This window comes from Mesoplodon bidens (genome assembly GCF_964165515.1).
Source record: "Mesoplodon bidens genome assembly, contig: HAP1_SCAFFOLD_562, whole genome shotgun sequence".
In the NCBI taxonomy this organism is placed as follows: Eukaryota; Metazoa; Chordata; class Mammalia; order Artiodactyla; family Ziphiidae; genus Mesoplodon; species Mesoplodon bidens.
In genome coordinates this window covers 108,103-178,643 of record NW_027672062.1, presented here as the reverse complement: position 1 = coordinate 178,643, position 70,541 = coordinate 108,103, and the positions used below count along the sequence as shown (strand labels likewise).

Sequence of the window (70,541 nt, the reverse complement as noted above, 5' to 3'; positions counted from 1 at the left end):
CTATTTCTTGCTCTGGGTGGCAGCTACAAGGGTGTTCACTTTCTTGTTACTCATTAAGCTATATTTATGCTTTCTGCACTTTCATGAATGTGTGTTATATTTCACAATAAAAAGTTTCTAAAACTGTAAAAAATATAAATATAAATATAAACAAAAGTTAGCCTCCTTGAAAAGAGAAAATGGGTGAGAAAATTCTCCATATCCTGGAAATGACAGTACCAGTGGGACTCTGACAGGTAGCAGCACTCTTTCTAAGTTCCTGCCAGCACTGGGCTGTATACGCTGGGGGCACAGAGAACAGCAATCCCCATAGGATGCCTGCCCTTAGCAAGTACACGGTCCACTTCCAGGATTTTATCCCCAGGACATCATTCAGCAGAAGCGCCAAGATGATGGAGATCTGTAACAACAACAAGACTGGAAGCCACCCAGATATTTACAAGAGCAGGAGGGTTTTCTCAACCTTTTGAGTAGAAAGACTATCCAGCCTACCCACACCTATACCCTGGCAGGGTCAGCCTCTTCCCTATGGACGTGGTGGTTGGTTTAGGGGGAGGCTGGTGAGCCTGCCCCAAGGGGGTGGGGGCTTGGACGCTCAACAAAGGGGTGTGTGATGCGATGGTGACGGGTCACAAAGGGCTTGCGGTATAAATAGGGTCGGGTCAAGAGACTCTGGCAGAGTCCTGCAGGGAGGTGACGAGGTGCTTTCGTTCCCTCTCTCTCTCTCCCTCCGAGACTCAGTTTGTGGCTGGTGGCTCTGTCTTGAACGAAGAGAGCCATGAGCAGTGAGAGTTTACCTCATTACACGGCCAACAGCTACTGTTCAGTGGGGGTGTCGAGGACCTCCATGGGGGTCCTGCAACGACAACTGTACGAGGGAGGAGAGTATGACATTTTCAAGCACGCTCCCATGTTGGAGAGCGACTTTATCCAGGTCAGCAAGGAAGGAGAACTGATTGACCTAGACAACCGCGTCCGAACGGTGACTGTGGGCGTCGCATCCACCAGCCCCCTCTTCCCGCTACCTGACGTCATGCTGCTGGCCCGACCAAGGAGAGTCTGTGCCGGGGTCACCAAGGGGAGAGGTTGCAAGCCCGTGAAGACCCTAGAGCTCACCAGGCTGCTCCCCTTGAAGTTTGTCAAGATCTCCATCCACAACCGGGAGAAACAGCAGCTGTGCCTGAATCTTGCTACCGGCCGGACTTTCTACCTGCAGCTGTGCCCCTCTTCCGACGCACAAGAAGACCTCTTTTCCTATTGGGAAAAGCTTGTCTATATCCTGAGACCACCGGTAGACAGTTACAGCAGTACCCCGATGCTCCAAACTGGAGATGCAGCGACTACAGAGGATGCCAACATCCTAGTGGTAAGCACCGACAGGGACTCAAGAACACGGGGCAGGGTGCTTTGGGAGAGCAGGGCAAAGCTGGTCCTTCATAGCCTTTGGTGCTCTCTGAGACTCGCCTGGGAAATACCTTCTACCGTTGAAAAGGGTCAGGGACAAACGAGCTATCACTACGGGAGTCCCCACACGGGAGAGGTTCCGAGTGCTTCTCCACCTTGTCCCACGAGGCCGAATTTCAGAGAGACCTTAGGTATCATCTCGGCTGCACTGGTCTCATCACCAGGGCTGTAATCCCTCCTACAGCATCCTGACTGTCTGCTCTCTTCCTGAACACTTACCCCAGCCCAGGTAGTCTCAGCAGGTGGGGAACATCATTCACAGCTAGGAAGTCCTTCCTTCATTGTGTCTCCCCGGGACTCCGACATGCTGACTCAAATCAGCCCAACCCGTGGAGTCACCAAAATGTAGAAGGTGTGCATCCCTTGACCCAGGAACCCCACTTCTAGGAATCTGTCCTGCAGGGAGAGAAGCACAAGGGTATAAAGTTAAAGTGCATAGCATCATGGAGAATTGTATCAGTGCTCTCCCTGGCCCTGGGACTGTTCAAGTACAGTGGAGTGGCCGTTTGACAGGGGTGCAGTAGATGGGGTCTTGCATCCAATGGGAGCTTAGACTGGGTGATTTCAAAGGTTATTCTAAGTATAAGGCCTTGAGTTGCTCAGCTCCAGGATGAGAGAGGAGCGGACAGTTCTGAGCTCACTTTCTGTCATCTCTATCTTACCTGTCTCTCCTCCCCTTGGCTCAGACCACAGAGCTCCACAGAGAAAGGGATCAGGATGAGGTTGGGCTTCGCAAGCTTCGTGACGTGACTGGAGCCACGTCTTGTGCTTATGTGGGGGGAGAGGGAATCCATCATGCCCCCCGTGGGTCACCTGCAGCCCTGAAAGGCGCCGAAGGATCGGCGGCAGGGATGACCGTGGGCCTGGCGGGAGCCACCATCGAGGATCCAGGAGAAAGCGGATCCGGCCAGGCCACTGCAGGTGCTGCCAGCCTATCCCTGCAGGACACGAGCCTGGTCTCGGCGGATGTTGCCAGCACATCCTCGACGGGGGCAGATGGTCCAGAGAGCAGCATGAGCATGGTGTTGCCAGGTGCAGTCACAACCAGCAAGCCTGCTGCTGGAAGAGCTGAAGGGAAGGTCGCAGCCCCCGTGGTCTCCACCTTGCAGAGCGAAGGCTACACGTCTGAAGGGGATGGAAGCCAGAAGGTCTCCCACCCCAGGGATGAAGCCTGGAAGGAAAAAAAGGAAAGAAGGACACGTCTTCATCGAGGAAAAGTTCCCATCACCGCAGGACAGGTGAAGGTCACCACAGGACACAAGGGGACAAGACCCAGAAAGCATCCTCCCACTGGTCCTCATGCGGCCATGAAAACCCCAAAGTTGACCAAGGAGGGGAGGACAGCTCGCAGACGGAGGAAGAGCCAGCCCGCCACCAGTTCGGGGACTCTAAGTAAGGCATCCAGTGAGATCCTCTCCTTCTTTAGGCGCTTCAGTCACTCCTGATTCAGCACCAAGGCTCACACATGACCACTGGGAGGTAGACAAAGCCCCGGTTGGCTTGGGTCCTTCCCTAGAGAGGCAGTTCCTACTTTCTTTAATAAAGGAAACCGTACAACTCCAAAAGAAATGCTATCTTGTGTTTTCTATGTCCCCTCGCCTGGTAGGGACTTGACAGTGACTTCTGTGATGCGAATTGTGCTTTGGCCTGAGACCCCAGAATCAAAATTTTGTTGTACAAGATAGGTATTAAGTATCATTCAGCCATTCACTAGGGCTGGAAATAGATGCACTATACAGAAATGTTCATTGCGAGGTTGCGAATCTTTGGAAATAAGATTTACTATGTAAATATAGTTTGGGGAGAAGATAAGCTGGGGGAGGTGACTGCGTGATGTGTAAACTTGCGTTGCTGAATTAATTACTGAATTCATCAAGTATTTACGGGGTGTCTGTGCCGTGCTGTGCCTAGCACGAGGCTATGTTATGGAAAAACCATCCTTTTCTCAGCAAAGCCCTTTGGTTTGGTTATGGGCACTCTGTAGAAGGCAAGGAAATAAGCACAGAAAAAGGTTTTGGTCGCTTGCTCGCAGGTCACACGTGCATAGCCACTGCCCGAAAGAGAAGCCTGTTTTCCCAGCAAGGCTTCTCCAGGGCACGTAGGGTGGAGGGAGGACAAGTCTGCAGCCGGGGCTGAGCTTTAGGCCATAGCTGGGGTCAGAGGTTCACCTTATGAAAACAGAAACTCTCTCTGGCTTGTAAGGAAATGAAACCATTGGGAGTTATTTTACTTTGTGTAGGGTAAAACAGAACACGGGGGGGATCAGGGTTGTCATTGGCTCAACAAAGGGACACAATCTTTATGGTAGAAGCAGCACCAACGAGGAGTCAGGAAATCTGAGTTCCTATCCTGTCTGGGCCACTGACTCTCCTGGGTCACTCTGCCTCTCTGTAATGGTACCTCTGTGGGCAGCCACGGGGTCCCCAACTGTAAAACCAATGGATTGGACCGCTGCAGTGATTCTTACCCTTGGTTGTATGTTGGGAGTTCCCTGGGGAGCTTCAAAACAAACAAACAAACAAACAAACAAACATTGATAGCCTGACCCCAATCCCAGAGATTCTGATGACATTTAGGTGGGGTAAGCCCTCCAGCACCGGGAGTTTTAAAAATCTCACCCAATAATTCTACTGTGCAGCAGCCAAGTTGGAAAACCACTGGGCTAGGAGGTCTGGGGGGCCTCTTTCAGCCCCAGTATGCCATAACTTTACAGTGGAAGACAGTAGTTCTCCAACATTCACATGCATAAGGATCACCTGGGAAGCCTATTTAAAAAATAACATTTCTCACCACATGATAGCCCTTATACGTGGACTCTAAAGTACGACGCAAATGAACATATCTGCAAAACAGAAACAGACTCCCAGACATAGGGAAGAGACTTGGGGTTTTCAGTGGGGTTGGGGGCGGGGAAGGATTGGGAGTTTGGGATTAGCAGATACAAACTACAGGGTGGATAAACAGCAGGGTCCTACTGTAGAGCACAGAGAACTATAGTCAGTATCCTGTGATAAACCATAATGGAAAAGAATAGGAAAAAGACTATACATGAAATATACAAAGAATACACATGAAACTGAATCAGAAATTAACACAACAGAAACAAATACAACCTTGTAAATCAACTACACTGTCAATAAAAAAGAAGGGGGAAAAGAAAAAAAATAGAAGCCAAGGTTGGGTTCCCTTTGTGGGGAGGGAGCATGCAGAAGAGGGGCTGGCAGGGTTCTATTTCTTGCTCTGGGTGGCAGCTACAAGGGTGCTCACTTTCTTGTTACTCATTAAGCTATATATTTATGGTTTGTGCACTTTCATGAGTGTGTGTTGTATTTCACAATAAAAACAGTTTCTAAAACTGTAAAAAAAAAAAAACCACAAATATAAAAAGTTAGCCTCCTTGAAAAGAGAAAATGGGTGAGAAAATTCTCCATATCCTGGAAATGACAGTACCAGTGGGACTCTGACACGTAGCACTCTTTCTAAGTTCCTGCCAGCACTGTGCTATATACGCTGGGGACACAGAGAACAGCAATTCCCATAGGATGCCTGCCCTTAGCAAGTACACAGTCCACTTCCAGGATTTTATCCCCAGGACATCATTCAGCAGAAGCACGAAGATGACCCCTGCAGGGAGATTTGTAACAACAACAAGACTGGAAACCACCCAGATATTTACAAAAGCAGGAGGGTTTTCTCAACCTTTTGAGTAGAAAGACTATCCAGCCTACCCACACCTATACCCTGGCAGGGTCAGCCTGTTCCCTATGGACATGGTGGTTGGTTTAGGGGGAGGCTGGTGAGCCTGCCCCAAGGGGGTGGGGACTTGGAGGCTCAACAAAGGGGTGTGCGATGTGATGGTGACGGGTCACAAAGGACTTGCGGTATAAATATGGTCGGGCCAAGAGACTCTGGCAGAGTCCTGCAGGGAGGTGACGAGTTGCTTTCGTTCCCTCTCTCTCTCCGAGACTCAATTTGTGGCTGGTGGCTCTGTCTTGAACGAAGAGAGCCATGAGCAGTGAGAGTTTACCTCATTACACGGCCAATAGCTACTGTTCAGTGGGGGTGTTGAGGACCTCCATGGGGGTCCTGCAACGACAACTGTACGAGGGAGGAGAGTATGACATTTTCAAGTACGCTCCCATGTTTGAGAGCGACTTTATCCAGGTCAGCAAGAAAGGAGAACTGATTGACCTAGACAACCGCGTCCGAAGGGTGACTGTGGGTGTCGCATCCACCAGCCCCCTCTTCCCACTACCTGACGTCATGCTGCTGGCCCGAACAACGAAAGTCTGTGAAGAGCATGTCAGATGCGCCGGGATCACCAAGGGGAGAGGTTGCAAGCCCGTGAAGACCCTAGAGCTCACCAGGCTGCTTCCCTTGAAGTTTGTCAAGATCTCCATCCACAACCGTGAGAAACAGCAGCTGTGCCTGAATCTTGCTACCGGCCGGACTTTCTATCTGCAGCTGTGCCCCTCTTCCGATGCACAAAAAGACCTCTTTTCCCATTGGGAAAAGCTTGTCTATATCCTGAGACCACCGGTAGACAGTTACAGCAGTACCCCGATGCTCCAAACTGGAGATGCAGCGACTACAGAGGATGCCAAAATCCTAGTGGGAAGCACCCACAGAGACTCAAGAACACGGGGCAGGGTGCTTTGGGAGAGCAGGGCAAAGCTGGTCCTTCATAGCCTTTGGTGCTCTCTGAGACTCACCTGGGAAATACCTTCTATTGTTGAAAAGGGTCAGGGACAAACGAGCTATCACTATGGGATTCACCACACTGGAGAGGTTCCGAGTGCTTCTCCACCTTGTCCCACAGGGCTGAATTTCAGAGAGACCTTAGGTATCATATCAGCTGCACTGGTCTCCTCACCAGGGCTGTAATCCCTCCTACAGCATCCTGACTGTCTGGTCTCTTCTTGAACACTTACCCCAGCCCAGGTAGTCTCATCAGTTGTGGAACATCATTCACAGTTAGGAAGTCCTTCCTTCATTGTGTCTCCCCGTGACGCCGACATGCTGATTCAAATCAGCCCAACCCGTGGAGTCACCAAAATGCAGAAGGTGTGCATCCCTTGACCCGGGAACCCCACTTCTAGGAGTCTGTCCTGCAGAGAGAGAAGCACAAGGGTATAAAATTAAAGTGTGTATCATGGAGAACTGTATCAGTGCTTTCCCTGACCCTGGGACTGTTCAAGTAAAATGGAGTGGCCGTTTGAGAGCGGTGCAGTAGATGGGATCTAGCATCCAATGGGAGCTTAGACTGGGTGATCTCAAAGGTTATTCTAAGTATAAGCCCTTGAGTTGCTCAGCTCCAGGATGAGAGAGGAGCAGACAGTTCAGATCTCACTTTCTGTCATCTCTAACTTACCTGATTCTCCTCCCCTTGGCTCAGACCACAGAGCTCCACAGAGAAAGGGATCAGGATGAGGCTGGGCTTCACAAGCTTCGTGACGTGACTGGAGCCACAAAAAGTGCCGAAGGATCAGCAGGAGGAATGACCATGGGCCTGGCGGGAGCCACCATCAAGGATCCAGGAGAAAGCGGATCCGGCGAGGCCACTGCAGGTATCCCCGATGGATCAACTGCAGGCGTGAAAAGCGCCGAAGGATCAGCGGCAGGGTTGCCCATGGGCCTGGCGGGAGCCATTATCCAGGATCCAGGAGAAAGCAGATCCGGCGAGGCCATTGCAGGTACCCACCATGGATCTACTACCGCCGTGAAAAGCGACGAAGGAACAGTGGCAGGAATGGCCATGGGCCTGGCTGGAGCCACGATCAAGGAGCCACCATCAAGGATCCTGGAGAAAGCGGATCCGGCGAGGTCATTGCAGGTGCCACCACACATCAAGTGCAGCCGTGAAAAGCTCCGAAGAATCAGCGGCAGGGATGACCACGGACCTGGCGGGAGCCACGGTCAAGGATCCAGGAAAAAGCGGATCCGGCGAGGCCACTGCAGGTGCCCCCCTTGGATCAACTGCAGCCGTGAAAAGTGCCGATGGATCAGCGGCAGGGATGACCACGGACCTGGCTGTAGCCACCATCAAGGATCCAAGAGAAAGCGGATTCAGCGAGGCCATTGCAGGTGCCCCCCATGGATCAACTGCAGCCGTGAAAAGCACAGAAGGATCACCGGCAGGGATGACCACGGGCCTGGCGGGAACCACCATCAAAGATTCAGGAGAAAGCGGTTCCGGCGAGGCCATTGCAGGTGCCCAGCCATGGATCAACTGCAGCCGTGAAAAGGGCCGAAGGATCAGCGACAGGGATATCCATCGGCTGGCGGGAGGCACCATCACGGATACAGGAGAAAGCGGTTCCGGCGAGGCCATTGCAGGTGCCCCCCATGTCTCAACTGCAGCCGTGAAAACCGCCGAAGGATCAGCGGCAGGGATGACCACCGGTCTGGCGGGAGCCACCATCAAGGATCCAGGAGAAAGCGGATCCGGTGAGGCCACTGCAGGTGCCCCCCCATGGATCAACTGCAGCCGTGAAATGCATCGAAGGATCAGCGGCAGGGATGTCCATGGGCCTGGCGGGAGCCATTATCAAGGATCCAGGAGAAAGCGGATCCGGCGAGGCCATTGCAGGTGCCCCCCATGGATCAAATGCAGCCGTGAAAAGCGCCGAAGGATCAGCGGCAGGAATGGCCATGGGCCTGGCTGGAGCCACCATCAAGGATCCAGGAGAAAGCGGATCTGGCGAGGCCATTGCAGGTGCCCCACATGGATCAACTGCAGCCGTGAAAAGCGCCGAAGGATCAGCGGCAGGGTTGACCATGGGCCTGGCGGGAGCCACCATCAAGGATCCAGGAGAAAGCGGATCTGGCGAGGCCATTGCAGGTGCCCCCCATGGATCAACTGCAGCCGTGAAAAGCGCCGAAGGAGCAGCGGCAGGGTTGACCATGGGCCTGGCGGGAGCCACCATCAAGGATCCAGGAGAAAGCGGATCCGGCGAGGACACTGCAGGTGCTGCCAGCTTATCCTTGCAGGACACGAACCTGGTCTTGGCCGATGATGCCAGCACATCCTCGACGGGGGCAGATGGTCCAGAGAGCAGCATGAGCATGGTGTTGCCAGTTGCAGTCACAACCAGCAAGCCTGCTGCTGGAAGAGCTGAAGGGAAGGTCGCAGACCCCGTGGTCTCCACCTTGCAGACCGAAGGCTACATGTCTGAACGGGATGGAAGCCAGAAGGGCTTCCACCCCAGGGATGAAGCCTGGAGAGAAAAAAAGAAAAGAAGGACACGTCTTCATCGAGGAAAAGTTCCCATCACCGCAGGACACGTGAAGGTCACCACAGGACAGGAGGGGACAAGACCCAGAAATCATCCTCCCACTGGTCCTCATCTGGCCATGGAAACTCCAAAGTTGACAAAGGACGGGAGGACAGCTCGCAAACTGAGGAACAGCCAGTCCGCCACCAGTTCAGGGACTCTAAGTAAGACATCCAGTAAGATCCTCTCCTTCTTTAGGAGCTTCAGAGTCATTCCTGGTTCAGAAACAAGGCTCACACATGACCATTGAGAGGCAGACAAAGCCCCGGTTGGCTTCCATGTTTAGCACACATTTGCTAAAAGGGGAGAAAAAAACAAGGACATGATAAACACAAAATTCACAATACTGGATTTCTGTAGGGTCAAAACAAGGGAGGGATGGTCTGGGAGGAAAAGCTATTATGCAAAGCGGTATGTCCATGGGAATGTATTATCGTTTCCATTTTATTTTAACGTCTCTGACATCAGGATGATTCTTATACTGCTGTCAGCCAAGTGGCAGTCACTGCCTTAGAAATATCTCAACCAATTTGTTTCACTGTTGTTTTCCTTTCAATATATGCACAAGAGATGGATGACAAAGTCTGAAAGATATCTTTCAAGAACTATAACATAAAGAAACTAAGGGACATAAATACTCACTATCCAGGAACACAAGAAAGGTTTAGATATATTGCTAAGGAATAACAGAATAATCCAAAATGCTCTGTACTGATGAACTATGCAAATTATGTATGCATGTGGAAAGCGATTCTAAAAATAAAAAAAATCATAAATGAGATTATGAAATCTCATTTCATACTGAGATTATGCATTTTTAAATGTCCATCATAAAAAAGTCTTTCCAGTTTAAAAAAAAGTTGTAAATAAATTTCATGAGTCCATGAAAATCATTAAATTGTTAACAACACTTGATGACAGTTGGATTAGAGTAACTGTTGATAACAGTTAACAACCGTCGGATTTGAGAAGAATGCCTCTGAGAACCATGTGTGTTTTTTGTTTTGCGGTTTTTTTTTTTTTTGCGGTATGCGGGCCTCTCGCTGCTGTGGCCTCTCCCATTGCGGAGCACAGGCTCCGGACGCACAGGCTCAGCGGCCATGGCTCACGGGCCCAGCGGCTCCACGGCATGTAGGATCTTCCCGGACAGGGACACGAACCCGTGCCCCCTGCATCGGCAGGCGGACTCCCAACCACTGCGCCACCAGGGAAGCCCCATGTGTCTTTGTATGAACCGGGGAGTCATCTGCTAGCCTTGCAATTCTCTGCTCATTCCCTTCTGTGACAACAGGGTCTACTAGGATGGAAGTTGGGTTTCCAGTAAAACTTAGGGACTTTCTCTGCAGAGCAAATTAAGTGGTAGAGGTGGAGGAGGTGAGAAATAAGATACGGATTCTGGGAGGAGTGGTAGCTTGGGAGGATGAGAGGAAGCCCTTCTCAGTTGCTCTGGTGGGTGGCTGGAAAATCCCATCTTGTGATTTCCGATACACAAAGACCAATAGATTGTGGGGATCAATGTGTCCTGGGAGTTACCTCTTGAAGCAGTGGGTCTTGGTAAGAGGAGAGAAAGAGCCATGTTCTCTAAGACCTGAGAGGGGTTTGGGGGAAGCCTTCCGGAAATGTGAGGAGTTATGGGGTAGAGGAGGGAGATAAAGGGGAACTCTTTCCAAAGCCTTTGACTCAGAGCCCCAGATTTTCACTATGCCAGAGGCTGAATCAGCCTACTTAAAACAGCTTCATCTTAGGATTCTGTACCCTTGGCTTTACCTTTTGTCTTTCTTAGCCTGTATTAGGCATTCTCACTCCCTCACCCCAAAGGACTTCTTTAACGTGAACCTAGTTAGTCCACTATGCAGGGCGTTAGCTGAGCAGACCCACAGTTGACACAATTTACACCTCCAGTGCAGTAGTAAAGTGGAGGTGGGGACTTGCCCACCGCAACGTGCCCTGCCTGGCACTTGCTCTGGATTTCCTTTTCTATCTTGACGGTTCATCAAGAGACACATGCACAGATACCTACGTATTTCAAAGCAACAGGCATCTTCCTCTGGAGGGAGACATCAATTTGGGTATCAAGTCAGTACACCCTATCAGATAAAGGCCAATATTTTGGACAGCAATATTCATCACCGTGGTAGCAATTCTGCAGCTGCAAGTGCAATTAGGCAATGGATGGTTGATTACAAACTAACCAATGTCCCAAACTTCAAGTCTGGCAACACACATACATACTAGAAAGGGTTTTTTTCCCTACAGCAAAATAAGGTCATTCACAGGATTGTTGAAGATGTGCTACGGTGGGAGGCATATTGAAGGCAGTGTCGTGGCTGGCACAGCAAGCGTGATGTGATGCTGGGGAACACAGCAGGGGCCACGCCATGCAAGGCTTTGAGGTCCATTTAAAGGAGTTTGATTTCTGACCTTGGAGTGATGCAAAGCCATGATATGTTTTCAAGAGGGGAGTGGCCTGATCAAATGTGCACTTTGTGGAGGGTACTGTGGTTTCTGTGAAAAGAAGTATTTGGCTGGGGGGGTTGTTAATATGGGACTTTATGTTACTTCCTATTTGGGGCCACAGGATCTATATAATGAGGAGATTGGAGGGTATGCTTTGAAAGACACCGTTCCATTTGAAATATCCACGTGGGGTGCATTTCTTCAACGAAGGACTTGTGGCCCCAGCTGCTGGGGGTGCATCCCACAGAAAGCCTTCAGCTGGCAGTGAGTTTGGAAATTGCCTGGGTTCCTCACCCAAGGTGCACGGCAAGAAATGATTGATGTGGAGTGTGAAGGTCAGGCCGTCGTAGCCCAACACAGACCCTCTCGGAAGGGTCACTCCAGTTCAAGAGCTCAGCTTCGGGCTTCCCTGGTGGCGCAGTGGTTGGGAGTCTGCCTGCCGACACAGGGGACACGGGTTCGTGCCCCGGTCCGGGAGGGCCCCACATGCCGCGGAGCGGCTGGGCCCGTGAGCCATGGCTCCGGAGCCTGTGCTCCGCAACGAGAGAGGCCACAACAGTGAGAGGCCCGCGTACCGCAAAAAAAAAAAAAAAAACAAACAAAAAAACAAGCAGGGGTCAAGGAGGGAAGGATTGGGAGTTTGGGATTAGCAGATACAAACTACAGGATGGATAAACAGCAGGGTCCTACTGTAGAGCACAGAGAACTATATTCAGTATCCTGTGATAAACCATAATGGAAAAGAATAGGAAAAAGAATGTATGTATACAAAAAACTGAATCAGAAATTAACCGAAGAAATTAACACAACACAAATTAACACAACATTGTAAATCAACTATACATCAATAAAAAAGAAGAAGGAAAAGAAAATAAATACAATCCAAGTTTGGGTTACCTTTGTGGGGAGGGAGCATGCAGAAGAGGGGCTGGCAGGGTTCTATTTCTTGCTCTGGGTGGCAGCTACAAGGGTGTTCACTTTCTTGTTACTCATTAAGCTATATTTATGCTTTCTGCACTTTCATGAATGTGTGTTATATTTCACAATAAAAAGTTTCTAAAACTGTAAAAAATATAAATATAAATATAAATATAAACAAAAGTTAGCCTCCTTGAAAAGAGAAAATGGGTGAGAAAATTCTCCATATCCTGGAAATGACAGTACCAGTGGGACTCTGACACGTAGCACTCTTTCTAAGTTCCTGCCAGCACTGTGCTATATACGCTGGGGACACAGAGAACAGCAATTCCCATAGGATGCCTGCCCTTAGCAAGTACACAGTCCACTTCCAGGATTTTATCCCCAGGACATCATTCAGCAGAAGCACGAAGATGACCCCTGCAGGGAGATTTGTAACAACAACAAGACTGGAAACCACCCAGATATTTACAAAAGCAGGAGGGTTTTCTCAACCTTTTGAGTAGAAAGACTATCCAGCCTACCCACACCTATACCCTGGCAGGGTCAGCCTGTTCCCTATGGACATGGTGCTTGGTTTAGGGGGAGGCTGGTGAGCCTGCCCCAAGGGGGTGGGGACTTGGAGGCTCAACAAAGGGGTGTGCGATGTGATGGTGACGGGTCACAAAGGACTTGCGGTATAAATATGGTCGGGCCAAGAGACTCTGGCAGAGTCCTGCAGGGAGGTGACGAGTTGCTTTCGTTCCCTCTCTCTCTCCGAGACTCAATTTGTGGCTGGTGGCTCTGTCTTGAACGAAGAGAGCCATGAGCAGTGAGAGTTTACCTCATTACACGGCCAATAGCTACTGTTCAGTGGGGGTGTTGAGGACCTCCATGGGGGTCCTGCAACGACAACTGTACGAGGGAGGAGAGTATGACATTTTCAAGTACGCTCCCATGTTTGAGAGCGACTTTATCCAGGTCAGCAAGAAAGGAGAACTGATTGACCTAGACAACCGCGTCCGAAGGGTGACTGTGGGTGTCGCATCCACCAGCCCCCTCTTCCCACTACCTGACGTCATGCTGCTGGCCCGAACAACGAAAGTCTGTGAAGAGCATGTCAGATGCGCCGGGATCACCAAGGGGAGAGGTTGCAAGCCCGTGAAGACCCTAGAGCTCACCAGGCTGCTTCCCTTGAAGTTTGTCAAGATCTCCATCCACAACCGTGAGAAACAGCAGCTGTGCCTGAATCTTGCTACCGGCCGGACTTTCTATCTGCAGCTGTGCCCCTCTTCCGATGCACAAAAAGACCTCTTTTCCCATTGGGAAAAGCTTGTCTATATCCTGAGACCACCGGTAGACAGTTACAGCAGTACCCCGATGCTCCAAACTGGAGATGCAGCGACTACAGAGGATGCCAAAATCCTAGTGGGAAGCACCCACAGAGACTCAAGAACACGGGGCAGGGTGCTTTGGGAGAGCAGGGCAAAGCTGGTCCTTCATAGCCTTTGGTGCTCTCTGAGACTCACCTGGGAAATACCTTCTATTGTTGAAAAGGGTCAGGGACAAACGAGCTATCACTATGGGATTCACCACACTGGAGAGGTTCCGAGTGCTTCTCCACCTTGTCCCACAGGGCTGAATTTCAGAGAGACCTTAGGTATCATTATCAGCTGCACTGGTCTCCTCACCAGGGCTGTAATCCCTCCTACAGCATCCTGACTGTCTGGTCTCTTCTTGAACACTTACCCCAGCCCAGGTAGTCTCATCAGTTGTGGAACATCATTCACAGTTAGGAAGTCCTTCCTTCATTGTGTCTCCCCGTGACGCCGACATGCTGATTCAAATCAGCCCAACCCGTGGAGTCACCAAAATGCAGAAGGTGTGCATCCCTTGACCCGGGAACCCCACTTCTAGGAGTCTGTCCTGCAGAGAGAGAAGCACAAGGGTATAAAATTAAAGTGTGTATCATGGAGAACTGTATCAGTGCTTTCCCTGACCCTGGGACTGTTCAAGTAAAATGGAGTGGCCGTTTGAGAGCGGTGCAGTAGATGGGATCTAGCATCCAATGGGAGCTTAGACTGGGTGATCTCAAAGGTTATTCTAAGTATAAGCCCTTGAGTTGCTCAGCTCCAGGATGAGAGAGGAGCAGACAGTTCAGATCTCACTTTCTGTCATCTCTAACTTACCTGATTCTCCTCCCCTTGGCTCAGACCACAGAGCTCCACAGAGAAAGGGATCAGGATGAGGCTGGGCTTCACAAGCTTCGTGACGTGACTGGAGCCACAAAAAGTGCCGAAGGATCAGCAGGAGGAATGACCATGGGCCTGGCGGGAGCCACCATCAAGGATCCAGGAGAAAGCGGATCCGGCGAGGCCACTGCAGGTATCCCCGATGGATCAACTGCAGGCGTGAAAAGCGCCGAAGGATCAGCGGCAGGGTTGCCCATGGGCCTGGCGGGAGCCATTATCCAGGATCCAGGAGAAAGCAGATCCGGCGAGGCCATTGCAGGTACCCACCATGGATCTACTACCGCCGTGAAAAGCGACGAAGGAACAGTGGCAGGAATGGCCATGGGCCTGGCTGGAGCCACGATCAAGGAGCCACCATCAAGGATCCTGGAGAAAGCGGATCCGGCGAGGTCATTGCAGGTGCCACCACACATCAAGTGCAGCCGTGAAAAGCTCCGAAGAATCAGCGGCAGGGATGACCACGGACCTGGCGGGAGCCACGGTCAAGGATCCAGGAAAAAGCGGATCCGGCGAGGCCACTGCAGGTGCCCCCCTTGGATCAACTGCAGCCGTGAAAAGTGCCGATGGATCAGCGGCAGGGATGACCACGGACCTGGCTGTAGCCACCATCAAGGATCCAAGAGAAAGCGGATTCAGCGAGGCCATTGCAGGTGCCCCCCATGGATCAACTGCAGCCGTGAAAAGCACAGAAGGATCACCGGCAGGGATGACCACGGGCCTGGCGGGAACCACCATCAAAGATTCAGGAGAAAGCGGTTCCGGCGAGGCCATTGCAGGTGCCCAGCCATGGATCAACTGCAGCCGTGAAAAGGGCCGAAGGATCAGCGACAGGGATATCCATCGGCTGGCGGGAGGCACCATCACGGATACAGGAGAAAGCGGTTCCGGCGAGGCCATTGCAGGTGCCCCCCATGTCTCAACTGCAGCCGTGAAAACCGCCGAAGGATCAGCGGCAGGGATGACCACCGGTCTGGCGGGAGCCACCATCAAGGATCCAGGAGAAAGCGGATCCGGTGAGGCCACTGCAGGTGCCCCCCCATGGATCAACTGCAGCCGTGAAATGCATCGAAGGATCAGCGGCAGGGATGTCCATGGGCCTGGCGGGAGCCATTATCAAGGATCCAGGAGAAAGCGGATCCGGCGAGGCCATTGCAGGTGCCCCCCATGGATCAAATGCAGCCGTGAAAAGCGCCGAAGGATCAGCGGCAGGAATGGCCATGGGCCTGGCTGGAGCCACCATCAAGGATCCAGGAGAAAGCGGATCTGGCGAGGCCATTGCAGGTGCCCCACATGGATCAACTGCAGCCGTGAAAAGCGCCGAAGGATCAGCGGCAGGGTTGACCATGGGCCTGGCGGGAGCCACCATCAAGGATCCAGGAGAAAGCGGATCTGGCGAGGCCATTGCAGGTGCCCCCCATGGATCAACTGCAGCCGTGAAAAGCGCCGAAGGAGCAGCGGCAGGGTTGACCATGGGCCTGGCGGGAGCCACCATCAAGGATCCAGGAGAAAGCGGATCCGGCGAGGACACTGCAGGTGCTGCCAGCTTATCCTTGCAGGACACGAACCTGGTCTTGGCCGATGATGCCAGCACATCCTCGACGGGGGCAGATGGTCCAGAGAGCAGCATGAGCATGGTGTTGCCAGTTGCAGTCACAACCAGCAAGCCTGCTGCTGGAAGAGCTGAAGGGAAGGTCGCAGACCCCGTGGTCTCCACCTTGCAGACCGAAGGCTACATGTCTGAACGGGATGGAAGCCAGAAGGGCTTCCACCCCAGGGATGAAGCCTGGAGAGAAAAAAAGAAAAGAAGGACACGTCTTCATCGAGGAAAAGTTCCCATCACCGCAGGACACGTGAAGGTCACCACAGGACAGGAGGGGACAAGACCCAGAAATCATCCTCCCACTGGTCCTCATCTGGCCATGGAAACTCCAAAGTTGACAAAGGACGGGAGGACAGCTCGCAAACTGAGGAACAGCCAGTCCGCCACCAGTTCAGGGACTCTAAGTAAGACATCCAGTAAGATCCTCTCCTTCTTTAGGAGCTTCAGAGTCATTCCTGGTTCAGAAACAAGGCTCACACATGACCATTGAGAGGCAGACAAAGCCCCGGTTGGCTTCCATGTTTAGCACACATTTGCTAAAAGGGGAGAAAAAAACAAGGACATGATAAACACAAAATTCACAATACTGGATTTCTGTAGGGTCAAAACAAGGGAGGGATGGTCTGGGAGGAAAAGCTATTATGCAAAGCGGTATGTCCATGGGAATGTATTATCGTTTCCATTTTATTTTAACGTCTCTGACATCAGGATGATTCTTATACTGCTGTCAGCCAAGTGGCAGTCACTGCCTTAGAAATATCTCAACCAATTTGTTTCACTGTTGTTTTCCTTTCAATATATGCACAAGAGATGGATGACAAAGTCTGAAAGATATCTTTCAAGAACTATAACATAAAGAAACTAAGGGACATAAATACTCACTATCCAGGAACACAAGAAAGGTTTAGATATATTGCTAAGGAATAACAGAATAATCCAAAATGCTCTGTACTGATGAACTATGCAAATTATGTATGCATGTGGAAAGCGATTCTAAAAATAAAAAAAATCATAAATGAGATTATGAAATCTCATTTCATACTGAGATTATGCATTTTTAAATGTCCATCATAAAAAAGTCTTTCCAGTTTAAAAAAAAGTTGTAAATAAATTTCATGAGTCCATGAAAATCATTAAATTGTTAACAACACTTGATAACAGTTGGATTAGAGTAACTGTTGATAACAGTTAACAACCGTCGGATTTGAGAAGAATGCCTCTGAGAACCATGTGTGTTTTTTGTTTTGCGGTTTGTTTTTTTTTGGCGGTATGCGGGCCTCTCGCTGCTGTGGCCTCTCCCATTGCGGAGCACAGGCTCCGGACGCACAGGCTCAGCGGCATGTAGGATCTTCCCGGACAGGGACACGAACCCGTGCCCCCTGCATCGGCAGGCGGACTCCCAACCACTGCGCCACCAGGGAAGCCCCATGTGTCTTTGTATGAACCGGGGAGTCATCTGCTAGCCTTGCAATTCTCTGCTCATTCCCTTCTGTGACAACAGGGTCTACTAGGATGGAAGTTGGGTTTCCAGTAAAACTTAGGGACTTTCTCTGCAGAGCAAATTAAGTGGTAGAGGTGGAGGAGGTGAGAAATAAGATACGGATTCTGGGAGGAGTGGTAGCTTGGGAGGATGAGAGGAAGCCCTTCTCAGTTGCTCTGGTGGGTTCCTGGAAAATCCCATCTTGTGATTTCCGATACACAAAGACCAATAGATTGTGGGGATCAATGTGTCCTGGGAGTTACCTCTTGAAGCAGTGGGTCTTGGTAAGAGGAGAGAAAGAGCCATGTTCTCTAAGACCTGAGAGGGGTTTGGGGGAAGCCTTCCGGAAATGTGAGGAGTTACGGGGTAGAGGAGGGAGATAAAGGGGAACTTTTTCCAAAGCCTTTGACTCAGAGCCCCAGATTTTCACTATGCCAGAGGCTGAATCAGCCTACTTAAAACAGCTTCATCTTAGGATTCTGTACCCTTGGCTTTACCTTTTGTCTTTCTTAGCCTGTATTAGGCATTCTCACTCCCTCACCCCAAAGGACTTCTTTAACGTGAACCTAGTTAGTCCACTATGCAGGGCGTTAGCTGAGCAGACCCACAGTTGACACAATTTACACCTCCAGTGCAGTAGTAAAGTGGAGGTGGGGACTTGCCCACCGCAACGTGCCCTGCCTGGCACTTGCTCTGGATTTCCTTTTCTATCTTGACGGTTCATCAAGAGACACATGCACAGATACCTACGTATTTCAAAGCGACAGGCATCTTCCTCTGGAGGGAGACATCAATTTGGGTATCAAGTCAGTACACCCTATCAGATAAAGGCCAATATTTTGGACAGCAATATTCATCACCGTGGTAGCAATTCTGCAGCTGCAAGTGCAATTAGGCAATGGATGGTTGATTACAAACTAACCAATGTCCCAAACTTCAAGTCTGGCAACACACATACATACTAGAAAGGGTTTTTTTCCCTACAGCAAAATAAGGTCATTCACAGGATTGTTGAAGATGTGCTACGGTGGGAGGCATATTGAAGGCAGTGTCGTGGCTGGCACAGCAAGCGTGATGTGATGCTGGGGAACACAGCAGGGGCCACGCCATGCATGGCTTTGAGGTCCATTTAAAGGAGTTTGATTTCTGACCTTGGAGTGATGCAAAGCCATGATATGTTTTCAAGAGGGGAGTGGCCTGATCAAATGTGCACTTTGTGGAGGGTACTGTGGTTTCTGTGAAAAGAAGTATTTGGCTGGGGGGGTTGTTAATATGGGACTTTATGTTACTTCCTATTTGGGGCCACAGGATCTATATAATGAGGAGATTGGAGGGTATGCTTTGAAAGACACCGTTCCATTTGAAATATCCACGTGGGGTGCATTTCTTCAACGAAGGACTTGTGGCCCCAGCTGCTGGGGGTGCATCCCACAGAAAGCCTTCAGCTGGCAGTGAGTTTGGAAATTGCCTGGGTTCCTCACCCGAGGTGCACGGCAAGAAATGATTGATGTGGAGTGTGAAGGTCAGGCCGTCGTAGCCCAACACAGACCCTCTCGGAAGGGTCACTCCAGTTCAAGAGCTCAGCTTCGGGCTTCCCTGGTGGCGCAGTGGTTGGGAGTCCGCCTGCCGACACAGGGGACACGGGTTCGTGCCCCGGTCCGGGAGGGCCCCACATGCCGCGGAGCGGCTGGGCCCGTGAGCCATGGCTCCGGAGCCTGTGCTCCGCAACGAGAGAGGCCACAACAGTGAGAGGCCCGCGTACCGCAAAAAAAAAAAAAAAAAAAAAAAAACAAGCAGGGGTCAAGGAGGGAAGGATTGGGAGTTTGGGATTAGCAGATACAAACTACAGGATGGATAAACAGCAGGGTCCTACTGTAGAGCACAGAGAACTATATTCAGTATCCTGTGATAAACCATAATGGAAAAGAATAGGAAAAAGAATGTATGTATACAAAAAACTGAATCAGAAATTAACCGAAGAAATTAACACAACACAAATTAACACAACATTGTAAATCAACTATACATCAATAAAAAAGAAGAAGGAAAAGAAAATAAATACAATCCAAGTTTGGGTTACCTTTGTGGGGAGGGAGCATGCAGAAGAGGGGCTGGCAGGGTTCTATTTCTTGCTCTGGGTGGCAGCTACAAGGGTGTTCACTTTCTTGTTACTCATTAAGCTATATTTATGCTTTCTGCACTTTCATGAATGTGTGTTATATTTCACAATAAAAAGTTTCTAAAACTGTAAAAAATATAAATATAAATATAAACAAAAGTTAGCCTCCTTGAAAAGAGAAAATGGGTGAGAAAATTCTCCATATCCTGGAAATGACAGTACCAGTGGGACTCTGACAGGTAGCAGCACTCTTTCTAAGTTCCTGCCAGCACTGGGCTGTATACGCTGGGGGCACAGAGAACAGCAATCCCCATAGGATGCCTGCCCTTAGCAAGTACACGGTCCACTTCCAGGATTTTATCCCCAGGACATCATTCAGCAGAAGCGCCAAGATGATGGAGATCTGTAACAACAACAAGACTGGAAGCCACCCAGATATTTACAAGAGCAGGAGGGTTTTCTCAACCTTTTGAGTAGAAAGACTATCCAGCCTACCCACACCTATACCCTGGCAGGGTCAGCCTCTTCCCTATGGACGTGGTGGTTGGTTTAGGGGGAGGCTGGTGAGCCTGCCCCAAGGGGGTGGGGGCTTGGACGCTCAACAAAGGGGTGTGTGATGCGATGGTGACGGGTCACAAAGGGCTTGCGGTATAAATAGGGTCGGGTCAAGAGACTCTGGCAGAGTCCTGCAGGGAGGTGACGAGGTGCTTTCGTTCCCTCTCTCTCTCTCCCTCCGAGACTCAGTTTGTGGCTGGTGGCTCTGTCTTGAACGAAGAGAGCCATGAGCAGTGAGAGTTTACCTCATTACACGGCCAACAGCTACTGTTCAGTGGGGGTGTCGAGGACCTCCATGGGGGTCCTGCAACGACAACTGTACGAGGGAGGAGAGTATGACATTTTCAAGCACGCTCCCATGTTGGAGAGCGACTTTATCCAGGTCAGCAAGGAAGGAGAACTGATTGACCTAGACAACCGCGTCCGAACGGTGACTGTGGGCGTCGCATCCACCAGCCCCCTCTTCCCGCTACCTGACGTCATGCTGCTGGCCCGACCAAGGAGAGTCTGTGCCGGGGTCACCAAGGGGAGAGGTTGCAAGCCCGTGAAGACCCTAGAGCTCACCAGGCTGCTCCCCTTGAAGTTTGTCAAGATCTCCATCCACAACCGGGAGAAACAGCAGCTGTGCCTGAATCTTGCTACCGGCCGGACTTTCTACCTGCAGCTGTGCCCCTCTTCCGACGCACAAGAAGACCTCTTTTCCTATTGGGAAAAGCTTGTCTATATCCTGAGACCACCGGTAGACAGTTACAGCAGTACCCCGATGCTCCAAACTGGAGATGCAGCGACTACAGAGGATGCCAACATCCTAGTGGTAAGCACCGACAGGGACTCAAGAACACGGGGCAGGGTGCTTTGGGAGAGCAGGGCAAAGCTGGTCCTTCATAGCCTTTGGTGCTCTCTGAGACTCGCCTGGGAAATACCTTCTACCGTTGAAAAGGGTCAGGGACAAACGAGCTATCACTACGGGAGTCCCCACACGGGAGAGGTTCCGAGTGCTTCTCCACCTTGTCCCACGAGGCCGAATTTCAGAGAGACCTTAGGTATCATCTCGGCTGCACTGGTCTCATCACCAGGGCTGTAATCCCTCCTACAGCATCCTGACTGTCTGCTCTCTTCCTGAACACTTACCCCAGCCCAGGTAGTCTCAGCAGGTGGGGAACATCATTCACAGCTAGGAAGTCCTTCCTTCATTGTGTCTCCCCGGGACTCCGACATGCTGACTCAAATCAGCCCAACCCGTGGAGTCACCAAAATGTAGAAGGTGTGCATCCCTTGACCCAGGAACCCCACTTCTAGGAATCTGTCCTGCAGGGAGAGAAGCACAAGGGTATAAAGTTAAAGTGCATAGCATCATGGAGAATTGTATCAGTGCTCTCCCTGGCCCTGGGACTGTTCAAGTACAGTGGAGTGGCCGTTTGACAGGGGTGCAGTAGATGGGGTCTTGCATCCAATGGGAGCTTAGACTGGGTGATTTCAAAGGTTATTCTAAGTATAAGGCCTTGAGTTGCTCAGCTCCAGGATGAGAGAGGAGCGGACAGTTCTGAGCTCACTTTCTGTCATCTCTATCTTACCTGTCTCTCCTCCCCTTGGCTCAGACCACAGAGCTCCACAGAGAAAGGGATCAGGATGAGGTTGGGCTTCGCAAGCTTCGTGACGTGACTGGAGCCACGTCTTGTGCTTATGTGGGGGGAGAGGGAATCCATCATGCCCCCCGTGGGTCACCTGCAGCCCTGAAAGGCGCCGAAGGATCGGCGGCAGGGATGACCGTGGGCCTGGCGGGAGCCACCATCGAGGATCCAGGAGAAAGCGGATCCGGCCAGGCCACTGCAGGTGCTGCCAGCCTATCCCTGCAGGACACGAGCCTGGTCTCGGCGGATGTTGCCAGCACATCCTCGACGGGGGCAGATGGTCCAGAGAGCAGCATGAGCATGGTGTTGCCAGGTGCAGTCACAACCAGCAAGCCTGCTGCTGGAAGAGCTGAAGGGAAGGTCGCAGCCCCCGTGGTCTCCACCTTGCAGAGCGAAGGCTACACGTCTGAAGGGGATGGAAGCCAGAAGGTCTCCCACCCCAGGGATGAAGCCTGGAAGGAAAAAAAGGAAAGAAGGACACGTCTTCATCGAGGAAAAGTTCCCATCACCGCAGGACAGGTGAAGGTCACCACAGGACACGAGGGGACAAGACCCAGAAAGCATCCTCCCACTGGTCCTCATGCGGCCATGAAAACCCCAAAGTTGACCAAGGAGGGGAGGACAGCTCGCAGACGGAGGAAGAGCCAGCCCGCCACCAGTTCGGGGACTCTAAGTAAGGCATCCAGTGAGATCCTCTCCTTCTTTAGGCGCTTCAGTCACTCCTGATTCAGCACCAAGGCTCACACATGACCACTGGGAGGTAGACAAAGCCCCGGTTGGCTTGGGTCCTTCCCTAGAGAGGCAGTTCCTACTTTCTTTAATAAAGGAAACCGTACAACTCCAAAAGAAATGCTATCTTGTGTTTTCTATGTCCCCTCGCCTGGTAGGGACTTGACAGTGACTTCTGTGATGCGAATTGTGCTTTGGCCTGAGACCCCAGAATCAAAATTTTGTTGTACAAGATAGGTATTAAGTATCATTCAGCCATTCACTAGGGCTGGAAATAGATGCACTATACAGAAATGTTCATTGCGAGGTTGCGAATCTTTGGAAATAAGATTTACTATGTAAATATAGTTTGGGGAGAAGATAAGCTGGGGGAGGTGACTGCGTGATGTGTAAACTTGCGTTGCTGAATTAATTACTGAATTCATCAAGTATTTACGGGGTGTCTGTGCCGTGCTGTGCCTAGCACGAGGCTATGTTATGGAAAAACCATCCTTTTCTCAGCAAAGCCCTTTGGTTTGGTTATGGGCACTCTGTAGAAGGCAAGGAAATAAGCACAGAAAAAGGTTTTGGTCGCTTGCTCGCAGGTCACACGTGCATAGCCACTGCCCGAAAGAGAAGCCTGTTTTCCCAGCAAGGCTTCTCCAGGGCACGTAGGGTGGAGGGAGGACAAGTCTGCAGCCGGGGCTGAGCTTTAGGCCATAGCTGGGGTCAGAGGTTCACCTTATGAAAACAGAAACTCTCTCTGGCTTGTAAGGAAATGAAACCATTGGGAGTTATTTTACTTTGTGTAGGGTAAAACAGAACACGGGGGGGATCAGGGTTGTCATTGGCTCAACAAAGGGACACAATCTTTATGGTAGAAGCAGCACCAACGAGGAGTCAGGAAATCTGAGTTCCTATCCTGTCTGGGCCACTGACTCTCCTGGGTCACTCTGCCTCTCTGTAATGGTACCTCTGTGGGCAGCCACGGGGTCCCCAACTGTAAAACCAATGGATTGGACCGCTGCAGTGATTCTTACCCTTGGTTGTATGTTGGGAGTTCCCTGGGGAGCTTCAAAACAAACAAACAAACAAACAAACAAACATTGATAGCCTGACCCCAATCCCAGAGATTCTGATGACATTTAGGTGGGGTAAGCCCTCCAGCACCGGGAGTTTTAAAAATCTCACCCAATAATTCTACTGTGCAGCAGCCAAGTTGGAAAACCACTGGGCTAGGAGGTCTGGGGGGCCTCTTTCAGCCCCAGTATGCCATAACTTTACAGTGGAAGACAGTAGTTCTCCAACATTCACATGCATAAGGATCACCTGGGAAGCCTATTTAAAAAATAACATTTCTCACCACATGATAGCCCTTATACGTGGACTCTAAAGTACGACGCAAATGAACATATCTGCAAAACAGAAACAGACTCCCAGACATAGGGAAGAGACTTGGGGTTTTCAGTGGGGTTGGGGGCGGGGAAGGATTGGGAGTTTGGGATTAGCAGATACAAACTACAGGGTGGATAAACAGCAGGGTCCTACTGTAGAGCACAGAGAACTATAGTCAGTATCCTGTGATAAACCATAATGGAAAAGAATAGGAAAAAGACTATACATGAAATATACAAAGAATACACATGAAACTGAATCAGAAATTAACACAACAGAAACAAATACAACCTTGTAAATCAACTACACTGTCAATAAAAAAGAAGGGGGAAAAGAAAAAAAATAGAAGCCAAGGTTGGGTTCCCTTTGTGGGGAGGGAGCATGCAGAAGAGGGGCTGGCAGGGTTCTATTTCTTGCTCTGGGTGGCAGCTACAAGGGTGCTCACTTTCTTGTTACTCATTAAGCTATATATTTATGGTTTGTGCACTTTCATGAGTGTGTGTTGTATTTCACAATAAAAACAGTTTCTAAAACTGTAAAAAAAAAAAAACCACAAATATAAAAAGTTAGCCTCCTTGAAAAGAGAAAATGGGTGAGAAAATTCTCCATATCCTGGAAATGACAGTACCAGTGGGACTCTGACACGTAGCACTCTTTCTAAGTTCCTGCCAGCACTGTGCTATATACGCTGGGGACACAGAGAACAGCAATTCCCATAGGATGCCTGCCCTTAGCAAGTACACAGTCCACTTCCAGGATTTTATCCCCAGGACATCATTCAGCAGAAGCACGAAGATGACCCCTGCAGGGAGATTTGTAACAACAACAAGACTGGAAACCACCCAGATATTTACAAAAGCAGGAGGGTTTTCTCAACCTTTTGAGTAGAAAGACTATCCAGCCTACCCACACCTATACCCTGGCAGGGTCAGCCTGTTCCCTATGGACATGGTGGTTGGTTTAGGGGGAGGCTGGTGAGCCTGCCCCAAGGGGGTGGGGACTTGGAGGCTCAACAAAGGGGTGTGCGATGTGATGGTGACGGGTCACAAAGGACTTGCGGTATAAATATGGTCGGGCCAAGAGACTCTGGCAGAGTCCTGCAGGGAGGTGACGAGTTGCTTTCGTTCCCTCTCTCTCTCCGAGACTCAATTTGTGGCTGGTGGCTCTGTCTTGAACGAAGAGAGCCATGAGCAGTGAGAGTTTACCTCATTACACGGCCAATAGCTACTGTTCAGTGGGGGTGTTGAGGACCTCCATGGGGGTCCTGCAACGACAACTGTACGAGGGAGGAGAGTATGACATTTTCAAGTACGCTCCCATGTTTGAGAGCGACTTTATCCAGGTCAGCAAGAAAGGAGAACTGATTGACCTAGACAACCGCGTCCGAAGGGTGACTGTGGGTGTCGCATCCACCAGCCCCCTCTTCCCACTACCTGACGTCATGCTGCTGGCCCGAACAACGAAAGTCTGTGAAGAGCATGTCAGATGCGCCGGGATCACCAAGGGGAGAGGTTGCAAGCCCGTGAAGACCCTAGAGCTCACCAGGCTGCTTCCCTTGAAGTTTGTCAAGATCTCCATCCACAACCGTGAGAAACAGCAGCTGTGCCTGAATCTTGCTACCGGCCGGACTTTCTATCTGCAGCTGTGCCCCTCTTCCGATGCACAAAAAGACCTCTTTTCCCATTGGGAAAAGCTTGTCTATATCCTGAGACCACCGGTAGACAGTTACAGCAGTACCCCGATGCTCCAAACTGGAGATGCAGCGACTACAGAGGATGCCAAAATCCTAGTGGGAAGCACCCACAGAGACTCAAGAACACGGGGCAGGGTGCTTTGGGAGAGCAGGGCAAAGCTGGTCCTTCATAGCCTTTGGTGCTCTCTGAGACTCACCTGGGAAATACCTTCTATTGTTGAAAAGGGTCAGGGACAAACGAGCTATCACTATGGGATTCACCACACTGGAGAGGTTCCGAGTGCTTCTCCACCTTGTCCCACAGGGCTGAATTTCAGAGAGACCTTAGGTATCATATCAGCTGCACTGGTCTCCTCACCAGGGCTGTAATCCCTCCTACAGCATCCTGACTGTCTGGTCTCTTCTTGAACACTTACCCCAGCCCAGGTAGTCTCATCAGTTGTGGAACATCATTCACAGTTAGGAAGTCCTTCCTTCATTGTGTCTCCCCGTGACGCCGACATGCTGATTCAAATCAGCCCAACCCGTGGAGTCACCAAAATGCAGAAGGTGTGCATCCCTTGACCCGGGAACCCCACTTCTAGGAGTCTGTCCTGCAGAGAGAGAAGCACAAGGGTATAAAATTAAAGTGTGTATCATGGAGAACTGTATCAGTGCTTTCCCTGACCCTGGGACTGTTCAAGTAAAATGGAGTGGCCGTTTGAGAGCGGTGCAGTAGATGGGATCTAGCATCCAATGGGAGCTTAGACTGGGTGATCTCAAAGGTTATTCTAAGTATAAGCCCTTGAGTTGCTCAGCTCCAGGATGAGAGAGGAGCAGACAGTTCAGATCTCACTTTCTGTCATCTCTAACTTACCTGATTCTCCTCCCCTTGGCTCAGACCACAGAGCTCCACAGAGAAAGGGATCAGGATGAGGCTGGGCTTCACAAGCTTCGTGACGTGACTGGAGCCACAAAAAGTGCCGAAGGATCAGCAGGAGGAATGACCATGGGCCTGGCGGGAGCCACCATCAAGGATCCAGGAGAAAGCGGATCCGGCGAGGCCACTGCAGGTATCCCCGATGGATCAACTGCAGGCGTGAAAAGCGCCGAAGGATCAGCGGCAGGGTTGCCCATGGGCCTGGCGGGAGCCATTATCCAGGATCCAGGAGAAAGCAGATCCGGCGAGGCCATTGCAGGTACCCACCATGGATCTACTACCGCCGTGAAAAGCGACGAAGGAACAGTGGCAGGAATGGCCATGGGCCTGGCTGGAGCCACGATCAAGGAGCCACCATCAAGGATCCTGGAGAAAGCGGATCCGGCGAGGTCATTGCAGGTGCCACCACACATCAAGTGCAGCCGTGAAAAGCTCCGAAGAATCAGCGGCAGGGATGACCACGGACCTGGCGGGAGCCACGGTCAAGGATCCAGGAAAAAGCGGATCCGGCGAGGCCACTGCAGGTGCCCCCCTTGGATCAACTGCAGCCGTGAAAAGTGCCGATGGATCAGCGGCAGGGATGACCACGGACCTGGCTGTAGCCACCATCAAGGATCCAAGAGAAAGCGGATTCAGCGAGGCCATTGCAGGTGCCCCCCATGGATCAACTGCAGCCGTGAAAAGCACAGAAGGATCACCGGCAGGGATGACCACGGGCCTGGCGGGAACCACCATCAAAGATTCAGGAGAAAGCGGTTCCGGCGAGGCCATTGCAGGTGCCCAGCCATGGATCAACTGCAGCCGTGAAAAGGGCCGAAGGATCAGCGACAGGGATATCCATCGGCTGGCGGGAGGCACCATCACGGATACAGGAGAAAGCGGTTCCGGCGAGGCCATTGCAGGTGCCCCCCATGTCTCAACTGCAGCCGTGAAAACCGCCGAAGGATCAGCGGCAGGGATGACCACCGGTCTGGCGGGAGCCACCATCAAGGATCCAGGAGAAAGCGGATCCGGTGAGGCCACTGCAGGTGCCCCCCCATGGATCAACTGCAGCCGTGAAATGCATCGAAGGATCAGCGGCAGGGATGTCCATGGGCCTGGCGGGAGCCATTATCAAGGATCCAGGAGAAAGCGGATCCGGCGAGGCCATTGCAGGTGCCCCCCATGGATCAAATGCAGCCGTGAAAAGCGCCGAAGGATCAGCGGCAGGAATGGCCATGGGCCTGGCTGGAGCCACCATCAAGGATCCAGGAGAAAGCGGATCTGGCGAGGCCATTGCAGGTGCCCCCCATGGATCAACTGCAGCCGTGAAAAGCGCCGAAGGATCAGCGGCAGGGTTGACCATGGGCCTGGCGGGAGCCACCATCAAGGATCCAGGAGAAAGCGGATCTGGCGAGGCCATTGCAGGTGCCCCCCATGGATCAACTGCAGCCGTGAAAAGCGCCGAAGGAGCAGCGGCAGGGTTGACCATGGGCCTGGCGGGAGCCACCATCAAGGATCCAGGAGAAAGCGGATCCGGCGAGGACACTGCAGGTGCTGCCAGCTTATCCTTGCAGGACACGAACCTGGTCTTGGCCGATGATGCCAGCACATCCTCGACGGGGGCAGATGGTCCAGAGAGCAGCATGAGCATGGTGTTGCCAGTTGCAGTCACAACCAGCAAGCCTGCTGCTGGAAGAGCTGAAGGGAAGGTCGCAGACCCCGTGGTCTCCACCTTGCAGACCGAAGGCTACATGTCTGAACGGGATGGAAGCCAGAAGGGCTTCCACCCCAGGGATGAAGCCTGGAGAGAAAAAAAGAAAAGAAGGACACGTCTTCATCGAGGAAAAGTTCCCATCACCGCAGGACACGTGAAGGTCACCACAGGACAGGAGGGGACAAGACCCAGAAATCATCCTCCCACTGGTCCTCATCTGGCCATGGAAACTCCAAAGTTGACAAAGGACGGGAGGACAGCTCGCAAACTGAGGAACAGCCAGTCCGCCACCAGTTCAGGGACTCTAAGTAAGACATCCAGTAAGATCCTCTCCTTCTTTAGGAGCTTCAGAGTCATTCCTGGTTCAGAAACAAGGCTCACACATGACCATTGAGAGGCAGACAAAGCCCCGGTTGGCTTCCATGTTTAGCACACATTTGCTAAAAGGGGAGAAAAAAACAAGGACATGATAAACACAAAATTCACAATACTGGATTTCTGTAGGGTCAAAACAAGGGAGGGATGGTCTGGGAGGAAAAGCTATTATGCAAAGCGGTATGTCCATGGGAATGTATTATCGTTTCCATTTTATTTTAACGTCTCTGACATCAGGATGATTCTTATACTGCTGTCAGCCAAGTGGCAGTCACTGCCTTAGAAATATCTCAACCAATTTGTTTCACTGTTGTTTTCCTTTCAATATATGCACAAGAGATGGATGACAAAGTCTGAAAGATATCTTTCAAGAACTATAACATAAAGAAACTAAGGGACATAAATACTCACTATCCAGGAACACAAGAAAGGTTTAGATATATTGCTAAGGAATAACAGAATAATCCAAAATGCTCTGTACTGATGAACTATGCAAATTATGTATGCATGTGGAAAGCGATTCTAAAAATAAAAAAAATCATAAATGAGATTATGAAATCTCATTTCATACTGAGATTATGCATTTTTAAATGTCCATCATAAAAAAGTCTTTCCAGTTTAAAAAAAAGTTGTAAATAAATTTCATGAGTCCATGAAAATCATTAAATTGTTAACAACACTTGATGACAGTTGGATTAGAGTAACTGTTGATAACAGTTAACAACCGTCGGATTTGAGAAGAATGCCTCTGAGAACCATGTGTGTTTTTTGTTTTGCGGTTTTTTTTTTTTTTTGCGGTATGCGGGCCTCTCGCTGCTGTGGCCTCTCCCATTGCGGAGCACAGGCTCCGGACGCACAGGCTCAGCGGCCATGGCTCACGGGCCCAGCGGCTCCACGGCATGTAGGATCTTCCCGGACAGGGACACGAACCCGTGCCCCCTGCATCGGCAGGCGGACTCCCAACCACTGCGCCACCAGGGAAGCCCCATGTGTCTTTGTATGAACCGGGGAGTCATCTGCTAGCCTTGCAATTCTCTGCTCATTCCCTTCTGTGACAACAGGGTCTACTAGGATGGAAGTTGGGTTTCCAGTAAAACTTAGGGACTTTCTCTGCAGAGCAAATTAAGTGGTAGAGGTGGAGGAGGTGAGAAATAAGATACGGATTCTGGGAGGAGTGGTAGCTTGGGAGGATGAGAGGAAGCCCTTCTCAGTTGCTCTGGTGGGTGGCTGGAAAATCCCATCTTGTGATTTCCGATACACAAAGACCAATAGATTGTGGGGATCAATGTGTCCTGGGAGTTACCTCTTGAAGCAGTGGGTCTTGGTAAGAGGAGAGAAAGAGCCATGTTCTCTAAGACCTGAGAGGGGTTTGGGGGAAGCCTTCCGGAAATGTGAGGAGTTATGGGGTAGAGGAGGGAGATAAAGGGGAACTCTTTCCAAAGCCTTTGACTCAGAGCCCCAGATTTTCACTATGCCAGAGGCTGAATCAGCCTACTTAAAACAGCTTCATCTTAGGATTCTGTACCCTTGGCTTTACCTTTTGTCTTTCTTAGCCTGTATTAGGCATTCTCACTCCCTCACCCCAAAGGACTTCTTTAACGTGAACCTAGTTAGTCCACTATGCAGGGCGTTAGCTGAGCAGACCCACAGTTGACACAATTTACACCTCCAGTGCAGTAGTAAAGTGGAGGTGGGGACTTGCCCACCGCAACGTGCCCTGCCTGGCACTTGCTCTGGATTTCCTTTTCTATCTTGACGGTTCATCAAGAGACACATGCACAGATACCTACGTATTTCAAAGCGACAGGCATCTTCCTCTGGAGGGAGACATCAATTTGGGTATCAAGTCAGTACACCCTATCAGATAAAGGCCAATATTTTGGACAGCAATATTCATCACCGTGGTAGCAATTCTGCAGCTGCAAGTGCAATTAGGCAATGGATGGTTGATTACAAACTAACCAATGTCCCAAACTTCAAGTCTGGCAACACACATACATACTAGAAAGGGTTTTTTTCCCTACAGCAAAATAAGGTCATTCACAGGATTGTTGAAGATGTGCTACGGTGGGAGGCATATTGAAGGCAGTGTCGTGGCTGGCACAGCAAGCGTGATGTGATGCTGGGGAACACAGCAGGGGCCACGCCATGCAAGGCTTTGAGGTCCATTTAAAGGAGTTTGATTTCTGACCTTGGAGTGATGCAAAGCCATGATATGTTTTCAAGAGGGGAGTGGCCTGATCAAATGTGCACTTTGTGGAGGGTACTGTGGTTTCTGTGAAAAGAAGTATTTGGCTGGGGGGGTTGTTAATATGGGACTTTATGTTACTTCCTATTTGGGGCCACAGGATCTATATAATGAGGAGATTGGAGGGTATGCTTTGAAAGACACCGTTCCATTTGAAATATCCACGTGGGGTGCATTTCTTCAACGAAGGACTTGTGGCCCCAGCTGCTGGGGGTGCATCCCACAGAAAGCCTTCAGCTGGCAGTGAGTTTGGAAATTGCCTGGGTTCCTCACCCGAGGTGCACGGCAAGAAATGATTGATGTGGAGTGTGAAGGTCAGGCCGTCGTAGCCCAACACAGACCCTCTCGGAAGGGTCACTCCAGTTCAAGAGCTCAGCTTCGGGCTTCCCTGGTGGCGCAGTGGTTGGGAGTCTGCCTGCCGACACAGGGGACACGGGTTCGTGCCCCGGTCCGGGAGGGCCCCACATGCCGCGGAGCGGCTGGGCCCGTGAGCCATGGCTCCGGAGCCTGTGCTCCGCAACGAGAGAGGCCACAACAGTGAGAGGCCCGCGTACCGCAAAAAAAAAAAAAAAAAAAAAAAAAAAAACAAGCAGGGGTCAAGGAGGGAAGGATTGGGAGTTTGGGATTAGCAGATACAAACTACAGGATGGATAAACAGCAGGGTCCTACTGTAGAGCACAGAGAACTATATTCAGTATCCTGTGATAAACCATAATGGAAAAGAATAGGAAAAAGAATGTATGTATACAAAAAACTGAATCAGAAATTAACCGAAGAAATTAACACAACACAAATTAACACAACATTGTAAATCAACTATACATCAATAAAAAAGAAGAAGGAAAAGAAAATAAATACAATCCAAGTTTGGGTTACCTTTGTGGGGAGGGAGCATGCAGAAGAGGGGCTGGCAGGGTTCTATTTCTTGCTCTGGGTGGCAGCTACAAGGGTGTTCACTTTCTTGTTACTCATTAAGCTATATTTATGCTTTCTGCACTTTCATGAATGTGTGTTATATTTCACAATAAAAAGTTTCTAAAACTGTAAAAAATATAAATATAAATATAAATATAAACAAAAGTTAGCCTCCTTGAAAAGAGAAAATGGGTGAGAAAATTCTCCATATCCTGGAAATGACAGTACCAGTGGGACTCTGACACGTAGCACTCTTTCTAAGTTCCTGCCAGCACTGTGCTATATACGCTGGGGACACAGAGAACAGCAATTCCCATAGGATGCCTGCCCTTAGCAAGTACACAGTCCACTTCCAGGATTTTATCCCCAGGACATCATTCAGCAGAAGCACGAAGATGACCCCTGCAGGGAGATTTGTAACAACAACAAGACTGGAAACCACCCAGATATTTACAAAAGCAGGAGGGTTTTCTCAACCTTTTGAGTAGAAAGACTATCCAGCCTACCCACACCTATACCCTGGCAGGGTCAGCCTGTTCCCTATGGACATGGTGCTTGGTTTAGGGGGAGGCTGGTGAGCCTGCCCCAAGGGGGTGGGGACTTGGAGGCTCAACAAAGGGGTGTGCGATGTGATGGTGACGGGTCACAAAGGACTTGCGGTATAAATATGGTCGGGCCAAGAGACTCTGGCAGAGTCCTGCAGGGAGGTGACGAGTTGCTTTCGTTCCCTCTCTCTCTCCGAGACTCAATTTGTGGCTGGTGGCTCTGTCTTGAACGAAGAGAGCCATGAGCAGTGAGAGTTTACCTCATTACACGGCCAATAGCTACTGTTCAGTGGGGGTGTTGAGGACCTCCATGGGGGTCCTGCAACGACAACTGTACGAGGGAGGAGAGTATGACATTTTCAAGTACGCTCCCATGTTTGAGAGCGACTTTATCCAGGTCAGCAAGAAAGGAGAACTGATTGACCTAGACAACCGCGTCCGAAGGGTGACTGTGGGTGTCGCATCCACCAGCCCCCTCTTCCCACTACCTGACGTCATGCTGCTGGCCCGAACAACGAAAGTCTGTGAAGAGCATGTCAGATGCGCCGGGATCACCAAGGGGAGAGGTTGCAAGCCCGTGAAGACCCTAGAGCTCACCAGGCTGCTTCCCTTGAAGTTTGTCAAGATCTCCATCCACAACCGTGAGAAACAGCAGCTGTGCCTGAATCTTGCTACCGGCCGGACTTTCTATCTGCAGCTGTGCCCCTCTTCCGATGCACAAAAAGACCTCTTTTCCCATTGGGAAAAGCTTGTCTATATCCTGAGACCACCGGTAGACAGTTACAGCAGTACCCTGATGCTCCAAACTGGAGATGCAGCGACTACAGAGGATGCCAAAATCCTAGTGGGAAGCACCCACAGAGACTCAAGAACACGGGGCAGGGTGCTTTGGGAGAGCAGGGCAAAGCTGGTCCTTCATAGCCTTTGGTGCTCTCTGAGACTCACCTGGGAAATACCTTCTATTGTTGAAAAGGGTCAGGGACAAACGAGCTATCACTATGGGATTCACCACACTGGAGAGGTTCCGAGTGCTTCTCCACCTTGTCCCACAGGGCTGAATTTCAGAGAGACCTTAGGTATCATATCAGCTGCACTGGTCTCCTCACCAGGGCTGTAATCCCTCCTACAGCATCCTGACTGTCTGGTCTCTTCTTGAACACTTACCCCAGCCCAGGTAGTCTCATCAGTTGTGGAACATCATTCACAGTTAGGAAGTCCTTCCTTCATTGTGTCTCCCCGTGACGCCGACATGCTGATTCAAATCAGCCCAACCCGTGGAGTCACCAAAATGCAGAAGGTGTGCATCCCTTGACCCGGGAACCCCACTTCTAGGAGTCTGTCCTGCAGAGAGAGAAGCACAAGGGTATAAAATTAAAGTGTGTATCATGGAGAACTGTATCAGTGCTTTCCCTGACCCTGGGACTGTTCAAGTAAAATGGAGTGGCCGTTTGAGAGCGGTGCAGTAGATGGGATCTAGCATCCAATGGGAGCTTAGACTGGGTGATCTCAAAGGTTATTCTAAGTATAAGCCCTTGAGTTGCTCAGCTCCAGGATGAGAGAGGAGCAGACAGTTCAGATCTCACTTTCTGTCATCTCTAACTTACCTGATTCTCCTCCCCTTGGCTCAGACCACAGAGCTCCACAGAGAAAGGGATCAGGATGAGGCTGGGCTTCACAAGCTTCGTGACGTGACTGGAGCCACAAAAAGTGCCGAAGGATCAGCAGGAGGAATGACCATGGGCCTGGCGGGAGCCACCATCAAGGATCCAGGAGAAAGCGGATCCGGCGAGGCCACTGCAGGTATCCCCGATGGATCAACTGCAGGCGTGAAAAGCGCCGAAGGATCAGCGGCAGGGTTGCCCATGGGCCTGGCGGGAGCCATTATCCAGGATCCAGGAGAAAGCAGATCCGGCGAGGCCATTGCAGGTACCCACCATGGATCTACTACCGCCGTGAAAAGCGACGAAGGAACAGTGGCAGGAATGGCCATGGGCCTGGCTGGAGCCACGATCAAGGAGCCACCATCAAGGATCCTGGAGAAAGCGGATCCGGCGAGGTCATTGCAGGTGCCACCACACATCAAGTGCAGCCGTGAAAAGCTCCGAAGAATCAGCGGCAGGGATGACCACGGACCTGGCGGGAGCCACGGTCAAGGATCCAGGAAAAAGCGGATCCGGCGAGGCCACTGCAGGTGCCCCCCTTGGATCAACTGCAGCCGTGAAAAGTGCCGATGGATCAGCGGCAGGGATGACCACGGACCTGGCTGTAGCCACCATCAAGGATCCAAGAGAAAGCGGATTCAGCGAGGCCATTGCAGGTGCCCCCCATGGATCAACTGCAGCCGTGAAAAGCACAGAAGGATCACCGGCAGGGATGACCACGGGCCTGGCGGGAACCACCATCAAAGATTCAGGAGAAAGCGGTTCCGGCGAGGCCATTGCAGGTGCCCAGCCATGGATCAACTGCAGCCGTGAAAAGGGCCGAAGGATCAGCGACAGGGATATCCATCGGCTGGCGGGAGGCACCATCACGGATACAGGAGAAAGCGGTTCCGGCGAGGCCATTGCAGGTGCCCCCCATGTCTCAACTGCAGCCGTGAAAACCGCCGAAGGATCAGCGGCAGGGATGACCACCGGTCTGGCGGGAGCCACCATCAAGGATCCAGGAGAAAGCGGATCCGGTGAGGCCACTGCAGGTGCCCCCCCATGGATCAACTGCAGCCGTGAAATGCATCGAAGGATCAGCGGCAGGGATGTCCATGGGCCTGGCGGGAGCCATTATCAAGGATCCAGGAGAAAGCGGATCCGGCGAGGCCATTGCAGGTGCCCCCCATGGATCAAATGCAGCCGTGAAAAGCGCCGAAGGATCAGCGGCAGGAATGGCCATGGGCCTGGCTGGAGCCACCATCAAGGATCCAGGAGAAAGCGGATCTGGCGAGGCCATTGCAGGTGCCCCACATGGATCAACTGCAGCCGTGAAAAGCGCCGAAGGATCAGCGGCAGGGTTGACCATGGGCCTGGCGGGAGCCACCATCAAGGATCCAGGAGAAAGCGGATCTGGCGAGGCCATTGCAGGTGCCCCCCATGGATCAACTGCAGCCGTGAAAAGCGCCGAAGGAGCAGCGGCAGGGTTGACCATGGGCCTGGCGGGAGCCACCATCAAGGATCCAGGAGAAAGCGGATCCGGCGAGGACACTGCAGGTGCTGCCAGCTTATCCTTGCAGGACACGAACCTGGTCTTGGCCGATGATGCCAGCACATCCTCGACGGGGGCAGATGGTCCAGAGAGCAGCATGAGCATGGTGTTGCCAGTTGCAGTCACAACCAGCAAGCCTGCTGCTGGAAGAGCTGAAGGGAAGGTCGCAGACCCCGTGGTCTCCACCTTGCAGACCGAAGGCTACATGTCTGAACGGGATGGAAGCCAGAAGGGCTTCCACCCCAGGGATGAAGCCTGGAGAGAAAAAAAGAAAAGAAGGACACGTCTTCATCGAGGAAAAGTTCCCATCACCGCAGGACACGTGAAGGTCACCACAGGACAGGAGGGGACAAGACCCAGAAATCATCCTCCCACTGGTCCTCATCTGGCCATGGAAACTCCAAAGTTGACAAAGGACGGGAGGACAGCTCGCAAACTGAGGAACAGCCAGTCCGCCACCAGTTCAGGGACTCTAAGTAAGACATCCAGTAAGATCCTCTCCTTCTTTAGGAGCTTCAGAGTCATTCCTGGTTCAGAAACAAGGCTCACACATGACCATTGAGAGGCAGACAAAGCCCCGGTTGGCTTCCATGTTTAGCACACATTTGCTAAAAGGGGAGAAAAAAACAAGGACATGATAAACACAAAATTCACAATACTGGATTTCTGTAGGGTCAAAACAAGGGAGGGATGGTCTGGGAGGAAAAGCTATTATGCAAAGCGGTATGTCCATGGGAATGTATTATCGTTTCCATTTTATTTTAACGTCTCTGACATCAGGATGATTCTTATACTGCTGTCAGCCAAGTGGCAGTCACTGCCTTAGAAATATCTCAACCAATTTGTTTCACTGTTGTTTTCCTTTCAATATATGCACAAGAGATGGATGACAAAGTCTGAAAGATATCTTTCAAGAACTATAACATAAAGAAACTAAGGGACATAAATACTCACTATCCAGGAACACAAGAAAGGTTTAGATATATTGCTAAGGAATAACAGAATAATCCAAAATGCTCTGTACTGATGAACTATGCAAATTATGTATGCATGTGGAAAGCGATTCTAAAAATAAAAAAAATCATAAATGAGATTATGAAATCTCATTTCATACTGAGATTATGCATTTTTAAATGTCCATCATAAAAAAGTCTTTCCAGTTTAAAAAAAAGTTGTAAATAAATTTCATGAGTCCATGAAAATCATTAAATTGTTAACAACACTTGATGACAGTTGGATTAGAGTAACTGTTGATAACAGTTAACAACCGTCGGATTTGAGAAGAATGCCTCTGAGAACCATGTGTGTTTTTTGTTTTGCGGTTTGTTTTTTTTTTGCGGTATGCGGGCCTCTCGCTGCTGTGGCCTCTCCCATTGCGGAGCACAGGCTCCGGACGCACAGGCTCAGCGGCATGTAGGATCTTCCCGGACAGGGACACGAACCCGTGCCCCCTGCATCGGCAGGCGGACTCCCAACCACTGCGCCACCAGGGAAGCCCCATGTGTCTTTGTATGAACCGGGGAGTCATCTGCTAGCCTTGCAATTCTCTGCTCATTCCCTTCTGTGACAACAGGGTCTACTAGGATGGAAGTTGGGTTTCCAGTAAAACTTAGGGACTTTCTCTGCAGAGCAAATTAAGTGGTAGAGGTGGAGGAGGTGAGAAATAAGATACGGATTCTGGGAGGAGTGGTAGCTTGGGAGGATGAGAGGAAGCCCTTCTCAGTTGCTCTGGTGGGTTCCTGGAAAATCCCATCTTGTGATTTCCGATACACAAAGACCAATAGATTGTGGGGATCAATGTGTCCTGGGAGTTACCTCTTGAAGCAGTGGGTCTTGGTAAGAGGAGAGAAAGAGCCATGTTCTCTAAGACCTGAGAGGGGTTTGGGGGAAGCCTTCCGGAAATGTGAGGAGTTACGGGGTAGAGGAGGGAGATAAAGGGGAACTTTTTCCAAAGCCTTTGACTCAGAGCCCCAGATTTTCACTATGCCAGAGGCTGAATCAGCCTACTTAAAACAGCTTCATCTTAGGATTCTGTACCCTTGGCTTTACCTTTTGTCTTTCTTAGCCTGTATTAGGCATTCTCACTCCCTCACCCCAAAGGACTTCTTTAACGTGAACCTAGTTAGTCCACTATGCAGGGCGTTAGCTGAGCAGACCCACAGTTGACACAATTTACACCTCCAGTGCAGTAGTAAAGTGGAGGTGGGGACTTGCCCACCGCAACGTGCCCTGCCTGGCACTTGCTCTGGATTTCCTTTTCTATCTTGACGGTTCATCAAGAGACACATGCACAGATACCTACGTATTTCAAAGCGACAGGCATCTTCCTCTGGAGGGAGACATCAATTTGGGTATCAAGTCAGTACACCCTATCAGATAAAGGCCAATATTTTGGACAGCAATATTCATCACCGTGGTAGCAATTCTGCAGCTGCAAGTGCAATTAGGCAATGGATGGTTGATTACAAACTAACCAATGTCCCAAACTTCAAGTCTGGCAACACACATACATACTAGAAAGGGTTTTTTTCCCTACAGCAAAATAAGGTCATTCACAGGATTGTTGAAGATGTGCTACGGTGGGAGGCATATTGAAGGCAGTGTCGTGGCTGGCACAGCAAGCGTGATGTGATGCTGGGGAACACAGCAGGGGCCACGCCATGCATGGCTTTGAGGTCCATTTAAAGGAGTTTGATTTCTGACCTTGGAGTGATGCAAAGCCATGATATGTTTTCAAGAGGGGAGTGGCCTGATCAAATGTGCACTTTGTGGAGGGTACTGTGGTTTCTGTGAAAAGAAGTATTTGGCTGGGGGGGTTGTTAATATGGGACTTTATGTTACTTCCTATTTGGGGCCACAGGATCTATATAATGAGGAGATTGGAGGGTATGCTTTGAAAGACACCGTTCCATTTGAAATATCCACGTGGGGTGCATTTCTTCAACGAAGGACTTGTGGCCCCAGCTGCTGGGGGTGCATCCCACAGAAAGCCTTCAGCTGGCAGTGAGTTTGGAAATTGCCTGGGTTCCTCACCCGAGGTGCACGGCAAGAAATGATTGATGTGGAGTGTGAAGGTCAGGCCGTCGTAGCCCAACACAGACCCTCTCGGAAGGGTCACTCCAGTTCAAGAGCTCAGCTTCGGGCTTCCCTGGTGGCGCAGTGGTTGGGAGTCCGCCTGCCGACACAGGGGACACGGGTTCGTGCCCCGGTCCGGGAGGGCCCCACATGCCGCGGAGCGGCTGGGCCCGTGAGCCATGGCTCCGGAGCCTGTGCTCCGCAACGAGAGAGGCCACAACAGTGAGAGGCCCGCGTACCGCAAAAAAAAAAAAAAAAAAAAAAAAACAAGCAGGGGTCAAGGAGGGAAGGATTGGGAGTTTGGGATTAGCAGATACAAACTACAGGATGGATAAACAGCAGGGTCCTACTGTAGAGCACAGAGAACTATATTCAGTATCCTGTGATAAACCATAATGGAAAAGAATAGGAAAAAGAATGTATGTATACAAAAAACTGAATCAGAAATTAACCGAAGAAATTAACACAACACAAATTAACACAACATTGTAAATCAACTATACATCAATAAAAAAGAAGAAGGAAAAGAAAATAAATACAATCCAAGTTTGGGTTACCTTTGTGGGGAGGGAGCATGCAGAAGAGGGGCTGGCAGGGTTCTATTTCTTGCTCTGGGTGGCAGCTACAAGGGTGTTCACTTTCTTGTTACTCATTAAGCTATATTTATGCTTTCTGCACTTTCATGAATGTGTGTTATATTTCACAATAAAAAGTTTCTAAAACTGTAAAAAATATAAATATAAATATAAACAAAAGTTAGCCTCCTTGAAAAGAGAAAATGGGTGAGAAAATTCTCCATATCCTGGAAATGACAGTACCAGTGGGACTCTGACAGGTAGCAGCACTCTTTCTAAGTTCCTGCCAGCACTGGGCTGTATACGCTGGGGGCACAGAGAACAGCAATCCCCATAGGATGCCTGCCCTTAGCAAGTACACGGTCCACTTCCAGGATTTTATCCCCAGGACATCATTCAGCAGAAGCGCCAAGATGATGGAGATCTGTAACAACAACAAGACTGGAAGCCACCCAGATATTTACAAGAGCAGGAGGGTTTTCTCAACCTTTTGAGTAGAAAGACTATCCAGCCTACCCACACCTATACCCTGGCAGGGTCAGCCTCTTCCCTATGGACGTGGTGGTTGGTTTAGGGGGAGGCTGGTGAGCCTGCCCCAAGGGGGTGGGGGCTTGGACGCTCAACAAAGGGGTGTGTGATGCGATGGTGACGGGTCACAAAGGGCTTGCGGTATAAATAGGGTCGGGTCAAGAGACTCTGGCAGAGTCCTGCAGGGAGGTGACGAGGTGCTTTCGTTCCCTCTCTCTCTCTCCCTCCGAGACTCAGTTTGTGGCTGGTGGCTCTGTCTTGAACGAAGAGAGCCATGAGCAGTGAGAGTTTACCTCATTACACGGCCAACAGCTACTGTTCAGTGGGGGTGTCGAGGACCTCCATGGGGGTCCTGCAACGACAACTGTACGAGGGAGGAGAGTATGACATTTTCAAGCACGCTCCCATGTTGGAGAGCGACTTTATCCAGGTCAGCAAGGAAGGAGAACTGATTGACCTAGACAACCGCGTCCGAACGGTGACTGTGGGCGTCGCATCCACCAGCCCCCTCTTCCCGCTACCTGACGTCATGCTGCTGGCCCGACCAAGGAGAGTCTGTGCCGGGGTCACCAAGGGGAGAGGTTGCAAGCCCGTGAAGACCCTAGAGCTCACCAGGCTGCTCCCCTTGAAGTTTGTCAAGATCTCCATCCACAACCGGGAGAAACAGCAGCTGTGCCTGAATCTTGCTACCGGCCGGACTTTCTACCTGCAGCTGTGCCCCTCTTCCGACGCACAAGAAGACCTCTTTTCCTATTGGGAAAAGCTTGTCTATATCCTGAGACCACCGGTAGACAGTTACAGCAGTACCCCGATGCTCCAAACTGGAGATGCAGCGACTACAGAGGATGCCAACATCCTAGTGGTAAGCACCGACAGGGACTCAAGAACACGGGGCAGGGTGCTTTGGGAGAGCAGGGCAAAGCTGGTCCTTCATAGCCTTTGGTGCTCTCTGAGACTCGCCTGGGAAATACCTTCTACCGTTGAAAAGGGTCAGGGACAAACGAGCTATCACTACGGGAGTCCCCACACGGGAGAGGTTCCGAGTGCTTCTCCACCTTGTCCCACGAGGCCGAATTTCAGAGAGACCTTAGGTATCATCTCGGCTGCACTGGTCTCATCACCAGGGCTGTAATCCCTCCTACAGCATCCTGACTGTCTGCTCTCTTCCTGAACACTTACCCCAGCCCAGGTAGTCTCAGCAGGTGGGGAACATCATTCACAGCTAGGAAGTCCTTCCTTCATTGTGTCTCCCCGGGACTCCGACATGCTGACTCAAATCAGCCCAACCCGTGGAGTCACCAAAATGTAGAAGGTGTGCATCCCTTGACCCAGGAACCCCACTTCTAGGAATCTGTCCTGCAGGGAGAGAAGCACAAGGGTATAAAGTTAAAGTGCATAGCATCATGGAGAATTGTATCAGTGCTCTCCCTGGCCCTGGGACTGTTCAAGTACAGTGGAGTGGCCGTTTGACAGGGGTGCAGTAGATGGGGTCTTGCATCCAATGGGAGCTTAGACTGGGTGATTTCAAAGGTTATTCTAAGTATAAGGCCTTGAGTTGCTCAGCTCCAGGATGAGAGAGGAGCGGACAGTTCTGAGCTCACTTTCTGTCATCTCTATCTTACCTGTCTCTCCTCCCCTTGGCTCAGACCACAGAGCTCCACAGAGAAAGGGATCAGGATGAGGTTGGGCTTCGCAAGCTTCGTGACGTGACTGGAGCCACGTCTTGTGCTTATGTGGGGGGAGAGGGAATCCATCATGCCCCCCGTGGGTCACCTGCAGCCCTGAAAGGCGCCGAAGGATCGGCGGCAGGGATGACCGTGGGCCTGGCGGGAGCCACCATCGAGGATCCAGGAGAAAGCGGATCCGGCCAGGCCACTGCAGGTGCTGCCAGCCTATCCCTGCAGGACACGAGCCTGGTCTCGGCGGATGTTGCCAGCACATCCTCGACGGGGGCAGATGGTCCAGAGAGCAGCATGAGCATGGTGTTGCCAGGTGCAGTCACAACCAGCAAGCCTGCTGCTGGAAGAGCTGAAGGGAAGGTCGCAGCCCCCGTGGTCTCCACCTTGCAGAGCGAAGGCTACACGTCTGAAGGGGATGGAAGCCAGAAGGTCTCCCACCCCAGGGATGAAGCCTGGAAGGAAAAAAAGGAAAGAAGGACACGTCTTCATCGAGGAAAAGTTCCCATCACCGCAGGACAGGTGAAGGTCACCACAGGACACGAGGGGACAAGACCCAGAAAGCATCCTCCCACTGGTCCTCATGCGGCCATGAAAACCCCAAAGTTGACCAAGGAGGGGAGGACAGCTCGCAGACGGAGGAAGAGCCAGCCCGCCACCAGTTCGGGGACTCTAAGTAAGGCATCCAGTGAGATCCTCTCCTTCTTTAGGCGCTTCAGTCACTCCTGATTCAGCACCAAGGCTCACACATGACCACTGGGAGGTAGACAAAGCCCCGGTTGGCTTGGGTCCTTCCCTAGAGAGGCAGTTCCTACTTTCTTTAATAAAGGAAACCGTACAACTCCAAAAGAAATGCTATCTTGTGTTTTCTATGTCCCCTCGCCTGGTAGGGACTTGACAGTGACTTCTGTGATGCGAATTGTGCTTTGGCCTGAGACCCCAGAATCAAAATTTTGTTGTACAAGATAGGTATTAAGTATCATTCAGCCATTCACTAGGGCTGGAAATAGATGCACTATACAGAAATGTTCATTGCGAGGTTGCGAATCTTTGGAAATAAGATTTACTATGTAAATATAGTTTGGGGAGAAGATAAGCTGGGGGAGGTGACTGCGTGATGTGTAAACTTGCGTTGCTGAATTAATTACTGAATTCATCAAGTATTTACGGGGTGTCTGTGCCGTGCTGTGCCTAGCACGAGGCTATGTTATGGAAAAACCATCCTTTTCTCAGCAAAGCCCTTTGGTTTGGTTATGGGCACTCTGTAGAAGGCAAGGAAATAAGCACAGAAAAAGGTTTTGGTCGCTTGCTCGCAGGTCACACGTGCATAGCCACTGCCCGAAAGAGAAGCCTGTTTTCCCAGCAAGGCTTCTCCAGGGCACGTAGGGTGGAGGGAGGACAAGTCTGCAGCCGGGGCTGAGCTTTAGGCCATAGCTGGGGTCAGAGGTTCACCTTATGAAAACAGAAACTCTCTCTGGCTTGTAAGGAAATGAAACCATTGGGAGTTATTTTACTTTGTGTAGGGTAAAACAGAACACGGGGGGGATCAGGGTTGTCATTGGCTCAACAAAGGGACACAATCTTTATGGTAGAAGCAGCACCAACGAGGAGTCAGGAAATCTGAGTTCCTATCCTGTCTGGGCCACTGACTCTCCTGGGTCACTCTGCCTCTCTGTAATGGTACCTCTGTGGGCAGCCACGGGGTCCCCAACTGTAAAACCAATGGATTGGACCGCTGCAGTGATTCTTACCCTTGGTTGTATGTTGGGAGTTCCCTGGGGAGCTTCAAAACAAACAAACAAACAAACAAACAAACATTGATAGCCTGACCCCAATCCCAGAGATTCTGATGACATTTAGGTGGGGTAAGCCCTCCAGCACCGGGAGTTTTAAAAATCTCACCCAATAATTCTACTGTGCAGCAGCCAAGTTGGAAAACCACTGGGCTAGGAGGTCTGGGGGGCCTCTTTCAGCCCCAGTATGCCATAACTTTACAGTGGAAGACAGTAGTTCTCCAACATTCACATGCATAAGGATCACCTGGGAAGCCTATTTAAAAAATAACATTTCTCACCACATGATAGCCCTTATACGTGGACTCTAAAGTACGACGCAAATGAACATATCTGCAAAACAGAAACAGACTCCCAGACATAGGGAAGAGACTTGGGGTTTTCAGTGGGGTTGGGGGCGGGGAAGGATTGGGAGTTTGGGATTAGCAGATACAAACTACAGGGTGGATAAACAGCAGGGTCCTACTGTAGAGCACAGAGAACTATAGTCAGTATCCTGTGATAAACCATAATGGAAAAGAATAGGAAAAAGACTATACATGAAATATACAAAGAATACACATGAAACTGAATCAGAAATTAACACAACAGAAACAAATACAACCTTGTAAATCAACTACACTGTCAATAAAAAAGAAGGGGGAAAAGAAAAAAAATAGAAGCCAAGGTTGGGTTCCCTTTGTGGGGAGGGAGCATGCAGAAGAGGGGCTGGCAGGGTTCTATTTCTTGCTCTGGGTGGCAGCTACAAGGGTGCTCACTTTCTTGTTACTCATTAAGCTATATATTTATGGTTTGTGCACTTTCATGAGTGTGTGTTGTATTTCACAATAAAAACAGTTTCTAAAACTGTAAAAAAAAAAAAACCACAAATATAAAAAGTTAGCCTCCTTGAAAAGAGAAAATGGGTGAGAAAATTCTCCATATCCTGGAAATGACAGTACCAGTGGGACTCTGACACGTAGCACTCTTTCTAAGTTCCTGCCAGCACTGTGCTATATACGCTGGGGACACAGAGAACAGCAATTCCCATAGGATGCCTGCCCTTAGCAAGTACACAGTCCACTTCCAGGATTTTATCCCCAGGACATCATTCAGCAGAAGCACGAAGATGACCCCTGCAGGGAGATTTGTAACAACAACAAGACTGGAAACCACCCAGATATTTACAAAAGCAGGAGGGTTTTCTCAACCTTTTGAGTAGAAAGACTATCCAGCCTACCCACACCTATACCCTGGCAGGGTCAGCCTGTTCCCTATGGACATGGTGGTTGGTTTAGGGGGAGGCTGGTGAGCCTGCCCCAAGGGGGTGGGGACTTGGAGGCTCAACAAAGGGGTGTGCGATGTGATGGTGACGGGTCACAAAGGACTTGCGGTATAAATATGGTCGGGCCAAGAGACTCTGGCAGAGTCCTGCAGGGAGGTGACGAGTTGCTTTCGTTCCCTCTCTCTCTCCGAGACTCAATTTGTGGCTGGTGGCTCTGTCTTGAACGAAGAGAGCCATGAGCAGTGAGAGTTTACCTCATTACACGGCCAATAGCTACTGTTCAGTGGGGGTGTTGAGGACCTCCATGGGGGTCCTGCAACGACAACTGTACGAGGGAGGAGAGTATGACATTTTCAAGTACGCTCCCATGTTTGAGAGCGACTTTATCCAGGTCAGCAAGAAAGGAGAACTGATTGACCTAGACAACCGCGTCCGAAGGGTGACTGTGGGTGTCGCATCCACCAGCCCCCTCTTCCCACTACCTGACGTCATGCTGCTGGCCCGAACAACGAAAGTCTGTGAAGAGCATGTCAGATGCGCCGGGATCACCAAGGGGAGAGGTTGCAAGCCCGTGAAGACCCTAGAGCTCACCAGGCTGCTTCCCTTGAAGTTTGTCAAGATCTCCATCCACAACCGTGAGAAACAGCAGCTGTGCCTGAATCTTGCTACCGGCCGGACTTTCTATCTGCAGCTGTGCCCCTCTTCCGATGCACAAAAAGACCTCTTTTCCCATTGGGAAAAGCTTGTCTATATCCTGAGACCACCGGTAGACAGTTACAGCAGTACCCCGATGCTCCAAACTGGAGATGCAGCGACTACAGAGGATGCCAAAATCCTAGTGGGAAGCACCCACAGAGACTCAAGAACACGGGGCAGGGTGCTTTGGGAGAGCAGGGCAAAGCTGGTCCTTCATAGCCTTTGGTGCTCTCTGAGACTCACCTGGGAAATACCTTCTATTGTTGAAAAGGGTCAGGGACAAACGAGCTATCACTATGGGATTCACCACACTGGAGAGGTTCCGAGTGCTTCTCCACCTTGTCCCACAGGGCTGAATTTCAGAGAGACCTTAGGTATCATTATCAGCTGCACTGGTCTCCTCACCAGGGCTGTAATCCCTCCTACAGCATCCTGACTGTCTGGTCTCTTCTTGAACACTTACCCCAGCCCAGGTAGTCTCATCAGTTGTGGAACATCATTCACAGTTAGGAAGTCCTTCCTTCATTGTGTCTCCCCGTGACGCCGACATGCTGATTCAAATCAGCCCAACCCGTGGAGTCACCAAAATGCAGAAGGTGTGCATCCCTTGACCCGGGAACCCCACTTCTAGGAGTCTGTCCTGCAGAGAGAGAAGCACAAGGGTATAAAATTAAAGTGTGTATCATGGAGAACTGTATCAGTGCTTTCCCTGACCCTGGGACTGTTCAAGTAAAATGGAGTGGCCGTTTGAGAGCGGTGCAGTAGATGGGATCTAGCATCCAATGGGAGCTTAGACTGGGTGATCTCAAAGGTTATTCTAAGTATAAGCCCTTGAGTTGCTCAGCTCCAGGATGAGAGAGGAGCAGACAGTTCAGATCTCACTTTCTGTCATCTCTGACTTACCTGATTCTCCTCCCCTTGGCTCAGACCACAGAGCTCCACAGAGAAAGGGATCAGGATGAGGCTGGGCTTCACAAGCTTCGTGACGTGACTGGAGCCACAAAAAGTGCCGAAGGATCAGCAGGAGGAATGACCATGGGCCTGGCGGGAGCCACCATCAAGGATCCAGGAGAAAGCGGATCCGGCGAGGCCACTGCAGGTATCCCCGATGGATCAACTGCAGGCGTGAAAAGCGCCGAAGGATCAGCGGCAGGGTTGTCCATGGGCCTGGCGGGAGCCATTATCCAGGATCCAGGAGAAAGCAGATCCGGCGAGGCCATTGCAGGTACCCACCATGGATCTACTACCGCCGTGAAAAGCGACGAAGGAACAGTGGCAGGAATGGCCATGGGCCTGGCTGGAGTCACGATCAAGGAGCCACCATCAAGGATCCTGGAGAAAGCGGATCCGGCGAGGTCATTGCAGGTGCCACCACACATCAAGTGCAGCCGTGAAAAGCTCCGAAGAATCAGCGGCAGGGATGACCACGGACCTGGCGGGAGCCACGGTCAAGGATCCAGGAAAAAGCGGATCCGGCGAGGCCACTGCAGGTGCCCCCCTTGGATCAACTGCAGCCGTGAAAAGTGCCGATGGATCAGCGGCAGGGATGACCACGGACCTGGCTGTAGCCACCATCAAGGATCCAAGAGAAAGCGGATTCAGCGAGGCCATTGCAGGTGCCCCCCATGGATCAACTGCAGCCGTGAAAAGCACAGAAGGATCACCGGCAGGGATGACCACGGGCCTGGCGGGAACCACCATCAAAGATTCAGGAGAAAGCGGTTCCGGCGAGGCCATTGCAGGTGCCCAGCCATGGATCAACTGCAGCCGTGAAAAGCGCCGAAGGATCAGCGACAGGGATATCCATCGGCTGGCGGGAGGCACCATCACGGATACAGGAGAAAGCGGTTCCGGCGAGGCCATTGCAGGTGCCCCCCATGTCTCAACTGCAGCCGTGAAAACCGCCGAAGGATCAGCGGCAGGGATGACCACCGGTCTGGCGGGAGCCACCATCAAGGATCCAGGAGAAAGCGGATCCGGTGAGGCCACTGCAGGTGCCCCCCCATGGATCAACTGCAGCCGTGAAATGCATCGAAGGATCAGCGGCAGGGATGTCCATGGGCCTGGCGGGAGCCATTATCAAGGATCCAGGAGAAAGCGGATCCGGCGAGGCCATTGCAGGTGCCCCCCATGGATCAAATGCAGCCGTGAAAAGCGCCGAAGGATCAGCGGCAGGAATGGCCATGGGCCTGGCTGGAGCCACCATCAAGGATCCAGGAGAAAGCGGATCTGGCGAGGCCATTGCAGGTGCCCCCCATGGATCAACTGCAGCCGTGAAAAGCGCCGAAGGATCAGCGGCAGGGTTGACCATGGGCCTGGCGGGAGCCACCATCAAGGATCCAGGAGAAAGCGGATCTGGCGAGGCCATTGCAGGTGCCCCCCATGGATCAACTGCAGCCGTGAAAAGCGCCGAAGGAGCAGCGGCAGGGTTGACCATGGGCCTGGCGGGAGCCACCATCAAGGATCCAGGAGAAAGCGGATCCGGCGAGGACACTGCAGGTGCTGCCAGCTTATCCTTGCAGGACACGAACCTGGTCTTGGCCGATGATGCCAGCACATCCTCGACGGGGGCAGATGGTCCAGAGAGCAGCATGAGCATGGTGTTGCCAGTTGCAGTCACAACCAGCAAGCCTGCTGCTGGAAGAGCTGAAGGGAAGGTCGCAGACCCCGTGGTCTCCACCTTGCAGACCGAAGGCTACATGTCTGAACGGGATGGAAGCCAGAAGGGCTTCCACCCCAGGGATGAAGCCTGGAGAGAAAAAAAGAAAAGAAGGACACGTCTTCATCGAGGAAAAGTTCCCATCACCGCAGGACACGTGAAGGTCACCACAGGACAGGAGGGGACAAGACCCAGAAATCATCCTCCCACTGGTCCTCATCTGGCCATGGAAACTCCAAAGTTGACAAAGGACGGGAGGACAGCTCGCAAACTGAGGAACAGCCAGTCCGCCACCAGTTCAGGGACTCTAAGTAAGACATCCAGTAAGATCCTCTCCTTCTTTAGGAGCTTCAGAGTCATTCCTGGTTCAGAAACAAGGCTCACACATGACCATTGAGAGGCAGACAAAGCCCCGGTTGGCTTCCATGTTTAGCACACATTTGCTAAAAGGGGAGAAAAAAACAAGGACATGATAAACACAAAATTCACAATACTGGATTTCTGTAGGGTCAAAACAAGGGAGGGATGGTCTGGGAGGAAAAGCTATTATGCAAAGCGGTATGTCCATGGGAATGTATTATCGTTTCCATTTTATTTTAACGTCTCTGACATCAGGATGATTCTTATACTGCTGTCAGCCAAGTGGCAGTCACTGCCTTAGAAATATCTCAACCAATTTGTTTCACTGTTGTTTTCCTTTCAATATATGCACAAGAGATGGATGACAAAGTCTGAAAGATATCTTTCAAGAACTATAACATAAAGAAACTAAGGGACATAAATACTCACTATCCAGGAACACAAGAAAGGTTTAGATATATTGCTAAGGAATAACAGAATAATCCAAAATGCTCTGTACTGATGAACTATGCAAATTATGTATGCATGTGGAAAGCGATTCTAAAAATAAAAAAAATCATAAATGAGATTATGAAATCTCATTTCATACTGAGATTATGCATTTTTAAATGTCCATCATAAAAAAGTCTTTCCAGTTTAAAAAAAAGTTGTAAATAAATTTCATGAGTCCATGAAAATCATTAAATTGTTAACAACACTTGATGACAGTTGGATTAGAGTAACTGTTGATAACAGTTAACAACCGTCGGATTTGAGAAGAATGCCTCTGAGAACCATGTGTGTTTTTTGTTTTGCGGTTTTTTTTTTTTTTGCGGTATGCGGGCCTCTCGCTGCTGTGGCCTCTCCCATTGCGGAGCACAGGCTCCGGACGCACAGGCTCAGCGGCCATGGCTCACGGGCCCAGCGGCTCCACGGCATGTAGGATCTTCCCGGACAGGGACACGAACCCGTGCCCCCTGCATCGGCAGGCGGACTCCCAACCACTGCGCCACCAGGGAAGCCCCATGTGTCTCTGTATGAACCGGGGAGTCATCTGCTAGCCTTGCAATTCTCTGCTCATTCCCTTCTGTGACAACAGGGTCTACTAGGATGGAAGTTGGGTTTCCAGTAAAACTTAGGGACTTTCTCTGCAGAGCAAATTAAGTGGTAGAGGTGGAGGAGGTGAGAAATAAGATACGGATTCTGGGAGGAGTGGTAGCTTGGGAGGATGAGAGGAAGCCCTTCTCAGTTGCTCTGGTGGGTGGCTGGAAAATCCCATCTTGTGATTTCCGATACACAAAGACCAATAGATTGTGGGGATCAATGTGTCCTGGGAGTTACCTCTTGAAGCAGTGGGTCTTGGTAAGAGGAGAGAAAGAGCCATGTTCTCTAAGACCTGAGAGGGGTTTGGGGGAAGCCTTCCGGAAATGTGAGGAGTTACGGGGTAGAGGAGGGAGATAAAGGGGAACTTTTTCCAAAGCCTTTGACTCAGAGCCCCAGATTTTCACTATGCCAGAGGCTGAATCAGCCTACTTAAAACAGCTTCATCTTAGGATTCTGTACCCTTGGCTTTACCTTTTGTCTTTCTTAGCCTGTATTAGGCATTCTCACTCCCTCACCCCAAAGGACTTCTTTAACGTGAACCTAGTTAGTCCACTATGCAGGGCGTTAGCTGAGCAGACCCACAGTTGACACAATTTACACCTCCAGTGCAGTAGTAAAGTGGAGGTGGGGACTTGCCCACCGCAACGTGCCCTGCCTGGCACTTGCTCTGGATTTCCTTTTCTATCTTGACGGTTCATCAAGAGACACATGCACAGATACCTACGTATTTCAAAGCGACAGGCATCTTCCTCTGGAGGGAGACATCAATTTGGGTATCAAGTCAGTACACCCTATCAGATAAAGGCCAATATTTTGGACAGCAATATTCATCACCGTGGTAGCAATTCTGCAGCTGCAAGTGCAATTAGGCAATGGATGGTTGATTACAAACTAACCAATGTCCCAAACTTCAAGTCTGGCAACACACATACATACTAGAAAGGGTTTTTTTCCCTACAGCAAAATAAGGTCATTCACAGGATTGTTGAAGATGTGCTACGGTGGGAGGCATATTGAAGGCAGTGTCGTGGCTGGCACAGCAAGCGTGATGTGATGCTGGGGAACACAGCAGGGGCCACGCCATGCATGGCTTTGAGGTCCATTTAAAGGAGTTTGATTTCTGACCTTGGAGTGATGCAAAGCCATGATATGTTTTCAAGAGGGGAGTGGCCTGATCAAATGTGCACTTTGTGGAGGGTACTGTGGTTTCTGTGAAAAGAAGTATTTGGCTGGGGGGGTTGTTAATATGGGACTTTATGTTACTTCCTATTTGGGGCCACAGGATCTATATAATGAGGAGATTGGAGGGTATGCTTTGAAAGACACCGTTCCATTTGAAATATCCACGTGGGGTGCATTTCTTCAACGAAGGACTTGTGGCCCCAGCTGCTGGGGGTGCATCCCACAGAAAGCCTTCAGCTGGCAGTGAGTTTGGAAATTGCCTGGGTTCCTCACCCGAGGTGCACGGCAAGAAATGATTGATGTGGAGTGTGAAGGTCAGGCCGTCGTAGCCCAACACAGACCCTCTCGGAAGGGTCACTCCAGTTCAAGAGCTCAGCTTCGGGCTTCCCTGGTGGCGCAGTGGTTGGGAGTCCGCCTGCCGACACAGGGGACACGGGTTCGTGCCCCGGTCCGGGAGGGCCCCACATGCCGCGGAGCGGCTGGGCCCGTGAGCCATGGCTCCGGAGCCTGTGCTCCGCAACGAGAGAGGCCACAACAGTGAGAGGCCCGCGTACCGCAAAAAAAAAAAAAAAAAAAAAAAAACAAGCAGGGGTCAAGGAGGGAAGGATTGGGAGTTTGGGATTAGCAGATACAAACTACAGGATGGATAAACAGCAGGGTCCTACTGTAGAGCACAGAGAACTATATTCAGTATCCTGTGATAAACCATAATGGAAAAGAATAGGAAAAAGAATGTATGTATACAAAAAACTGAATCAGAAATTAACCGAAGAAATTAACACAACACAAATTAACACAACATTGTAAATCAACTATACATCAATAAAAAAGAAGAAGGAAAAGAAAATAAATACAATCCAAGTTTGGGTTACCTTTGTGGGGAGGGAGCATGCAGAAGAGGGGCTGGCAGGGTTCTATTTCTTGCTCTGGGTGGCAGCTACAAGGGTGTTCACTTTCTTGTTACTCATTAAGCTATATTTATGCTTTCTGCACTTTCATGAATGTGTGTTATATTTCACAATAAAAAGTTTCTAAAACTGTAAAAAATATAAATATAAATATAAACAAAAGTTAGCCTCCTTGAAAAGAGAAAATGGGTGAGAAAATTCTCCATATCCTGGAAATGACAGTACCAGTGGGACTCTGACAGGTAGCAGCACTCTTTCTAAGTTCCTGCCAGCACTGGGCTGTATACGCTGGGGGCACAGAGAACAGCAATCCCCATAGGATGCCTGCCCTTAGCAAGTACACGGTCCACTTCCAGGATTTTATCCCCAGGACATCATTCAGCAGAAGCGCCAAGATGATGGAGATCTGTAACAACAACAAGACTGGAAGCCACCCAGATATTTACAAGAGCAGGAGGGTTTTCTCAACCTTTTGAGTAGAAAGACTATCCAGCCTACCCACACCTATACCCTGGCAGGGTCAGCCTCTTCCCTATGGACGTGGTGGTTGGTTTAGGGGGAGGCTGGTGAGCCTGCCCCAAGGGGGTGGGGGCTTGGACGCTCAACAAAGGGGTGTGTGATGCGATGGTGACGGGTCACAAAGGGCTTGCGGTATAAATAGGGTCGGGTCAAGAGACTCTGGCAGAGTCCTGCAGGGAGGTGACGAGGTGCTTTCGTTCCCTCTCTCTCTCTCCCTCCGAGACTCAGTTTGTGGCTGGTGGCTCTGTCTTGAACGAAGAGAGCCATGAGCAGTGAGAGTTTACCTCATTACACGGCCAACAGCTACTGTTCAGTGGGGGTGTCGAGGACCTCCATGGGGGTCCTGCAACGACAACTGTACGAGGGAGGAGAGTATGACATTTTCAAGCACGCTCCCATGTTGGAGAGCGACTTTATCCAGGTCAGCAAGGAAGGAGAACTGATTGACCTAGACAACCGCGTCCGAACGGTGACTGTGGGCGTCGCATCCACCAGCCCCCTCTTCCCGCTACCTGACGTCATGCTGCTGGCCCGACCAAGGAGAGTCTGTGCCGGGGTCACCAAGGGGAGAGGTTGCAAGCCCGTGAAGACCCTAGAGCTCACCAGGCTGCTCCCCTTGAAGTTTGTCAAGATCTCCATCCACAACCGGGAGAAACAGCAGCTGTGCCTGAATCTTGCTACCGGCCGGACTTTCTACCTGCAGCTGTGCCCCTCTTCCGACGCACAAGAAGACCTCTTTTCCTATTGGGAAAAGCTTGTCTATATCCTGAGACCACCGGTAGACAGTTACAGCAGTACCCCGATGCTCCAAACTGGAGATGCAGCGACTACAGAGGATGCCAACATCCTAGTGGTAAGCACCGACAGGGACTCAAGAACACGGGGCAGGGTGCTTTGGGAGAGCAGGGCAAAGCTGGTCCTTCATAGCCTTTGGTGCTCTCTGAGACTCGCCTGGGAAATACCTTCTACCGTTGAAAAGGGTCAGGGACAAACGAGCTATCACTACGGGAGTCCCCACACGGGAGAGGTTCCGAGTGCTTCTCCACCTTGTCCCACGAGGCCGAATTTCAGAGAGACCTTAGGTATCATCTCGGCTGCACTGGTCTCATCACCAGGGCTGTAATCCCTCCTACAGCATCCTGACTGTCTGCTCTCTTCCTGAACACTTACCCCAGCCCAGGTAGTCTCAGCAGGTGGGGAACATCATTCACAGCTAGGAAGTCCTTCCTTCATTGTGTCTCCCCGGGACTCCGACATGCTGACTCAAATCAGCCCAACCCGTGGAGTCACCAAAATGTAGAAGGTGTGCATCCCTTGACCCAGGAACCCCACTTCTAGGAATCTGTCCTGCAGGGAGAGAAGCACAAGGGTATAAAGTTAAAGTGCATAGCATCATGGAGAATTGTATCAGTGCTCTCCCTGGCCCTGGGACTGTTCAAGTACAGTGGAGTGGCCGTTTGACAGGGGTGCAGTAGATGGGGTCTTGCATCCAATGGGAGCTTAGACTGGGTGATTTCAAAGGTTATTCTAAGTATAAGGCCTTGAGTTGCTCAGCTCCAGGATGAGAGAGGAGCGGACAGTTCTGAGCTCACTTTCTGTCATCTCTATCTTACCTGTCTCTCCTCCCCTTGGCTCAGACCACAGAGCTCCACAGAGAAAGGGATCAGGATGAGGTTGGGCTTCGCAAGCTTCGTGACGTGACTGGAGCCACGTCTTGTGCTTATGTGGGGGGAGAGGGAATCCATCATGCCCCCCGTGGGTCACCTGCAGCCCTGAAAGGCGCCGAAGGATCGGCGGCAGGGATGACCGTGGGCCTGGCGGGAGCCACCATCGAGGATCCAGGAGAAAGCGGATCCGGCCAGGCCACTGCAGGTGCTGCCAGCCTATCCCTGCAGGACACGAGCCTGGTCTCGGCGGATGTTGCCAGCACATCCTCGACGGGGGCAGATGGTCCAGAGAGCAGCATGAGCATGGTGTTGCCAGGTGCAGTCACAACCAGCAAGCCTGCTGCTGGAAGAGCTGAAGGGAAGGTCGCAGCCCCCGTGGTCTCCACCTTGCAGAGCGAAGGCTACACGTCTGAAGGGGATGGAAGCCAGAAGGTCTCCCACCCCAGGGATGAAGCCTGGAAGGAAAAAAAGGAAAGAAGGACACGTCTTCATCGAGGAAAAGTTCCCATCACCGCAGGACAGGTGAAGGTCACCACAGGACACGAGGGGACAAGACCCAGAAAGCATCCTCCCACTGGTCCTCATGCGGCCATGAAAACCCCAAAGTTGACCAAGGAGGGGAGGACAGCTCGCAGACGGAGGAAGAGCCAGCCCGCCACCAGTTCGGGGACTCTAAGTAAGGCATCCAGTGAGATCCTCTCCTTCTTTAGGCGCTTCAGTCACTCCTGATTCAGCACCAAGGCTCACACATGACCACTGGGAGGTAGACAAAGCCCCGGTTGGCTTGGGTCCTTCCCTAGAGAGGCAGTTCCTACTTTCTTTAATAAAGGAAACCGTACAACTCCAAAAGAAATGCTATCTTGTGTTTTCTATGTCCCCTCGCCTGGTAGGGACTTGACAGTGACTTCTGTGATGCGAATTGTGCTTTGGCCTGAGACCCCAGAATCAAAATTTTGTTGTACAAGATAGGTATTAAGTATCATTCAGCCATTCACTAGGGCTGGAAATAGATGCACTATACAGAAATGTTCATTGCGAGGTTGCGAATCTTTGGAAATAAGATTTACTATGTAAATATAGTTTGGGGAGAAGATAAGCTGGGGGAGGTGACTGCGTGATGTGTAAACTTGCGTTGCTGAATTAATTACTGAATTCATCAAGTATTTACGGGGTGTCTGTGCCGTGCTGTGCCTAGCACGAGGCTATGTTATGGAAAAACCATCCTTTTCTCAGCAAAGCCCTTTGGTTTGGTTATGGGCACTCTGTAGAAGGCAAGGAAATAAGCACAGAAAAAGGTTTTGGTCGCTTGCTCGCAGGTCACACGTGCATAGCCACTGCCCGAAAGAGAAGCCTGTTTTCCCAGCAAGGCTTCTCCAGGGCACGTAGGGTGGAGGGAGGACAAGTCTGCAGCCGGGGCTGAGCTTTAGGCCATAGCTGGGGTCAGAGGTTCACCTTATGAAAACAGAAACTCTCTCTGGCTTGTAAGGAAATGAAACCATTGGGAGTTATTTTACTTTGTGTAGGGTAAAACAGAACACGGGGGGGATCAGGGTTGTCATTGGCTCAACAAAGGGACACAATCTTTATGGTAGAAGCAGCACCAACGAGGAGTCAGGAAATCTGAGTTCCTATCCTGTCTGGGCCACTGACTCTCCTGGGTCACTCTGCCTCTCTGTAATGGTACCTCTGTGGGCAGCCACGGGGTCCCCAACTGTAAAACCAATGGATTGGACCGCTGCAGTGATTCTTACCCTTGGTTGTATGTTGGGAGTTCCCTGGGGAGCTTCAAAACAAACAAACAAACAAACAAACAAACATTGATAGCCTGACCCCAATCCCAGAGATTCTGATGACATTTAGGTGGGGTAAGCCCTCCAGCACCGGGAGTTTTAAAAATCTCACCCAATAATTCTACTGTGCAGCAGCCAAGTTGGAAAACCACTGGGCTAGGAGGTCTGGGGGGCCTCTTTCAGCCCCAGTATGCCATAACTTTACAGTGGAAGACAGTAGTTCTCCAACATTCACATGCATAAGGATCACCTGGGAAGCCTATTTAAAAAATAACATTTCTCACCACATGATAGCCCTTATACGTGGACTCTAAAGTACGACGCAAATGAACATATCTGCAAAACAGAAACAGACTCCCAGACATAGGGAAGAGACTTGGGGTTTTCAGTGGGGTTGGGGGCGGGGAAGGATTGGGAGTTTGGGATTAGCAGATACAAACTACAGGGTGGATAAACAGCAGGGTCCTACTGTAGAGCACAGAGAACTATAGTCAGTATCCTGTGATAAACCATAATGGAAAAGAATAGGAAAAAGACTATACATGAAATATACAAAGAATACACATGAAACTGAATCAGAAATTAACACAACAGAAACAAATACAACCTTGTAAATCAACTACACTGTCAATAAAAAAGAAGGGGGAAAAGAAAAAAAATAGAAGCCAAGGTTGGGTTCCCTTTGTGGGGAGGGAGCATGCAGAAGAGGGGCTGGCAGGGTTCTATTTCTTGCTCTGGGTGGCAGCTACAAGGGTGCTCACTTTCTTGTTACTCATTAAGCTATATATTTATGGTTTGTGCACTTTCATGAGTGTGTGTTGTATTTCACAATAAAAACAGTTTCTAAAACTGTAAAAAAAAAAAAACCACAAATATAAAAAGTTAGCCTCCTTGAAAAGAGAAAATGGGTGAGAAAATTCTCCATATCCTGGAAATGACAGTACCAGTGGGACTCTGACACGTAGCACTCTTTCTAAGTTCCTGCCAGCACTGTGCTATATACGCTGGGGACACAGAGAACAGCAATTCCCATAGGATGCCTGCCCTTAGCAAGTACACAGTCCACTTCCAGGATTTTATCCCCAGGACATCATTCAGCAGAAGCACGAAGATGACCCCTGCAGGGAGATTTGTAACAACAACAAGACTGGAAACCACCCAGATATTTACAAAAGCAGGAGGGTTTTCTCAACCTTTTGAGTAGAAAGACTATCCAGCCTACCCACACCTATACCCTGGCAGGGTCAGCCTGTTCCCTATGGACATGGTGGTTGGTTTAGGGGGAGGCTGGTGAGCCTGCCCCAAGGGGGTGGGGACTTGGAGGCTCAACAAAGGGGTGTGCGATGTGATGGTGACGGGTCACAAAGGACTTGCGGTATAAATATGGTCGGGCCAAGAGACTCTGGCAGAGTCCTGCAGGGAGGTGACGAGTTGCTTTCGTTCCCTCTCTCTCTCCGAGACTCAATTTGTGGCTGGTGGCTCTGTCTTGAACGAAGAGAGCCATGAGCAGTGAGAGTTTACCTCATTACACGGCCAATAGCTACTGTTCAGTGGGGGTGTTGAGGACCTCCATGGGGGTCCTGCAACGACAACTGTACGAGGGAGGAGAGTATGACATTTTCAAGTACGCTCCCATGTTTGAGAGCGACTTTATCCAGGTCAGCAAGAAAGGAGAACTGATTGACCTAGACAACCGCGTCCGAAGGGTGACTGTGGGTGTCGCATCCACCAGCCCCCTCTTCCCACTACCTGACGTCATGCTGCTGGCCCGAACAACGAAAGTCTGTGAAGAGCATGTCAGATGCGCCGGGATCACCAAGGGGAGAGGTTGCAAGCCCGTGAAGACCCTAGAGCTCACCAGGCTGCTTCCCTTGAAGTTTGTCAAGATCTCCATCCACAACCGTGAGAAACAGCAGCTGTGCCTGAATCTTGCTACCGGCCGGACTTTCTATCTGCAGCTGTGCCCCTCTTCCGATGCACAAAAAGACCTCTTTTCCCATTGGGAAAAGCTTGTCTATATCCTGAGACCACCGGTAGACAGTTACAGCAGTACCCCGATGCTCCAAACTGGAGATGCAGCGACTACAGAGGATGCCAAAATCCTAGTGGGAAGCACCCACAGAGACTCAAGAACACGGGGCAGGGTGCTTTGGGAGAGCAGGGCAAAGCTGGTCCTTCATAGCCTTTGGTGCTCTCTGAGACTCACCTGGGAAATACCTTCTATTGTTGAAAAGGGTCAGGGACAAACGAGCTATCACTATGGGATTCACCACACTGGAGAGGTTCCGAGTGCTTCTCCACCTTGTCCCACAGGGCTGAATTTCAGAGAGACCTTAGGTATCATTATCAGCTGCACTGGTCTCCTCACCAGGGCTGTAATCCCTCCTACAGCATCCTGACTGTCTGGTCTCTTCTTGAACACTTACCCCAGCCCAGGTAGTCTCATCAGTTGTGGAACATCATTCACAGTTAGGAAGTCCTTCCTTCATTGTGTCTCCCCGTGACGCCGACATGCTGATTCAAATCAGCCCAACCCGTGGAGTCACCAAAATGCAGAAGGTGTGCATCCCTTGACCCGGGAACCCCACTTCTAGGAGTCTGTCCTGCAGAGAGAGAAGCACAAGGGTATAAAATTAAAGTGTGTATCATGGAGAACTGTATCAGTGCTTTCCCTGACCCTGGGACTGTTCAAGTAAAATGGAGTGGCCGTTTGAGAGCGGTGCAGTAGATGGGATCTAGCATCCAATGGGAGCTTAGACTGGGTGATCTCAAAGGTTATTCTAAGTATAAGCCCTTGAGTTGCTCAGCTCCAGGATGAGAGAGGAGCAGACAGTTCAGATCTCACTTTCTGTCATCTCTGACTTACCTGATTCTCCTCCCCTTGGCTCAGACCACAGAGCTCCACAGAGAAAGGGATCAGGATGAGGCTGGGCTTCACAAGCTTCGTGACGTGACTGGAGCCACAAAAAGTGCCGAAGGATCAGCAGGAGGAATGACCATGGGCCTGGCGGGAGCCACCATCAAGGATCCAGGAGAAAGCGGATCCGGCGAGGCCACTGCAGGTATCCCCGATGGATCAACTGCAGGCGTGAAAAGCGCCGAAGGATCAGCGGCAGGGTTGTCCATGGGCCTGGCGGGAGCCATTATCCAGGATCCAGGAGAAAGCAGATCCGGCGAGGCCATTGCAGGTACCCACCATGGATCTACTACCGCCGTGAAAAGCGACGAAGGAACAGTGGCAGGAATGGCCATGGGCCTGGCTGGAGTCACGATCAAGGAGCCACCATCAAGGATCCTGGAGAAAGCGGATCCGGCGAGGTCATTGCAGGTGCCACCACACATCAAGTGCAGCCGTGAAAAGCTCCGAAGAATCAGCGGCAGGGATGACCACGGACCTGGCGGGAGCCACGGTCAAGGATCCAGGAAAAAGCGGATCCGGCGAGGCCACTGCAGGTGCCCCCCTTGGATCAACTGCAGCCGTGAAAAGTGCCGATGGATCAGCGGCAGGGATGACCACGGACCTGGCTGTAGCCACCATCAAGGATCCAAGAGAAAGCGGATTCAGCGAGGCCATTGCAGGTGCCCCCCATGGATCAACTGCAGCCGTGAAAAGCACAGAAGGATCACCGGCAGGGATGACCACGGGCCTGGCGGGAACCACCATCAAAGATTCAGGAGAAAGCGGTTCCGGCGAGGCCATTGCAGGTGCCCAGCCATGGATCAACTGCAGCCGTGAAAAGCGCCGAAGGATCAGCGACAGGGATATCCATCGGCTGGCGGGAGGCACCATCACGGATACAGGAGAAAGCGGTTCCGGCGAGGCCATTGCAGGTGCCCCCCATGTCTCAACTGCAGCCGTGAAAACCGCCGAAGGATCAGCGGCAGGGATGACCACCGGTCTGGCGGGAGCCACCATCAAGGATCCAGGAGAAAGCGGATCCGGTGAGGCCACTGCAGGTGCCCCCCCATGGATCAACTGCAGCCGTGAAATGCATCGAAGGATCAGCGGCAGGGATGTCCATGGGCCTGGCGGGAGCCATTATCAAGGATCCAGGAGAAAGCGGATCCGGCGAGGCCATTGCAGGTGCCCCCCATGGATCAAATGCAGCCGTGAAAAGCGCCGAAGGATCAGCGGCAGGAATGGCCATGGGCCTGGCTGGAGCCACCATCAAGGATCCAGGAGAAAGCGGATCTGGCGAGGCCATTGCAGGTGCCCCCCATGGATCAACTGCAGCCGTGAAAAGCGCCGAAGGATCAGCGGCAGGGTTGACCATGGGCCTGGCGGGAGCCACCATCAAGGATCCAGGAGAAAGCGGATCTGGCGAGGCCATTGCAGGTGCCCCCCATGGATCAACTGCAGCCGTGAAAAGCGCCGAAGGAGCAGCGGCAGGGTTGACCATGGGCCTGGCGGGAGCCACCATCAAGGATCCAGGAGAAAGCGGATCCGGCGAGGACACTGCAGGTGCTGCCAGCTTATCCTTGCAGGACACGAACCTGGTCTTGGCCGATGATGCCAGCACATCCTCGACGGGGGCAGATGGTCCAGAGAGCAGCATGAGCATGGTGTTGCCAGTTGCAGTCACAACCAGCAAGCCTGCTGCTGGAAGAGCTGAAGGGAAGGTCGCAGACCCCGTGGTCTCCACCTTGCAGACCGAAGGCTACATGTCTGAACGGGATGGAAGCCAGAAGGGCTTCCACCCCAGGGATGAAGCCTGGAGAGAAAAAAAGAAAAGAAGGACACGTCTTCATCGAGGAAAAGTTCCCATCACCGCAGGACACGTGAAGGTCACCACAGGACAGGAGGGGACAAGACCCAGAAATCATCCTCCCACTGGTCCTCATCTGGCCATGGAAACTCCAAAGTTGACAAAGGACGGGAGGACAGCTCGCAAACTGAGGAACAGCCAGTCCGCCACCAGTTCAGGGACTCTAAGTAAGACATCCAGTAAGATCCTCTCCTTCTTTAGGAGCTTCAGAGTCATTCCTGGTTCAGAAACAAGGCTCACACATGACCATTGAGAGGCAGACAAAGCCCCGGTTGGCTTCCATGTTTAGCACACATTTGCTAAAAGGGGAGAAAAAAACAAGGACATGATAAACACAAAATTCACAATACTGGATTTCTGTAGGGTCAAAACAAGGGAGGGATGGTCTGGGAGGAAAAGCTATTATGCAAAGCGGTATGTCCATGGGAATGTATTATCGTTTCCATTTTATTTTAACGTCTCTGACATCAGGATGATTCTTATACTGCTGTCAGCCAAGTGGCAGTCACTGCCTTAGAAATATCTCAACCAATTTGTTTCACTGTTGTTTTCCTTTCAATATATGCACAAGAGATGGATGACAAAGTCTGAAAGATATCTTTCAAGAACTATAACATAAAGAAACTAAGGGACATAAATACTCACTATCCAGGAACACAAGAAAGGTTTAGATATATTGCTAAGGAATAACAGAATAATCCAAAATGCTCTGTACTGATGAACTATGCAAATTATGTATGCATGTGGAAAGCGATTCTAAAAATAAAAAAAATCATAAATGAGATTATGAAATCTCATTTCATACTGAGATTATGCATTTTTAAATGTCCATCATAAAAAAGTCTTTCCAGTTTAAAAAAAAGTTGTAAATAAATTTCATGAGTCCATGAAAATCATTAAATTGTTAACAACACTTGATAACAGTTGGATTAGAGTAACTGTTGATAACAGTTAACAACCGTCGGATTTGAGAAGAATGCCTCTGAGAACCATGTGTGTTTTTTGTTTTGCGGTTTGTTTTTTTTTGGCGGTATGCGGGCCTCTCGCTGCTGTGGCCTCTCCCATTGCGGAGCACAGGCTCCGGACGCACAGGCTCAGCGGCATGTAGGATCTTCCCGGACAGGGACACGAACCCGTGCCCCCTGCATCGGCAGGCGGACTCCCAACCACTGCGCCACCAGGGAAGCCCCATGTGTCTCTGTATGAACCGGGGAGTCATCTGCTAGCCTTGCAATTCTCTGCTCATTCCCTTCTGTGACAACAGGGTCTACTAGGATGGAAGTTGGGTTTCCAGTAAAACTTAGGGACTTTCTCTGCAGAGCAAATTAAGTGGTAGAGGTGGAGGAGGTGAGAAATAAGATACGGATTCTGGGAGGAGTGGTAGCTTGGGAGGATGAGAGGAAGCCCTTCTCAGTTGCTCTGGTGGGTTCCTGGAAAATCCCATCTTGTGATTTCCGATACACAAAGACCAATAGATTGTGGGGATCAATGTGTCCTGGGAGTTACCTCTTGAAGCAGTGGGTCTTGGTAAGAGGAGAGAAAGAGCCATGTTCTCTAAGACCTGAGAGGGGTTTGGGGGAAGCCTTCCGGAAATGTGAGGAGTTACGGGGTAGAGGAGGGAGATAAAGGGGAACTTTTTCCAAAGCCTTTGACTCAGAGCCCCAGATTTTCACTATGCCAGAGGCTGAATCAGCCTACTTAAAACAGCTTCATCTTAGGATTCTGTACCCTTGGCTTTACCTTTTGTCTTTCTTAGCCTGTATTAGGCATTCTCACTCCCTCACCCCAAAGGACTTCTTTAACGTGAACCTAGTTAGTCCACTATGCAGGGCGTTAGCTGAGCAGACCCACAGTTGACACAATTTACACCTCCAGTGCAGTAGTAAAGTGGAGGTGGGGACTTGCCCACCGCAACGTGCCCTGCCTGGCACTTGCTCTGGATTTCCTTTTCTATCTTGACGGTTCATCAAGAGACACATGCACAGATACCTACGTATTTCAAAGCGACAGGCATCTTCCTCTGGAGGGAGACATCAATTTGGGTATCAAGTCAGTACACCCTATCAGATAAAGGCCAATATTTTGGACAGCAATATTCATCACCGTGGTAGCAATTCTGCAGCTGCAAGTGCAATTAGGCAATGGATGGTTGATTACAAACTAACCAATGTCCCAAACTTCAAGTCTGGCAACACACATACATACTAGAAAGGGTTTTTTTCCCTACAGCAAAATAAGGTCATTCACAGGATTGTTGAAGATGTGCTACGGTGGGAGGCATATTGAAGGCAGTGTCGTGGCTGGCACAGCAAGCGTGATGTGATGCTGGGGAACACAGCAGGGGCCACGCCATGCATGGCTTTGAGGTCCATTTAAAGGAGTTTGATTTCTGACCTTGGAGTGATGCAAAGCCATGATATGTTTTCAAGAGGGGAGTGGCCTGATCAAATGTGCACTTTGTGGAGGGTACTGTGGTTTCTGTGAAAAGAAGTATTTGGCTGGGGGGGTTGTTAATATGGGACTTTATGTTACTTCCTATTTGGGGCCACAGGATCTATATAATGAGGAGATTGGAGGGTATGCTTTGAAAGACACCGTTCCATTTGAAATATCCACGTGGGGTGCATTTCTTCAACGAAGGACTTGTGGCCCCAGCTGCTGGGGGTGCATCCCACAGAAAGCCTTCAGCTGGCAGTGAGTTTGGAAATTGCCTGGGTTCCTCACCCGAGGTGCACGGCAAGAAATGATTGATGTGGAGTGTGAAGGTCAGGCCGTCGTAGCCCAACACAGACCCTCTCGGAAGGGTCACTCCAGTTCAAGAGCTCAGCTTCGGGCTTCCCTGGTGGCGCAGTGGTTGGGAGTCCGCCTGCCGACACAGGGGACACGGGTTCGTGCCCCGGTCCGGGAGGGCCCCACATGCCGCGGAGCGGCTGGGCCCGTGAGCCATGGCTCCGGAGCCTGTGCTCCGCAACGAGAGAGGCCACAACAGTGAGAGGCCCGCGTACCGCAAAAAAAAAAAAAAAAAAAAAAAAACAAGCAGGGGTCAAGGAGGGAAGGATTGGGAGTTTGGGATTAGCAGATACAAACTACAGGATGGATAAACAGCAGGGTCCTACTGTAGAGCACAGAGAACTATATTCAGTATCCTGTGATAAACCATAATGGAAAAGAATAGGAAAAAGAATGTATGTATACAAAAAACTGAATCAGAAATTAACCGAAGAAATTAACACAACACAAATTAACACAACATTGTAAATCAACTATACATCAATAAAAAAGAAGAAGGAAAAGAAAATAAATACAATCCAAGTTTGGGTTACCTTTGTGGGGAGGGAGCATGCAGAAGAGGGGCTGGCAGGGTTCTATTTCTTGCTCTGGGTGGCAGCTACAAGGGTGTTCACTTTCTTGTTACTCATTAAGCTATATTTATGCTTTCTGCACTTTCATGAATGTGTGTTATATTTCACAATAAAAAGTTTCTAAAACTGTAAAAAATATAAATATAAATATAAACAAAAGTTAGCCTCCTTGAAAAGAGAAAATGGGTGAGAAAATTCTCCATATCCTGGAAATGACAGTACCAGTGGGACTCTGACAGGTAGCAGCACTCTTTCTAAGTTCCTGCCAGCACTGGGCTGTATACGCTGGGGGCACAGAGAACAGCAATCCCCATAGGATGCCTGCCCTTAGCAAGTACACGGTCCACTTCCAGGATTTTATCCCCAGGACATCATTCAGCAGAAGCGCCAAGATGATGGAGATCTGTAACAACAACAAGACTGGAAGCCACCCAGATATTTACAAGAGCAGGAGGGTTTTCTCAACCTTTTGAGTAGAAAGACTATCCAGCCTACCCACACCTATACCCTGGCAGGGTCAGCCTCTTCCCTATGGACGTGGTGGTTGGTTTAGGGGGAGGCTGGTGAGCCTGCCCCAAGGGGGTGGGGGCTTGGACGCTCAACAAAGGGGTGTGTGATGCGATGGTGACGGGTCACAAAGGGCTTGCGGTATAAATAGGGTCGGGTCAAGAGACTCTGGCAGAGTCCTGCAGGGAGGTGACGAGGTGCTTTCGTTCCCTCTCTCTCTCTCCCTCCGAGACTCAGTTTGTGGCTGGTGGCTCTGTCTTGAACGAAGAGAGCCATGAGCAGTGAGAGTTTACCTCATTACACGGCCAACAGCTACTGTTCAGTGGGGGTGTCGAGGACCTCCATGGGGGTCCTGCAACGACAACTGTACGAGGGAGGAGAGTATGACATTTTCAAGCACGCTCCCATGTTGGAGAGCGACTTTATCCAGGTCAGCAAGGAAGGAGAACTGATTGACCTAGACAACCGCGTCCGAACGGTGACTGTGGGCGTCGCATCCACCAGCCCCCTCTTCCCGCTACCTGACGTCATGCTGCTGGCCCGACCAAGGAGAGTCTGTGCCGGGGTCACCAAGGGGAGAGGTTGCAAGCCCGTGAAGACCCTAGAGCTCACCAGGCTGCTCCCCTTGAAGTTTGTCAAGATCTCCATCCACAACCGGGAGAAACAGCAGCTGTGCCTGAATCTTGCTACCGGCCGGACTTTCTACCTGCAGCTGTGCCCCTCTTCCGACGCACAAGAAGACCTCTTTTCCTATTGGGAAAAGCTTGTCTATATCCTGAGACCACCGGTAGACAGTTACAGCAGTACCCCGATGCTCCAAACTGGAGATGCAGCGACTACAGAGGATGCCAACATCCTAGTGGTAAGCACCGACAGGGACTCAAGAACACGGGGCAGGGTGCTTTGGGAGAGCAGGGCAAAGCTGGTCCTTCATAGCCTTTGGTGCTCTCTGAGACTCGCCTGGGAAATACCTTCTACCGTTGAAAAGGGTCAGGGACAAACGAGCTATCACTACGGGAGTCCCCACACGGGAGAGGTTCCGAGTGCTTCTCCACCTTGTCCCACGAGGCCGAATTTCAGAGAGACCTTAGGTATCATCTCGGCTGCACTGGTCTCATCACCAGGGCTGTAATCCCTCCTACAGCATCCTGACTGTCTGCTCTCTTCCTGAACACTTACCCCAGCCCAGGTAGTCTCAGCAGGTGGGGAACATCATTCACAGCTAGGAAGTCCTTCCTTCATTGTGTCTCCCCGGGACTCCGACATGCTGACTCAAATCAGCCCAACCCGTGGAGTCACCAAAATGTAGAAGGTGTGCATCCCTTGACCCAGGAACCCCACTTCTAGGAATCTGTCCTGCAGGGAGAGAAGCACAAGGGTATAAAGTTAAAGTGCATAGCATCATGGAGAATTGTATCAGTGCTCTCCCTGGCCCTGGGACTGTTCAAGTACAGTGGAGTGGCCGTTTGACAGGGGTGCAGTAGATGGGGTCTTGCATCCAATGGGAGCTTAGACTGGGTGATTTCAAAGGTTATTCTAAGTATAAGGCCTTGAGTTGCTCAGCTCCAGGATGAGAGAGGAGCGGACAGTTCTGAGCTCACTTTCTGTCATCTCTATCTTACCTGTCTCTCCTCCCCTTGGCTCAGACCACAGAGCTCCACAGAGAAAGGGATCAGGATGAGGTTGGGCTTCGCAAGCTTCGTGACGTGACTGGAGCCACGTCTTGTGCTTATGTGGGGGGAGAGGGAATCCATCATGCCCCCCGTGGGTCACCTGCAGCCCTGAAAGGCGCCGAAGGATCGGCGGCAGGGATGACCGTGGGCCTGGCGGGAGCCACCATCGAGGATCCAGGAGAAAGCGGATCCGGCCAGGCCACTGCAGGTGCTGCCAGCCTATCCCTGCAGGACACGAGCCTGGTCTCGGCGGATGTTGCCAGCACATCCTCGACGGGGGCAGATGGTCCAGAGAGCAGCATGAGCATGGTGTTGCCAGGTGCAGTCACAACCAGCAAGCCTGCTGCTGGAAGAGCTGAAGGGAAGGTCGCAGCCCCCGTGGTCTCCACCTTGCAGAGCGAAGGCTACACGTCTGAAGGGGATGGAAGCCAGAAGGTCTCCCACCCCAGGGATGAAGCCTGGAAGGAAAAAAAGGAAAGAAGGACACGTCTTCATCGAGGAAAAGTTCCCATCACCGCAGGACAGGTGAAGGTCACCACAGGACACGAGGGGACAAGACCCAGAAAGCATCCTCCCACTGGTCCTCATGCGGCCATGAAAACCCCAAAGTTGACCAAGGAGGGGAGGACAGCTCGCAGACGGAGGAAGAGCCAGCCCGCCACCAGTTCGGGGACTCTAAGTAAGGCATCCAGTGAGATCCTCTCCTTCTTTAGGCGCTTCAGTCACTCCTGATTCAGCACCAAGGCTCACACATGACCACTGGGAGGTAGACAAAGCCCCGGTTGGCTTGGGTCCTTCCCTAGAGAGGCAGTTCCTACTTTCTTTAATAAAGGAAACCGTACAACTCCAAAAGAAATGCTATCTTGTGTTTTCTATGTCCCCTCGCCTGGTAGGGACTTGACAGTGACTTCTGTGATGCGAATTGTGCTTTGGCCTGAGACCCCAGAATCAAAATTTTGTTGTACAAGATAGGTATTAAGTATCATTCAGCCATTCACTAGGGCTGGAAATAGATGCACTATACAGAAATGTTCATTGCGAGGTTGCGAATCTTTGGAAATAAGATTTACTATGTAAATATAGTTTGGGGAGAAGATAAGCTGGGGGAGGTGACTGCGTGATGTGTAAACTTGCGTTGCTGAATTAATTACTGAATTCATCAAGTATTTACGGGGTGTCTGTGCCGTGCTGTGCCTAGCACGAGGCTATGTTATGGAAAAACCATCCTTTTCTCAGCAAAGCCCTTTGGTTTGGTTATGGGCACTCTGTAGAAGGCAAGGAAATAAGCACAGAAAAAGGTTTTGGTCGCTTGCTCGCAGGTCACACGTGCATAGCCACTGCCCGAAAGAGAAGCCTGTTTTCCCAGCAAGGCTTCTCCAGGGCACGTAGGGTGGAGGGAGGACAAGTCTGCAGCCGGGGCTGAGCTTTAGGCCATAGCTGGGGTCAGAGGTTCACCTTATGAAAACAGAAACTCTCTCTGGCTTGTAAGGAAATGAAACCATTGGGAGTTATTTTACTTTGTGTAGGGTAAAACAGAACACGGGGGGGATCAGGGTTGTCATTGGCTCAACAAAGGGACACAATCTTTATGGTAGAAGCAGCACCAACGAGGAGTCAGGAAATCTGAGTTCCTATCCTGTCTGGGCCACTGACTCTCCTGGGTCACTCTGCCTCTCTGTAATGGTACCTCTGTGGGCAGCCACGGGGTCCCCAACTGTAAAACCAATGGATTGGACCGCTGCAGTGATTCTTACCCTTGGTTGTATGTTGGGAGTTCCCTGGGGAGCTTCAAAACAAACAAACAAACAAACAAACAAACATTGATAGCCTGACCCCAATCCCAGAGATTCTGATGACATTTAGGTGGGGTAAGCCCTCCAGCACCGGGAGTTTTAAAAATCTCACCCAATAATTCTACTGTGCAGCAGCCAAGTTGGAAAACCACTGGGCTAGGAGGTCTGGGGGGCCTCTTTCAGCCCCAGTATGCCATAACTTTACAGTGGAAGACAGTAGTTCTCCAACATTCACATGCATAAGGATCACCTGGGAAGCCTATTTAAAAAATAACATTTCTCACCACATGATAGCCCTTATACGTGGACTCTAAAGTACGACGCAAATGAACATATCTGCAAAACAGAAACAGACTCCCAGACATAGGGAAGAGACTTGGGGTTTTCAGTGGGGTTGGGGGCGGGGAAGGATTGGGAGTTTGGGATTAGCAGATACAAACTACAGGGTGGATAAACAGCAGGGTCCTACTGTAGAGCACAGAGAACTATAGTCAGTATCCTGTGATAAACCATAATGGAAAAGAATAGGAAAAAGACTATACATGAAATATACAAAGAATACACATGAAACTGAATCAGAAATTAACACAACAGAAACAAATACAACCTTGTAAATCAACTACACTGTCAATAAAAAAGAAGGGGGAAAAGAAAAAAAATAGAAGCCAAGGTTGGGTTCCCTTTGTGGGGAGGGAGCATGCAGAAGAGGGGCTGGCAGGGTTCTATTTCTTGCTCTGGGTGGCAGCTACAAGGGTGCTCACTTTCTTGTTACTCATTAAGCTATATATTTATGGTTTGTGCACTTTCATGAGTGTGTGTTGTATTTCACAATAAAAACAGTTTCTAAAACTGTAAAAAAAAAAAAACCACAAATATAAAAAGTTAGCCTCCTTGAAAAGAGAAAATGGGTGAGAAAATTCTCCATATCCTGGAAATGACAGTACCAGTGGGACTCTGACACGTAGCACTCTTTCTAAGTTCCTGCCAGCACTGTGCTATATACGCTGGGGACACAGAGAACAGCAATTCCCATAGGATGCCTGCCCTTAGCAAGTACACAGTCCACTTCCAGGATTTTATCCCCAGGACATCATTCAGCAGAAGCACGAAGATGACCCCTGCAGGGAGATTTGTAACAACAACAAGACTGGAAACCACCCAGATATTTACAAGAGCAGGAGGGTTTTCTCAACCTTTTGAGTAGAAAGACTATCCAGCCTACCCACACCTATACCCTGGCAGGGTCAGCCTGTTCCCTATGGACATGGTGGTTGGTTTAGGGGGAGGCTGGTGAGCCTGCCCCAAGGGGGTGGGGACTTGGAGGCTCAACAAAGGGGTGTGCGATGTGATGGTGACGGGTCACAAAGGACTTGCGGTATAAATATGGTCGGGCCAAGAGACTCTGGCAGAGTCCTGCAGGGAGGTGACGAGTTGCTTTCGTTCCCTCTCTCTCTCCGAGACTCAATTTGTGGCTGGTGGCTCTGTCTTGAACGAAGAGAGCCATGAGCAGTGAGAGTTTACCTCATTACACGGCCAATAGCTACTGTTCAGTGGGGGTGTTGAGGACCTCCATGGGGGTCCTGCAACGACAACTGTACGAGGGAGGAGAGTATGACATTTTCAAGTACGCTCCCATGTTTGAGAGCGACTTTATCCAGGTCAGCAAGAAAGGAGAACTGATTGACCTAGACAACCGCGTCCGAAGGGTGACTGTGGGTGTCGCATCCACCAGCCCCCTCTTCCCACTACCTGACGTCATGCTGCTGGCCCGAACAACGAAAGTCTGTGAAGAGCATGTCAGACGCGCCGGGATCACCAAGGGGAGAGGTTGCAAGCCCGTGAAGACCCTAGAGCTCACCAGGCTGCTTCCCTTGAAGTTTGTCAAGATCTCCATCCACAACCGTGAGAAACAGCAGCTGTGCCTGAATCTTGCTACCGGCCGGACTTTCTATCTGCAGCTGTGCCCCTCTTCCGATGCACAAAAAGACCTCTTTTCCCATTGGGAAAAGCTTGTCTATATCCTGAGACCACCGGTAGACAGTTACAGCAGTACCCCGATGCTCCAAACTGGAGATGCAGCGACTACAGAGGATGCCAAAATCCTAGTGGGAAGCACCCACAGAGACTCAAGAACACGGGGCAGGGTGCTTTGGGAGAGCAGGGCAAAGCTGGTCCTTCATAGCCTTTGGTGCTCTCTGAGACTCACCTGGGAAATACCTTCTATTGTTGAAAAGGGTCAGGGACAAACGAGCTATCACTATGGGATTCACCACACTGGAGAGGTTCCGAGTGCTTCTCCACCTTGTCCCACAGGGCTGAATTTCAGAGAGACCTTAGGTATCATATCAGCTGCACTGGTCTCCTCACCAGGGCTGTAATCCCTCCTACAGCATCCTGACTGTCTGGTCTCTTCTTGAACACTTACCCCAGCCCAGGTAGTCTCATCAGTTGTGGAACATCATTCACAGTTAGGAAGTCCTTCCTTCATTGTGTCTCCCCGTGACGCCGACATGCTGATTCAAATCAGCCCAACCCGTGGAGTCACCAAAATGCAGAAGGTGTGCATCCCTTGACCCGGGAACCCCACTTCTAGGAGTCTGTCCTGCAGAGAGAGAAGCACAAGGGTATAAAATTAAAGTGTGTATCATGGAGAACTGTATCAGTGCTTTCCCTGACCCTGGGACTGTTCAAGTAAAATGGAGTGGCCGTTTGAGAGCGGTGCAGTAGATGGGATCTAGCATCCAATGGGAGCTTAGACTGGGTGATCTCAAAGGTTATTCTAAGTATAAGCCCTTGAGTTGCTCAGCTCCAGGATGAGAGAGGAGCAGACAGTTCAGATCTCACTTTCTGTCATCTCTAACTTACCTGATTCTCCTCCCCTTGGCTCAGACCACAGAGCTCCACAGAGAAAGGGATCAGGATGAGGCTGGGCTTCACAAGCTTCGTGACGTGACTGGAGCCACAAAAAGTGCCGAAGGATCAGCAGGAGGAATGACCATGGGCCTGGCGGGAGCCACCATCAAGGATCCAGGAGAAAGCGGATCCGGCGAGGCCACTGCAGGTATCCCCGATGGATCAACTGCAGGCGTGAAAAGCGCCGAAGGATCAGCGGCAGGGTTGCCCATGGGCCTGGCGGGAGCCATTATCCAGGATCCAGGAGAAAGCAGATCCGGCGAGGCCATTGCAGGTACCCACCATGGATCTACTACCGCCGTGAAAAGCGACGAAGGAACAGTGGCAGGAATGG

At 50.7% G+C, this 70,541-nt stretch overlaps 7 protein-coding genes across 7 annotated transcripts; all 7 read left to right on the top strand.

Moving 5' to 3' along the window:
* Window positions 1–5,472: 5,472 nt before the first annotated feature.
* LOC308610642 (Golgi-associated RAB2B interactor protein 3-like) lies at window positions 5,473–6,076 on the top strand (the record flags this gene model as incomplete). The annotated part of the gene is made up of 2 exons (XM_081259705.1): window positions 5,473–6,003; window positions 6,050–6,076. 2 exons carry the CDS (start codon window positions 5,473–5,475, stop codon window positions 6,074–6,076), a joined length of 558 nt encoding a protein of 185 aa, XP_081115831.1.
* A 6,841-nt stretch (window positions 6,077–12,917) lies between these two features.
* LOC308610641 (Golgi-associated RAB2B interactor protein 3-like) lies at window positions 12,918–13,521 on the top strand (the record flags this gene model as incomplete). Its single annotated transcript, XM_081259704.1, has 2 exons — window positions 12,918–13,448; window positions 13,495–13,521. The coding sequence occupies 2 exons, from the start codon at window positions 12,918–12,920 to the stop codon at window positions 13,519–13,521; spliced, it is 558 nt and encodes a 185-aa protein (XP_081115830.1).
* An 11,497-nt stretch (window positions 13,522–25,018) lies between these two features.
* LOC308610640 (Golgi-associated RAB2B interactor protein 3-like) lies at window positions 25,019–25,622 on the top strand (the record flags this gene model as incomplete). Its single annotated transcript, XM_081259703.1, has 2 exons — window positions 25,019–25,549; window positions 25,596–25,622. 2 exons carry the CDS (start codon window positions 25,019–25,021, stop codon window positions 25,620–25,622), a joined length of 558 nt encoding a protein of 185 aa, XP_081115829.1.
* Window positions 25,623–32,464: 6,842 nt separating this feature from the next.
* On the top strand, window positions 32,465–33,068 carry LOC308610639 (Golgi-associated RAB2B interactor protein 3-like; the record flags this gene model as incomplete). The annotated part of the gene is made up of 2 exons (XM_081259702.1): window positions 32,465–32,995; window positions 33,042–33,068. The coding sequence occupies 2 exons, from the start codon at window positions 32,465–32,467 to the stop codon at window positions 33,066–33,068; spliced, it is 558 nt and encodes a 185-aa protein (XP_081115828.1).
* Window positions 33,069–44,564: 11,496 nt separating this feature from the next.
* LOC308610638 (Golgi-associated RAB2B interactor protein 3-like) lies at window positions 44,565–45,168 on the top strand (the record flags this gene model as incomplete). Its single annotated transcript, XM_081259701.1, has 2 exons — window positions 44,565–45,095; window positions 45,142–45,168. 2 exons carry the CDS (start codon window positions 44,565–44,567, stop codon window positions 45,166–45,168), a joined length of 558 nt encoding a protein of 185 aa, XP_081115827.1.
* An 11,527-nt stretch (window positions 45,169–56,695) lies between these two features.
* On the top strand, window positions 56,696–57,299 carry LOC308610637 (Golgi-associated RAB2B interactor protein 3-like; the record flags this gene model as incomplete). Its single annotated transcript, XM_081259700.1, has 2 exons — window positions 56,696–57,226; window positions 57,273–57,299. The coding sequence occupies 2 exons, from the start codon at window positions 56,696–56,698 to the stop codon at window positions 57,297–57,299; spliced, it is 558 nt and encodes a 185-aa protein (XP_081115826.1).
* An 11,497-nt stretch (window positions 57,300–68,796) lies between these two features.
* Window positions 68,797–69,400, top strand: LOC308610636 (Golgi-associated RAB2B interactor protein 3-like; the record flags this gene model as incomplete). Its single annotated transcript, XM_081259699.1, has 2 exons — window positions 68,797–69,327; window positions 69,374–69,400. 2 exons carry the CDS (start codon window positions 68,797–68,799, stop codon window positions 69,398–69,400), a joined length of 558 nt encoding a protein of 185 aa, XP_081115825.1.
* Window positions 69,401–70,541: the final 1,141 nt, after the last annotated feature.